The following is a 60,948-nucleotide window of genomic DNA, read 5'->3' as shown; positions in this document are numbered from 1 at the left end:
GGTAATACTCATGGATGGGATGCACAAGTAGTGCTGAGTATCCGTTTTCATTAATTTTTCGCTTGCATCCTACGTGTTTTTAATGGCTGGATGGTGTAGGTGCAGATATGATGGTGTAAAGGTTGTCAACAAACTTGTTGGGTTTTCCTTCAGTTCTCAAAGCTATCATTGCGTAAAACAAAGAGAATAAATATGGGTATGGACAATTTGTTTGGTGATACTTGTATCTCACTATACTGTATGGCTTACAAACAACAGTTTCTCCAATTATAATATTCCATTTCAGCTCACGTAACGATATACACGACTTTTGAAATAATAATTGAAAATTGTTTATCAATTACAGTGGACTTTGATAATGAATGATCCATAGAAAATTCAAGGATTTTAGACCTACTAATGTTTCTGAGTGTATTTTGCAAGAACTTATATTACCCTTTACACCTCATTAAATTTAAACATACTCTGTATCTGTAAAAAGGAGTAGAAACGTTCAAGAAGAGTAAAAACTTTCTTTGATTTTATTAGTAGCATTTATGATAAAGCTCAAAATGCACCAGATGAGTATATTGTTTAAATATTTTGGAAAGAAAACATTGCACGAAAAAAGAATACACAATTTAGAAAACAATTTCTTCCAAGTTAATTTGTAACAAGGTTTAGCGGCACCTTTCTTATAAAAGTATAAATAACTAGTGAATTTACACACGTTAAAATGACTGGTGAATTTTGTGGATGTTTATACAGGCACATTTTAGTGTTTAGAAACACATGCATTGCTGTATATTTACTATCTAAAGATGTTCTCCTTTAAAACAATGTACGGTATATTGTAATTTGATCACCAAGGTTGACATTTTTATGTAATTGCTCGGCTACGTCTCCTTTATATTGCATATACACAATTGTACGTAGCGTGTGTTGTATTCGGAAGGGAGTACATAGGTAACCTGTATTGCATATACCAAGATGAGCTGTCGTAAGACACGTTAGTCAGTTTTCATAAGTTTCCGGATTTTTATGGTTAGCTGTTACAGAATTTTTTTATACCCCATTTATCTCAGCGCACCTTTAACGTGTGGAAAACCACTAATTACTCTAGTACGACAATGGTCCTACGGACACTGCCTTAAATGAAGTCTCCATGCGTTAACAAGCACATATAAATACATATCACAGTTTTCTGTGCTGCACAAACTTCATCCCTGCTTCACAAACTTCATCTCTTCTTCTCAAACTTCATCCCTGCTTCTCAAACTTCATCCCTCCTTCACGAATTTTATCCCTGCTTCACAAATTTCGTCCCCCGCTTCACAGACTTTGTCCCCTGCTTCTCTGCGTCTCAAACTTCGTTTCCTGCTTCAGAAACTTCGTTTCCTGCTTCACAAACTTCATTTCTTCATCACAAACTTCACTTCTGCTTCACAAGTTTATATATTTCTTCGTAAACTTCATCACCACTGCACAAACTTCAGAGTGATGATAGCGTCGAGGGTCTCTGTGAAGTCCTGATAACCTGCATCACTTCCCTCACCCCCATGAACGGCGCCTTCACTGCAGGGGGTCCCGGAAACATGAGGGCGTTGTCCCCCAGGTTGATGCTTGCCTGAGTCTTCCTCAGAAAATCTACTCCGAGGACCAGTTCAGTTGGGCTGTCGCGAACTGTTCGAAAGAGAAGATAACATAAACACTCTTGAAGAGAATTGTAATATATTTAGCAGATATAAAACAAAACGGTTGCACTTTTCTACAATATGTTTCAAGTATTTTTATTGGTGATGAGTGAAATGTTATTTTCGTAAGATTAACCTATCTCATTCAGGACAAATAACTGATATCATGAAAAACCAATTTCCTTCAACACAATGGAATTATATGTTACGAGCAGAGAGGGAACTTAGTGATTTAACTACAATCTCCAACAATCCCTAATTTGTTTCCAACGCTGACAGTAGTCAGTCAATAGCTAATTTAAGATGTTTCAATAGTGGCTGGCTTTCTTATGTTTCTGTGTATCTGGATTTTTTTTATTTCACGTAGCTTTTTGTACCACTTTTTGTTAATCGTGCTCTGACAACGGGACAGTATGTATTCACTTCACGAAGCATTTCAGTTGAACATTGGAATGCAGTGCATTAGTAAATAAGAATTTCTAGGTTTGGATGCGCCCAAAATAATTTTCGGCGTCTCTGAGTAAGTCACCCTCCTCTCTTGTTCATCAAATGCCACTGTTTATAACTATTGTCAAATTAACAGCATTTTTCAACTGATTGTAAAGAAATGTTGAACCGTTGTAGTATTCTGAAAAGAATAAACATTAGCAACTGAAAATGTTCAGAAAAGCGATTAATTGACTAGAATAACTGGTCACTCATTGATATATTTCTTTGGAATTTTATCTAAATTTTGATGTTGAAAGTAAATAACATCATGTTTTACTCTCAACAACATATGTGAAGTCCCTGAAAATATGTAATCCTTGTTTAATAGTAATGTAGTTTTTGATTTCGTTACTATGTATTAATACCTAATTTATTTATGTGCTTAGATGTATTCAGAAAAGACATCCAAGATGTCAAATAGATAAAGTAAATATAAATAACTTTTATCCAGCAGTAAACAACATTAACGAAACAAGTCCTAATGCATAAATGGACAAGAGATAGCAACAATTAGACATATCTTCCCTTTTTTAAAGTATCATTCCAGGAAAATGGAAAATATTTTTCTTTATTAAGAAATAATGATGAAAACCCATCGAAAATAAATTGCAATGTATTCATGACTGGAAAATTCAACCTCTCAGGGTACCTCATTAGAGCAGGGAATCCAATTGTTAGTCATATGATTGTTAGTGATGCTGTGGATGAATATAGCGATTATACTTGATTATACTCTTTTCCCCCTGGGAAAGATATCTCTTAAACAATGCTAATGTAGAAGAGATTGTCATTCATTAAAATATATTAATTCTCCGGAAGACAGAAGTAGAAGACTTCAGTTAATCTAATTTGAGTTTCAAAAATTGAATGGGATTACGTATATGGCCCTTTTTTCCCGTGTAAAAAATAATCTGAATATATTAATTAACATGTACACGAAGGATGAATTATTGTAAATAGCTTACCAACGAAGAGCTGAACCACTTGCTTCAGGCCTTGGAAATTCAGGTCAATATACTTGAGTTTCCCTTCGACAGAAAGGCGCGATTTGTGCCCTGAAAATGACAAATTATAAATATTATACAACTCAGAATGGTTTTTAATGGAAGGGAGCAATAAAAATTAATTGATAGTGAATAAAATCTTGAGTGTTTTCATTCTTCGAAAAATGTGTTACAACATTAACTTTCAACAATTAGTTAATATTGTAACATAAACAAGCATGCAACTACGATGAACTTCATGGATGTTAATCAGAAAACATACCAGTAGATTTCGAAACTATAAGACTATATTTTTTTCGAATATATCTTAGTCCAGACAATGTTCTATCTAATTGTTAAGTTCCAGTATTATCGTTCACAAAATATCACATGGTTTCTGAAATATTGATGGGTCACAATAATGTCGATTATTTACTACCATTAGCGGGCATATAGATCGACCGAGGTCACATGACTTGATAATTATTTTAGTCCCTGATAATCCAGAACATCTTTTTCTCACGAAGTTAGTAGAGTGAGATGCACAGGTATTACCAGGAAAATTGCCCATCAGTAAATATATATTTACTTTGTTTTACGTAATGCAAGGTCCATGAAATGCAATAAAACGTCAGGAAGCAGAGGAAAATTCTCTATACCACATCAATAACATTTTATTTCTTAAAAACAAATAGGATGCGAGAAAAAATTGAAAATAGTGATGGATAATTTGTGTGGTAATACTTATGCATCTCACTGTACTTTTACTTTACAGGCCTCAATATTGATGCTTCATATTTATAAATATAATCGTTTCTAAGAGATCCAAGGTTATAAACATATCGAATGTTTAATTACTAATATTCAATTCATGCAAATAAATATCTGCATAAAGTTCATTAAATGTTTATTGTAAAATTACAACTTACTTAGCAGTCCTATGTGCATTTCAGTCTCTCTTTGATGGTGTACTGGTAACGCTGTGGCGGTAAAGAGGTCCCGGGTTCGATTTCTAGTGGAAGCACACAATGGTTCGGATTCCACTTTAAACTGTAGATTCAGTCCTGATTACCCTATCTGCGTATAAATTTGACTTCTAAACAGATCACGGCGTAAATGTACAGTTGGGCCCGAATGAAAACTAATTGTGAAAATAGACTCCAAAACTGCCGACTTATTGAAGTTCGTGAATACCTCCAACTTACATTACACCAACATTTCCGAATACAATAGTGTCCCACAAGTCAGCCCTGTATGTACGTCACCTTGATATACTGATTGCATTTCCAACTGGCGGCTGCCCTACATAGCTCTATCTGCCCCTGAATCGTCTTCCGGGGTGTGTGCTTCGATGAATGTCAACAACCTCAGTTGCGAAGCAAAAGCTGTAGGAGTAACATCGCTCTCCCGTTACAACGTTTCCAAGCGTACTTCTGTTTTGCCACTTGCATACCGACTTATGGGTGGTCGTTCCGGAAGCTTCGTTATGCAGGAACACGTGTGCAGTTATCAGGAGCGTATATTCTAGGCTAGCTACGCTATCTGCGAAGCCTGAAGTCTAGAGAATAAAATACAGGAGAAAAATCGATCAGAAATTGTAAATAATATTATTCATATCAGTGAAATGATGATGGTGATTCTGGAGTTGGCAACCTGATTTCTTGTTGAGTTGATAACCTGATTTCCTATGAGTTGGCAACCTGGTTTCTTATGAGTTGGCAACCTGATTTCTTAGTAAACTTATTTCTATTCATAGCCTGCTACCATGTGAGATAGCCCAGACCTTGGACTCAGTACGCCACTGGCAGTTATTCCATTAATCCCCGTTGATTTATTGTTGTAGAAAACCTCTCGCTTTACAGTACGCTTTGGCAACACGCTGTGTATCAACGCTCATTTGTGTCGTCCCGCCAACAGCGTTCGGTGCCCTGTGACTGGAAAATACCCGATGTTAGTAGGAGAAAATTCAACTGATCGCTGATTCGCTGTTTCCCAATCGACACCTGCAAGTACGACTAGGTATAACAGCCATGAAAACAGATTTTTTTCTTCCCTTGTGCTCTTATCTGTGCCTGAAAGGGGATTTGTTGACACAGTGACATCAGAAATCACCTCTTTGTTCTCTTATCTGTGTCTGAAAGTCGATTTGTTGGCACAGTGACGTCAGCAATCACCTCTTTGTGCTCTTATCTGTGTCTGAAAGTGTTTGTTGGCAGAGTGACGTCAGCAATCACCTCTTTGTGCTCTTATCTGTCTGAAAGTGGATTTGTTGGCACAGTGGCGTCAGCAATCACCTCTTTGTGCTTTTATCTGTGTCTGAAAGTGGATTTGTTGGCACAGTGACGTCAGCAATCAATCACCTCTTTGTGCTCTTATCTGTGTCTGAAAGTGTTTGTTGGCAGAGTGACGTCAGCAATCACCTCTTTGTGCTTTTATCTGTGTCTGAAAGGGGATTTGTTGGCACAGTAACGTCAGCAATCAATCACCTCTTTGTGCTCTTATCTGTGTCTGAAAGTCGATTTGTTGGCACAGTGACGTCAGCAATCACCTCTTTGTGCTTTTATCTGTGTCTGAAAGGGGATTTGTTGGCACAGTGACGTCTGCAATCAATCACCTCTTTGTGCTCTTATCTGTGTCTGAAAGTGTGTGTTGGCAGACTGACGTCAGCAATCACCTCTTTGTGCTCTTATCTGTGTCTGAAAGTCGATTTGTTGGCACAGTGGCGTCAGCAATCACCTCTTTGTGCTCTTATCTGTGTCTGAAAGTGGATTTGTTGGCACAGTGACGTCAGTAATCACCTCTTTGTGCTCTTATCTGTCTGAAAGTGGATTTGTTGGCACAGTAACGTCAGCAATCACCTCTTTGTGCTCTTATCTGTGTCTGAAAGTGGATTTGTTGGCACAGTGACGTCAGTAATCACCTCTTTGTGCTCTTATCTGTGTCTGAAAGTGGATTTGTTGGCACAGTGACGTCAGTAATCACCTCTTTGTGCTCTTATCTGTCTGAAAGTGAATTTGTTGGTACAGTGACGTCAGCAATCACCTCTTTGTGCTCTTACCTGTGTCTGAAAGGGGATTTGTTGGCACAGTGACGTCAGCAATCACCTCTTTGTGCTCTTATCTGTCTGAAAGTGGATTTGTTCGCACAGTGACGTCAGCAATCACCTCTTTGTGCTCTTACCTGTGTCTGAAAGGGGATTTGTTGGCACAGTGACGTCAGCAATCACCTCCCTCTTGAGTCCAAGCTTCGACACAACAGCGGACGTGATGGTTGATATGACGGCGCTTGTATCCACCAGCGCGTGGACGAAGAGGCCATTGCACTAAAAAGAATTAATAGATTATACTATTGAAAGGAAATACAGTAAATTAAAATGCCAAACAATGAATCGCAAAATTCGAAGATAATATTTTCACCGGTTCTAGAGATAAACGTGAACTAAAATTGGACCAAAAGTTTTACACATGATTCGGGAAGACATCACTCATTCTAAAGAACGATAAGATCTACTACTAAGAAACGATCTATATAAATCATTTCCAAATTACGAAGAATCAATATTCCACGAGCGTGGTGGCGGAGTGGTTAGCGTACCTTAAACACTGTGCGAATTAAGCGTTTTGCTTTGAGGGGGATGACGTATTTGTGATTACATTTGAGGAATGCGAATTTGTATACATGTTACCAGACAGTAATAGTGCAGTCAAAATAAGGAAAATAAAGGAACTAATTCACAAGAAGCTGAAATTTGAAATAAAAAAGGAAGGTTAGGTTCAAAATTTCAGCTTGTTGTGACTTACAAGGGAGGTTATCTAAGTGTCCCCCTCCGATTTCCATGAAACTTGGCATGTGTATAGAGGGGCCCTATGCCCCCTGTTTCTTCCTATGCCATATTAACGTGGCTTCGCGGTCAGATCCCCACTTCAATTTCTCCTCATCTTGGCATTTGAGGGGGGTTGCCCCCCCTAAAACAGTTTTTAGCTGAAACACAAAATCACGTACTTCTTCCTTTGGGCCTCTCTTTAAACCTGCCAAGTTTCATGGCAATCGGAGTGGTCACAGGGGTCAGATCCCCGCTTCAATTTGTCTTCATCTTGACATTTGGGGGGGGGTTGCCCCCTAAAACAGTTGTTTTTAGCTGAAACACCAAAACACGTATTTCTTCCTTTGGGCCCCTCTATACACCTGCCAAGTTTCATGGAAATCGGAGGGGGACATGGGTTAAATGCACACTTCAATTTGTCCTCATCTTGACATTTGAGGTTTTTTTTTGCCCCCTAAAACAGTGTTTAGCTGAAACACAAAAACACGTATTTCTTCCTTTGGGCCCCTCTATACAGCTGCAAAGTTTCATGGAAATCGGAGGGGGCACAAGTAGTTGTATTTATGATACTATAAACCCGAGAAAGTATGAACCCCTCCTCAAGCAGATTTGCTATACTTAAAACAAGCTTAACATGAGCATATGAGCTTTTTGTTCAAGTGTGGAATCTTGTCTAATCTAAGATTTTTGTGAAAATGCCCTCGGGAATTTCCTCAGAAAGTATGACCCTCTCAGATTGATTTGTTTATACTTACAAAAGGCACTTCTGTGAGATTGTTATCCATAAATTTGTTAAAAATATGCCCCTCTTGTGGCCACACTTAAAACTGGCCATCCACACACATACACACACACACACATATATACACACACACACACACACACACATACACATATTTATTTCTGGTTTAAGTTCTTGGATACCAGGCTCAATTTACATATCTAATATTAAGACAATGTAATTCTTCTAGAATTGCTCCGTGACTCTCTCATTTCTTACATCATAAACATATGATTTTTCACCTATGAGAATGACACTACAAATGGTGTCATCGGGTAATGCCTCGTGGAATTCACAGATAATTTTAATGTTTGTCCTGTCATTAACTACAACCTGTTTCCTTTTTGAAGTGTTGATTACAAACATGGGTCTCCGTGTTTTGAATTCATCTGGTGAGTAATACATATCAGTACTGCCAGTAGTGACCCTTTTGAAAGCCGAAAAAGCCTCATATAATTTGAGGAAATCATCCTTGGACATGTCTAAATTGTAATTTTCTCTAGGAAAGACCTCATTTCTGCCATTTTTAAGATATATGTTCTTGATGTTGCAGTTATCAAATCTACTTGAATTTTTTTCCTGATTATTGTGTCTTCCAGTCTGAAACAATACCACCACAAAATCCGGCATGTCATATTGTATGCTGGAGAATGAATTTGTGGCATCAAATTCATAATAAGTACCAGATGCGGGCTTCTGTACGCATTGATATGTGTAAAATTGCAGAGGAATCTGTGGATTTTTTATTATATCTGCTTTGTATTTAAGAGCGTAACTGGCCTCATATTCAACAACCGGGATTCTTAGCTCCATAGTCTGAATAATGCACTTGCCCTCATCAGGTAGGGTATTAGGCATAGCTTCTCCTGTAGGGTTTAATGTGCTGTACCTCATCAAAGCATTGTTATCATTTGCAGCTCTTCTAAATGTAATTCTTAAACCACCCTTCCACATAATATCTTTGTAATCCGAGAAGAATCCTGGCAACAGGCGCATTGGGAACAGCACAGTGTGGTTCTTAGATAATATCTTATCACCAGCCTCAAATCCCCCTATTTTGTAGTATGAAGCCTCGGTTTTGGACAATTTTAATGTAGCCAAAGCCGTGGAGGTAATGCCGGGATAATCCACTCTGTTTATAACAACACCATGCTTTCTGATCTCAATTTCAGAGAACAGATGCGGCACAAAATTGTCTACAAGTCTTATATTAGAATTTGCCGGATAATCTGTTCCATCGAGCTTAACAACATCAAATTTGATGTATAGATCTGCTCTGTGGGGGTGTATAAAGCCATCCCCAACATCAAGATCAACCTCGATCTCTGTGTTGGGTTGATTTAAATTTGCAAATGTCCTCCTGTTTGGAGGGAATGATTGTAGCTCATAACTCTCAATATTTTCCATTGTATGTATTTTTATTTAAATGTTAATTTCTATGATAGCAGTTGTTGTGGCTCCAGCAAAATCAACTAATTCTTCTTTTTCATTAGTGACCATCAATTCAATATTATCTATTCTGTTGTGGCACACAGGAAAATATAATGTTGGGGATGGATTGTAGATGATTGGCTCCATAAATTCGGAATTAGGTTTGAATGTTGCAATGATGCCGGTTTGTTTGTGAGTGCCTATGCCATTTGATTTGGTGATCATACCCTCGGCCACATTACAGTGAATATTCAGAGTCTCTATGGCTAAGAATTTGGGTATATTCATAGCAGTGTGTTTGATGGCCGGTTCGAGTTTTGTGTTGTTCTCAAAGCCTAGCAGCTCTCCTATAGTACCCAGATGCACTGTTTCTGTAGCAGATACAATCTCTACTCTGTGAGTGACAGAATTTTGACTTAATACTACACCTCTGGGTAATTGTGCATTTAGAGTGGACAGATTATATTGCCCTGGAGTGAAGACAATTTTTTGATCCCCTACTGCAATTTTGTTGTTGTGGTGTGTAATATTGGGGATCAGGTACATGCCGTAAAATGCTCTGAGAGCTATTGTTTTGGGATACACTATGTCATCATGTAATTTGAGTTTCAATATTGAATTTTGGCTGGTGAGATGGAATACCCCCATGATGTTTCAGATACCACAAGGCCTTTTGAAAATTTTCAATTGACGGTTTATTTATTTGAGACATATATCTGAGAACAGATAAACACAAATGTCCGCAATTAACATCTTTGAAGTTTTGAAGACGGGCATTATTGTAATAAAGATTAGTTGATTTTAGATATTTTACTAAATTTTCAGGTGGAACACCTCCAAATGAATCAAACACAAATGCCTCATTGTTTAAATATTTAAGATAACAGATCCAGTGAGTGCCCTGATTTTTGTACTCATCCAAATTAACAATGCCACACTCTTTGTTGAGTGGTTGTTCCGGTAAAGAATCAGACATGTACACACCCCTAAAATGTTTGATGCCCAGTGGCTTGATTAAAGCTTCAATATCTTGGTTTGTAAGCGGCACTTGTTTTTTTTAAACTTACTCATGGCTCTCTTAACACCTTTGCCTTTTTTCTCCATGGCCAGGTTATGGCGCCTCTGCTCATCTAATTCTGCCTTATTCTTCTTGGCATCTATTACTGTTTTTGCTATGGCAGCTGAACCCCCAGCCAAGCTCCCAACAGCCCCGAGAGCAGCTAAGATGGCCGGGATAGTAAATATGAAACCCCCCACATGTGATTTTTTCCTTGATTGCTGTAATTTTTTTAATTGGGGGGTACTAAGCAACAATTTCATACCATGCCCCTTTGCAATACAAGAGCTTTTTTTCTTGCGCTGCTTTTTGGTCAAAAGGCTGTCAATAGTTTTAAGAGATTTGAGACCTGCATAAGGTATTTGATACATAACACCCTTGGCCTTCATTGTAGGTTTATTATATATATATTCACAAACCCCACCCCAGTTTTTGTTTGGTGCTCATAGCTATGGTGGTTCCCAATGCTGCTATTTTTTCACTCAAAGAAGCATCTTTGCTTACAAATCTACCAAATGCAGCCTCTTCTAATTTCTTGTCTGCAACATGTCTCTTGTCAAGATCAGAATGTGTGTTGTATGCTATGTCATGGTCTCTGCAAGCTGCATCTAGGGGATTAACACCGGGATCCCCTCTGTTTAATCTATGGTCCAGTTTTGTGCCTGGACCACAATACTGATAGCCTGGAATGTGTAGTTCAAATGGCAGCTTGTTTATGATGTCATTAACCAGTCCCCGACCCTCAGAGACATTCCAAAATTTAGGTGGTAGAGTATTAATAATTTTTATGAGATATCCAATCCCCTTAGGGTCATTCACTATAAAATTAGATAATTTAGTGCTTATCATGTCCATAATTCCAACCTTTTCATTGTAAAAATTGTGGTTCCCAGCATTTTCCTCCCCAGCTATCACCAATAACCTATCTACAAGTTTCCTGACATCATCAACCCACACAAATTCTTTAGGCAGGGTGTTGTAATGTTTGATTCCACTGCCAGTCTTGATCTGTGACCATATGGGCTTGATTAAATTATTGTATTTTGCTCCACTGCTCGACTTGACTCTTTTTTGTGTGGGATCATTGTTCTGGTATAGAGCATCTGATTTTATTAATATTTCTTTGTAATGCTCATAATCTTGATCTGTATAGCTGCCAGGCCTTTTCCTAGTCATCAGTTCCCACAACCCAGGTGTTCCGGGGTACTTAACAAAACCACCTTTTTCTCCGAGACGAGATTCTGAATAAACAATCAGATCATCTCCCATAAAAGTTACTCTGAAATTACCAATTCTGTGTATGATACTGCCATCAAGCTCTGTGTCGGCATATAAGCCAAACACCTCATCTTTATTGTCTTTAGGTGTGGTTAAATATTTTTGAGCAAGAAGACCCAATTCAATAGGATCCTGACTAGCTTCAATTCTTCGAGGAGCAACAGGACTAGGTGTATGAATACTGGAAAGTGGGGTGAATGGATAATCTAATATGTTCCTTGCAGCTACAGGTACAAGCTCCGTGATCAAATCTTGATTCTGCTCTGTAACAGTTTTGATATTCTTACCTAAATTATTAATAGCATCAATTACAGGCTGTTCTGTTTGTTTGTGTTTTTCATAAATTCCACGGTTCTCTGATTTCCATCCCTTAAATCTTTTTACAAGATAATCTCTTAACTTAAGATCATCAATGACTGGTCGTTTCATAGTTGTTTATTTATGTCTCAACGTCTAGAAAATCGTTGATTTTATTTCTGTATTTGCCACTATTGGGTGTTCTTGTCATATCAATTGTGACAAACCCATAACTGTCCTGGTTCCAGCACTTGCTGCAAAACTTGGAAAAATCATTGTAGCTCAAGTCCCCACCTACATATTCATCATGTATGTGCCTGAGGTTTGTATGATCTTGATGAAACACACATATAAAATTGCTGTTGTCTCGGATCAGTTGCTTCGGTATTTTGGAAAAAGTCTGTGCCAGGTAGAAGCAATCAATGTTTTTGTGTCGGCCCTGTGTAAAGAAATTTCTAACCTTGTTTTGATTATCCAATATAACATCATCAAACACAACAACAGAATTATCGAGACATTCATCAAGTGGCTTAACATCTGGTTCAAAAGTGGCAATATCCAATCCATCATATAGCTTCATCAGCTGCTGATATTTTAATTGTTCCAAGCTCTTAGAGAAAACATACAAGTGCCTGTCTTTCCAGTCTAACCAGTTGGGGGCCAATAAAAAATTATCAACCACTAGTGTAGTTTTACCACAAGCAGATGGCCCAACAATAAGACACCTAATATTATCAGGCAGCAGCACTCCATTTATCTTATTCTGTTGTTCAGGTTCTGGCAGCCTTTTTATAACATCCCAGGTGCTCATATTATCACTTTGTCTGCATCGATCCAGCTGTTTTCCGGATGACCCAGCCATTTGACAAATAACTTGTTGCCTTTTCTGCGGATGATTTTTTCTATGAGATATGTGTCGGGCTGTTTAGTTTTGCTGAGCTCTTGTTCATAGAATCGGCCTTTGAGAATTTCTCCTCGGTGATCTTTTATTATATATGTGTTAAGGGTCCCGGGTTTAACTTGAACCACTGTAAATAATTCGGTGCTCCAGTTTCTAGTAAAGCCTCTTTTGAATAAGTGCTTATATTTGCTGATTCTTACTTGATCACCCACTCTGTATTTGGCCCTTCTTGTTGTTGGCTGGTATCTAGGATAATAAACAGTCCTGATCAAGTTTTGCTCATCAGATGAAGTTACTTCGGAGGGTTTCATGTTGATTGTGGAATGGACCGAGTTGTTATATTTATGTAGAAGTTCTGGAAGAATATTAATCCATTTATAATTACCTTGGAGGGTAAATTGTTTATACATAAGATTTTTTAAGGTTCTGTTGAATCTCTCTACAATTGAGGCTTTGAGATCACTGTAACTCGAGTAATGTTTTATTGACCGGCTTTTAATAAATTGTTGGAACACTGAATTATAAAATTCTTTGCCATTATCTGTTTGCAAATAGCGCGGGGATCTTCCTGAATGATTGATGATTGTCCTGAGGGCTTCTGTAACACATTTTCCAGTCTTGGATTTGAGTGGCACAGCCCATGCAAATTTTGAAAATGTGTCTATCACAGTGAGTAGATACTTGTAGCCCTTGTTGATTTTGTCTAAGTTTTTCAACTGTCCACTTGACAACTCAATCAAGTCGCTTTGCCATAAATCATCTATGCCCTTTGTGACTACTGGGAGTCTCTTAAAATTATGTCTGGCTTGTCTGTGTAATTCATCAACAATAATTTGTCTAGACATGATATGAAAACAAGAATATTGCAACTATGGGGTGTTCAGCAGCTGAGACTGCAGGATTTTCTAAATATAATTTGTCCCCTATTTGTATTTTAAATTCCAGAGATCCATCATCTTCAGTATAGGCTGTTTCTAATGTATTGGGGTCTGTAAAATCCTCCAATTCTACACTGCTGATTTTTGGTTTGTTGTCAGCATTTGTTATTGATAAGGTGGGGTAGTGGTGTGCCTGTGGTTGATGCCAATATTTGATCTTGATTGGTCTCAATGTGCCTCCAACAAAAAACTGGTAATAAAATTGTGCAGGGGACAGCATATATATTTTGCCACCTGGTGTAAATGGTGAATCATATTCTTTGTTGGGGATGCTGTACAATTCAAGAATTACTGTATGTTTTGGATTCTCGATTATGCCTGTTATTTCCTTTTCTGCTGTAAGCAATCTGCTTGTTACAGATTCAAGGTGCTCATTGATGGTCCTAACAACATCATCATGGCCTGGCTTGATTTTTATGTCCACAGCAAGTCTCTTGTATTGTTGCACAATTTCTTGTAGCTGGGTGGCAAAAACAGACAGAGCATTTGCTTGATTGGATTCCATGGTTCCTAGCTGTTGCTTGATATTAGCTACAATTTGTTGCAAATTTTCAACAACTGCCAATTTTGAATTTTGAGCAGTAAGATCATGGACCTGTCTTCTGATATCCTCAAACAAGGCATGCAGTTCATTAATATGTTGATTGGTTGGTAGAGTGGCAACTGTCTGAGTAAGTTGTTTGATCTCTGTTTGGATATTCTTGATATCTTCTGATTTCAATATCCTATTCACAGCTCTCTTAATATTTTTAAGTTCCTGTGATGTAGGAAGATTTGATACTGTATTTTGCAAAAATTCAAGTGCCAATTTCATATTGTTTAATTCAGAAGCATCAGCCACATTTTGCATAGCATTTTGGAGCAGGGCTATATCTGCCTGAGTGGGTGTGGATTGTTGTAAAATTTCAAGCTTTGTTTGGATATCATCGATCAAGTGATGAAAATGAGATAGTTCAGATTCAGTGTTGAGGTTTTCAAGCTTTGTGATCTGTTGCTGGACACTGACAAGTGTGTCTACAATCCCAGGCAATCGGGATTCTAGTACATTTGCCAAATCACTTTGCACTGCTGCTATTGTACCCTCAAGATGGGTTATGGTACTTTGAATTTTTCCAAAATCTTCATATGTTTCAAGTTGCAGCTTGATGTTTGCTACACTCCGAGTTATTGCATTCAAAGCATCAGAAGATGGCAAGTTGTTCATAAAATTTTCAAGCGTCTCAATTTTTTCTTTAACCTCGGCTATGGCATTGTGCAGAGGGTCCAGGTTAGGTATCTGGAGTGATTGAATCTGTTCTTTTAGAGTGGAAATCACTAGATCAAAATCTTCCTGTGATTTTATGCTTTTGACAATTGTTTGGAGCTGTGCCTGGACATTATTTATCTGCTCTTCTAATTGGTGTTTCAATTGCTCAGAGTTGTTAGCCTGGGTCTTAAATTTAGCTTGAAGAGCTGCTACAGCTTCTTCCAAACTTTGAAAATTATCCAATGTAGCCAGATCAGTATATTTCTGAAGCAGCACTTTGAGTTCAGAATCAATTTTAAGAAGAGGGTCCATGCATTGTGATTGTAAATTTGTAATTTCTAATTGAAGACTGGCATTCAGTGTGGTTTGTAAAGCTTGTAAATCACTTCTTAATTTCTTGACTCTGACATCAAGCATCAGAATCTCATCACTGTGATCTTCATGCCTTGTATGGCCAAATATATCATTAGGCATTTTGTTTTAATGGTTATTTATTATAGAGTATCTGATTCTTAATTCTATAAAAAAGGGTATAAGCTTGTCATAGGATCCAGGGACCTCAATATATAAGCAGTCACCAGCAGAAACAGTATATACAGTGCCAGAAACCATGTTTGAGTGCTTAATTCTGTAAATATTTCTCCCTACTGAAATCTTGACATCACCCTCAGGGGTTGTAATAAATTGTAATTGCCCACCTACAGGTAATTGGTAATGATTTAAATTATTGTTAAATATGTACAATATTTTGCCTGTTTCTTCATCATTATCTGTAAGTATGCTGTTCAGATGAATAATTAACAAGCCACTCAGTTTAGACATTACAGATTGTAAATCAGGAGAGGGTTGTGGTGTGGGCAGGTCCATAATAGCCTGTTTTTTGAACCCAAATAAGTTCATAGGCATGTTTATTTATTTCAAATCATGCTCTGTAATTGGGCATTGTTTCCCATTTTTCAAATCACAATGCCCCCAAGGTAAAGTATGTATGTTACATGACAAAATGCATCTCTTGTCATCATGTGGGTCCAGGGTCACTTTTGTTACAATATTTGAAGTCAATAAGTGATTCTCACTCTGAATTCTATTTTCTGATGTTCTGATTGAACTCTGTGATTTGATGCAATTTTTATAATCTTCAAATTGGAGATCTTTTTCAACAGTTACTCTGCCAATGCCCTTGGCCTTTTTGGCAACAGCACCACTACATGTTTCAAAACTGTACATCTTGGCACTTAACCCAGCAAATTCCACAATAACATCACCAAGTGTCTCATCTTTTAACTTGCCAGGCACCTTTTTGTTGTGGGGTTGAATCTTTGTATGTTCACTGGTATCAAAGTATTGAAACAATTCAGGCTGTGACATATCTTGATAAACATCTTCTGTTTGAATATCAAGAATAAAACTATCCGTGTCCATGTACAATAATTTTACACGATCACCATAAAAAGGTTTCAGCACATCATAATATAATATTAACATATGTAATTTGGACAATTCCAATATCACAGCCCCTACATAAATAGGTTTATCAAACTTGATCTTTGTTTTCATCATGTTGAAAAGTGCCATGTCCTCATCATAAATTCTTCTGTAATTGAAGTTGGGCTTTGCAACCAATTTTTTGCTCCGGCTGGGGTCAGTAATTATTTTAACATCGGTATGTTTCCTGACATTTTCAATTGTTTTGCCATATACAGAATTCACCATCAATTTAAACAAGCCCTTATCAAATTCGCTCTTTGCAGATGTTCGAAGCTCCGTGTTTGTATCAATGTATGGCTTCAACCATCTTGAGTGCCTGAACCTCAAAACTTTTCCAATTTTGGTCACTTGGACACCATGTTTCATCAGGAATTGGAGGTTTTTATAATATATGACATAACCCTGTTTTGGCTCCAGTGTCATCATGAGCTTCTTCTGTTTAGAACCAGGTGAACACTGAACCTCGGGAATTGGGGGCAGATCAGAAAATTTATTGTGCAAATGATCTGGAATTGTCAGATCAAGAAGCTCTAAGAAGAGGCCATATTCACTGTCATCAAAGTCCTGAAGATCTTCAATCTTGAAATTTTCAACCCATTCAAGCCCTGCATATGCCAGTTTTTGCATCATGGCATAACCATAGAGGTTGTTTGCATCTACATACAGTATATAATTTGATGGCCGTGCTGGATCATAATCAGGCATATATTTGTTATTTGCTCTGGCATATCTCTGGGAACATTGCACCATCCCTCCTCTTATACATTTCTCCATAAACAGATACATATCTTGATCTTGGATCAGATCCAATTGCTTTTTGGTGTTGAAAAACATTGCAGACCATGCTAGGCCCGGGGCACTGTAAAAATACACTGGGTCCAGTCCATAATTTTGCATGGAAGATTTTCTGAATGTTTGCAATATATCAGCTAAGAGGGTGACATCAAGTTTCAAATAAGCCATGTGATAATCACCAAATGTCTTGCATTTTAAATTGTTCCACATCAACTGAGCATGGTAATAATCTTCATCAGTAATTCCAGATCCTCTGATTCTGCTGTAAAATGCTTCTTGTGGTGGCAGGGAACACTCGTCAAATTTAGAAAAATCTGTGACATAGTCATATGGATATACACCTTTCCGCCTAATTAATTTCAGGTCCTGATTTGGAAACGAGGCACGTGTGATTTTCAAGTCATCATCAGATAATTGAGAGGCCAGTGTAGCCAGGCTAGCAGATAAAAATCTGTAAGAATCAAGAAATCTTATGTGAATAGGAACACCATCAACTTTAATTATCTTGCTAATAGATATATATTTTTCATCATTTTCAGCTAAAATGTTTAAATTCTGCTTCTCAAACCCCTCGTATCTGATCAGATGATGGAAATCATAATTGGATGCTCCATGGCAAAATACGGGGATAAATCTTGGTCTCTTGATCTGAATATTACAGCTATTACACAGGGCCTGTTTATATCGACCATCTGTATGAGAATGGTGATGAACCTTGATATTTGTATCTGAAAATTCACAATCACATACAGGGCATTTTTCTGCATTGTTGAAATCTTCAATCTGTTCCTCTGTTAAAGGCAACATAGGCTTTGATATTAATAAGATGTTAGATGCTATGTCACGGCACTCATTTTCTATTCTATGTGCAAATATTTTGATGGCATCTTTTCCCATGTATGAGTATGGCTCACTAGCTACACCATCCTGTACAACTGTATAACAAAAACTGGAAGGTTCATGTTGCTGGTACGGTGTAATTGAAGATTCTTCTGGATCTGGGCTACAGAATGCAAGAGGTTTGAGGTTCGATTCGAAATCACAGACAATATATGCTGGGTGTTCCAACAAGGCTTCATACTTTTTGAATTTGCAATTTTCACTTGGATTGGGCATCACCATATGAACAGGTTTATGGTTGCCACAGTATTTCAGATGCTCAATTAACTTGTTTTTGGCAATTTCTGCATTACATTCAGGAACCCCCTTCACCATTTTTTGACCATCAAATACAGTTAAACATCTTCTGCACAATTTAAATATTCTATGAGTTTTGTCTAGTTGTTTTCTGACTAAAGCTTCAAGACTGTGTATCAGAGTGTAATGATATGTACCATCCTCTTCAATTAAGAGCAGATCAATCGGAATTGCAGCTTCATCATCAAGTGTACTGATTCTGAGAGGTTCTATCAAAGAATTGCCACGTCCAGTAGAACAAATAAAAACATTAATAGATAATTGTTTGCCATTGATGTGCCTGGCCCTTTTTTCAAATTTATCAATATTCTGAACTGACATTGGATATTCTAAACCCTTCATTGCATCGTCAAAAATATGTTCATGCTGTTTGTAATAACTTATTCTCTCAGGATGCCTTGAAACTAGAAACAAAGCAGCTAATATACACCACAGAAAACATTTCTGGTCGGTATTTTCTATATTAACCACGGCTCTTCTGTTTTTAATATTGGCAGGTAAAGGCAGATAAGTGGATCCTTGTAATGGAGTGAATTCAGAAATATTAACATATAACTTGTGTGAAGAACCGCATAGGCTCCATCCTGACTCTTTTGCCGCAAATTCAGAGTGTTTGATATTTAATTGATCTATCAGCCTGCTTATTATTTTGTCTGAATTTGAATTTGAATATACAGGTACAGTTTCTGTTATGTGGGGCTGTGTAAATTTTGTGCCATTTGGTTTCTTATATTGTACAAACAATTTGAGGGATAGCTTATAAGAGCCATTTTGTGCATTAAGAATTGCCTGCAGATCAGAATTTATACTGTTCAAGAAATTCTCAATGCCGCATCTTAGCTCTGATACAAACTGGTAATCCTTAAGTTGGGCATTAAAACTGCTACGGGTAGGTTCATGGCGTGGCTGTTTTGCTGCTCTGGCATTAACAGGTGCTTCGTGCCTTCTTTTCAGACCAGATGTAGATGGTTGTGCAGAGCAAGTATCTTTATGTTTATATGTGAAATATTCCATGTTGTATTTTCTATTGCATTTGGGGCAAATTTTTGTGGGAGTTTTGTATTTGTCTGGATTACAAATTTTTTGATGCTTGGCCCAATTGGGGCTGGATATATTCTTATTGCACTGATTACAATATTTTTGATTTGGCATTTTTGCTGTTGTTTATTATATACAATTTCCTGGGTTTCAATTCAAAACTTTATACTGAATAAAAATATCAGTTGGGGTTCAGCACTGTACTTTGTGTGTGTGTATGTATATATGTATGTATACACTTAATATTTTTGGATTTGGTATTTATATACAATTTCTTGGGGTTCAAATCAAAGCTGTATGCTGGATCAGTTGGGTTCAGCACTGTGCTTTGTATGTGTATGTATATATGATCTTATTTGGGTTATTCCGCCAATCCAGCAATGGTGAAGAATCTGCACTGTGCCCTGGCTTTTATAGTTTTACAGAGCCAATAGAAACACTGTGGGGGTGCATTCAGAAACATGAGCTATTCTCTAACATTTTTGCCGAAGTACTTTCTTCTGAATGAACCTCCCGTTTTTCTGCCGAGCGTACATGCAATCGAGACCGCAGCGCCTCCACGCTTAGGGGAGCGGAATTGTCTGGAACTAATTTGTAAAGGATCGCTGCTCCAAATATTGATCGACACGCCGGTGCTGGGCTCGAAATGAACTGATCGCTGTGCAGAAAGTATCGATCCCACCGCTTTGGGGCCGTCATGCGCACATATTGTTCAAGTATTGATTTTATACCCTCTCGGCGCATGATTTTATATATGAACAGATTACAAGAAAGAAACTGAATATAACAAATACAAAATATCCTAGTTTCTATTCAATCCTTTTATCTGAATTGAAGAAACCAACAATTCACATATCCCCATACCGCCATATGCTTGTCCTATTATTTTACTAATAGGCAATGTTCTTGAAGAGTCCTAATAGGCAATGTTTTCAAAGAGGCCTAATAGAACAAGATACGGCGGTATGAGAAAATATGTGAATTAAAGATATTTTAGTAATATACGACGTCTAAGAAAGGAATATTCAGCTCCAAAGTACTTTGTTTATTGCTTGCTACCATTTCCCTATTACTGGCAAAAGAAGTTAAAAATGTTGACATAATGAAAAAAATTGACTTGTTCCCAAGTATTCACCGAGTTCAGGCATTTGCACATAGATGGGTCTGTTGTCACGGAGCAATTCTAGAAGAATTACATTGTTTTAATATTAGATATGTAAATTGAACCTGGTGCCCAATTGAACTTAAACCAGAAATAAATATGTATGTGTGTATGTGTGTGTGTATGTATGTGTGGGTGTGTATGTGTGTGTGTGTATGTATGTGTGTGGCCAGTTTTAAGTGCGGTGTTCAAAATAAAAATATAGTGGCTGGTAGCTGTATCCAAGCCCTATTATAATTTTTGTTTCTGCATTCTGTCACTAATTTTGATCCTAAGCCAGTAATATTTTATGGGGTGACTCTGCATGGCCCCCAGAGCAACATACTGAAATTTTGAAAAAATCGATTGTTTTATTTTTGCTATTTTCACTAATTTTGATCCTAGGCCAGTAATATTTTATGGGGTGACTCAGCATAGCCCCCTGAACAACATACTCAAATTTTGAAAAAACCGATAATTTTTTGGATTTTGATTATCTCTGGAACCATGAATCCTAGAGACATGGGGTTTGTTGCTTTGGACTCAGCATGGCAAGATGCAACTTTTTGGTCTCTATAAATTTTTCAAAATATCTTGTTGTTCTCTAGATCTTGAATAACTTACCTATTTTTCAAGATAGAGGCATGGGAGTTGTTTATTTCAATTCTGGATGAGATTTAGAAGTTTTGTTAAAAAATCGATAAATTTTTTGGATTTGAGATTTTTCAAAAACTATCAGTACTGGAGACTTGAAATTTTGTAGGCATATTCTAGACATGATTCTCTACATTTTATGTCTCTATAATTTTCCTGATATATGCAATACTTAAGCTGTAAATGTCCAATTTTTATAAATAGAATTTTCTGAAAAATGCAATATTAACAAAATTGTTAATATTTTGAAATCTATACATGCTAGGGCACTATAACAGTTACTATACTTAAGATATCATACAATATCAAGAGGGGCATATTTTTAACAAATTTATGGACAACAATCTCACAGAAGTACCTTTTATAAGCGTAGCCTCATCAATCTGAGAGGGTCATACTTTCTGAGGAAATTCCCGAGGGCATTTTCACAAAAATCTTAGATTAGACAAGATTCCACACTTGAACAAAAAGCTCATATGCTCATGTTAAGCTTGTTTTAAGTATAGCAAATCTGCTTGAGGAGGGGTTCATACTTTCTCGGGTTTATAGTATCATAAATACAACTACTGGCACAGGGGTCAGATCCTTACTTCAATTTGTCCTCATCTTGACATTTGAGGGGGGGTTTGCCCCCTAAAACAGTTTTTTTAGCCGAAACAAAAAAAAAACACGCATTTCTTCCTTTGGGCCCCTCTATACACCTGCCAAGTTTCATGGAAATCGGAGGGCGACACTTAGATAACCTCCCTTGTTAGTCCCTTCATTTCGAGAAAATTCGTCTAATTTGACTGCACTGCACTGTAAGCTAAACTATTGCTTTGTGGTTCTAAGGACTTTATAATATTGCTTCTAACTCAGGTCATTAAATTTTGTAATAACATTTACACGTAATTTGGAAACACTTAGCAGGCTACATTATTTTAAGAAAACGCAAACTCGTAAATTTTTTGATTTGATTTGAATTTAAAATTTTGGGAGCGTCAGCACTTAGGCTATTTTGCTCTCGTCACTTTATATGGGGGCCAGCCCCTTAACCATTACAAATAACAACTCTAACGTTGCATAACTAAAAATCTTAAAATCTTCCGACTTCTGTTAAAAGCTGAGGCTGTAAACGGGCACTCATCACACACAAGGACAAAAAACAGGACAACACACACAAAATTATACTGGCCATAGTGCCAGTCGCCAGAGCCTCGTTAGTCTACAGACCAAGGTGCACTACGTGGAAGTGAGGTTGACTTTTGGGCGCCTACGTGGAAGGTACCCCTTACACCCCGCAAACTCGTAAATGAATTCGCAGTTATTAAAAATATAGGGTGATTCAGAAGTCCGGTTCCATAGGTAACTTCGTTATTAGTGCACATAGCGAAAAATGGAAAGAGGGGAAAGTTGTTGGAAATAGGTAAGTTTCAATCTAAAATGCTTGAAATTTCAACTTATCGTGCACCGTTTAGACCGTACACTGGTACGAGCCTCATTCGTAGCTGAAAAAGTTACATGCTTGGCCCTAAATACTGCATGGCATCGAAACACTATACAGTAGAGGTAAATTAAGAATTGAACCCCGTTAATTCACACACTGATCTTAAGTGTGTGACACTGTGTTTGTTCCATTTATTTCGTCAATTTCATCAACTTCTAATCGTAGCGATTGCCAAGTAGAAATGCGACTTGATAGGAAAAGAAATTGAAAATAGAACTTGTCTCAGAGAGAAGTTAATGGAGTTATTATACCTCCCGCCAGTCCCATACATGTATTATAATATTTGATGTCAGATGGGAAAGTTCATATATGGCAGGCGTAGAACGGGAAGAAGGGGGTGGGGGGGGGGCAATCCTTACACTACTCGTTGGTACGATACATAAGGTGACCGGATCAGCCGGGGCAGTCCCTCTTCTTGAGTCTCTGTCCCGAATTTTTTTAACGTAAAGCGGGACGCCAAAATGCATCGATTTCGTGACAGTGAATTTATGGCATCGTTCATCTAAATTTAGGAGAAAAATCAGGAAGCTTGTTATTTTAATTGTTAATAACGTAAGAGAAGTTCAGTTAATTGTTATTCGAACAGAATAACGAAGTGAAAGTAACGTTAAATCGAAAAATGGGGTGTAAAATACACACTATTATTTAAACGAAAGAATTTGTCGCTTCATAATTTTCAAAATTTCGAAAATTAGAGTTCTATGTGAAAGGCGCGTGAGTTTTCCCCAGAAACCTGGTATTTCCCACCAACTTGTAAAGGTTTTTCTTGAACGAGGTGTGAAAAACTTAATAACAAAATTAAATAACTATGCATTTCAGTACACTAACTGCTTGAAATGTACAATAATAATAGTAATAAAACGGTTGTGCTTGATATTCACTTATCTGGTGGATCGAGTACAAAATTCTCCCAAAGGATATAATAATAATAATAATATAAAAATAATTTTTATTAATTTATAATAGTTTTATTATAATAATCATAAGCATGATAATAATTATTATTGTCATTATTTGTACTATTCAAATTTTCTCAATGGCTTGACCCCTTCCCCCTACAAAAATGCCTGGCGAAGCCCATGTGCTACGGATGTACACCCAACGGCGAAAGAAACAGTAGACGAATTGTCCACCACCATATTCATTCGGTCTGTATTACACAATGTGATGATAATGAATTGAAATAGTGACGTGAATAAGCAGAGAACAATGCCTGCTTCCAACCAACATAGTTTCATTCCTTAAAACAACACAAGATGTAGAATAAAAAGGTAATGAAAATAGTGGTGGACAATTTGCCTACCATTACCTTTGCCGTTGACTGTACACAAGTATCCTTGTTGACCGCCGGTTCTCATTACCTTACTGGTCAAAATTTTGTTGACAACTTTATCTTGGAGATGTAACAAATTATATTAAGTAACTTTCGTTCTTGAAAAGCTGCGTGGAGCATATGTACATTCTAGCTTGCAGTTTTCCCGTTGTACCTACATTTTTTCAGTTCAAATTCTGCGAAAATAACTAAATACGCTGTGCGAATTGTTTTTTTTTCTTTCCTTGACTGGGCGGGGGGGGGGGGGTGCCTGCTCAGTGGCGTAATTGTGATTTTATTTCGGGAAGTGGGCTTTTCTTGCAATTTTTTTTTAGTAAAACATCGTTAATCCGGACTAATGGGGGAATAAGTTGACCGGTTTAACGAAAGTCCGGAATAACTGAAATAACCTAAAAGAACAGTAGAAAGTGCATTAAAACTCCTTTTGTAGAAACAAAATACGTTTATTATGGTGTATTTGAAATGCATAGGCCTAAATACACTATACAGTACAGTACAAAGACTGTGGGAAACAGAATTTCATCAGTGGTTGACTGCCTTTTCTTTGGGAAGTTATCTTGTTGACTTCTAGCCACATTTAGAACCTTGCATTATGCTTTTCTTTTGCCTTTTTCCTGTCCGGATTAAGCGAAGTCCGGCTTATCGAGGTCCGGATTAACGAGGTTTTACTGTATATGTATTGTATATTGTGACCTAGGTCATTAAATCTTATGATAACATTTAAACGTAATTTAGAAACACTTAGTACGCCCCCCTTCTCATTTACATTCTAAGAAAACCCTAACATAAACTCGCACACAAAAAGAGCTATTGAAATAGTAACAGCGAAAATTTAACCGAGCTTCTATTGCCAAGTTCAAACTTAATGTTCCTCTAAACTACCTACAAGTTTCTTGTGAACATCGTAACATGTTCTGCAACTGAACACCGAGTCGAAACAACATAACAGCTGTTTTCCGATGACAGAGTGCTGATATTGTACATGTGTTTTAGCTCTTAATACAAAACTTTAAACTTGTAGAATAACATTTCTATCGTCGAAGTAAAGTTGCAGCATTCAACTGTCACAGTTTATTTTATTGATTTGACTATCGAAAATTCGTAAACGCTCACTTTGGTCCAAGTTCACTCACGTAATTTACAGAGCTGAAAGGGTAGGACTACTACTTTATAAAACATCCAATAGATGGCTCACCTCGCAAGTGATGGCTAGTGGCGCCAGTCCACGGCCGATCTTCACACCTTCTTCGAAGAGTTGCATGGGGATCTTCCGCTCAACCAATCCAGACGCTGTTAACTCTGCTATGAAGCCCTTAGGTTCATACGCCTATAAAGATAAACACCCTTGAAAGCATGTTCATAATTCATTCTTAGTTTTGGACTTTTAACACTGTGTTAATTTTAAAATAGCAATGTTTCGGAGGCTGAATCTGTCTCCGTCTTCAGGGTAGTGTGTAATCTACTAAATCATATGGTGTCTATATAGAGTGTTCCAAAAGTAAGAATGAATGAATCACCACTGATCAGCTACAAAGAAAATGTCCATAATTGTTTGAAAATCAGCACATATCACGAGCAGAGCAAATGGCCTCTATTTCAATAACATAATATACTTGACAAAAAAGGTTATTTTATTTTAAACGAAACAAAACTCTTATAACGTATAAAAATAAAACTTATTTTCTTAGAACAGTTGTTGGTTATGTAGCCTATGCATTGATCAACAGAGTAGATGAGATTACACTTGTATTCATTTAATAATATTTTTTTAAAAAAAAAAAGTATTTGGAGACGTTTAGATATGAATTGTTCAACATGCTGATCATACATGGATGTCTTGAAGGGGGGAGGGGGCCACAACCCATCCCCCTGGAAAATGAAAGTCAACCAAAAAGTACATGTTTCGCACATATAATTTCATTTAAGTCACAGTAATATATGTTAATACTTGCGAGACGTTGCAAGAACATGATAACTTCAAACTGAAGCAATGTTGTTTGAAGGGACAAAATTATTATGGGGGAAAATGTGCCTCGTTTGCCCCCTCCTGAAAAAAATACCTTGCTTGACCTTCCCTGGAAAAAATCCTGCGGACAGCAATATATTTCGGTAAGGGGTCTGAACGAAGTGTCTCATTAGTGGTTTACAGGTTGGCCAACCTCCGTGAGGGAGTGGTTAGCACAGCGTCCTACGACGCCAGGAGTCCCGGGTTCGAAATCCGGCCTTGGCATGAGTGTTCTTGGTGCGTGTCCCTTCATCGCACTCATCCCCAACTTCGCGATTAGCCAAAAGCGGCTATAATAACAAAAATACGATTATACTAAAATACTATAGCATTTCTTTAAAATACAAATGCCTCGTAGAACAAGCAAAAACGGCTAGAATGTGTCCACTGTTTAAACTTCTCTACTCCGACCGCTGTTGTAGTCCAGCCTGATCGTGACCAGTGACGTGCGTTGACCCTGGCACTCGGGGGTAGCAACTGATCTTTAGAGCATCCCCCTCCTAGGGAAATGCATAGATTTCAATACAGGCAAATGAATTTAGCCATTATAATGGAATTATTGGAATGGATAATTTTGCACGAAACCTGAATTTTATTTATTTTCTATCCTCTTCTGCAAATACTTGAATCCTCTATTAAGTTTAACTTGAAAAATTCGAGAAAAACTCCACGTTTCTGATTGGCGTTCTGATGAGGAACTACAAAGTGAGTGAGAGATTTGTTTCAGTACAGTTGTAGAAAAACACAAATTGACATACAATTTCCTTTATTACTTTTTTTTTTAATAGAAGAAAATGGCAACAAAATCAGGATTTGAAAATATCCGATATCTGTTTCGGGTGAAACGGATACCCGGATAATACGGTTATTCATGTTAGCGGAATATTCAGATAACACTGGGGAACAAAAAAAAGATTTTATTTTGTGGCATAAAGTTTAATAACAGTTTCAGCACACAAAACAGCTGTGATTGCCAATTGTATGATTGGTTCAGTTGAATTGACTCCAGTTTAAAAAATAAACACACCATGGAAAATGTAGGAGGTACAACCTTAGTGACAATGAAGTTCGACCAGTCACAAATATAGGAGTGCGTTGTGAAAGAAGGAGAACACATGCATATGCTGAACATATTTTATTCAGCAGGCTACATGGAACAAAGGAAAACATAAATTTCCGCTGCAACGCAGCAATGTATGGTGTCCACACAAAATAAAACATTTTCGTCCATCTACACGTGACATTGAAATTCGACCACTGTTAGAGGGGATCCTGTTTACCATGGTGTGACGCCGCCCCGTCGGCGAATAACTGTGGCAATGCGTCGGGGCATGCTGCGGACGAGTCGTTCAAGGTATTCCACATCGATGCGGTGCCATTCCTCCTGCAGGCAGGCGATAAGAGCAGCCACTGTCGTGGGTCTCCTCTGTTGCACACGTCGCTTAAGAACACGCCACACATTCTCAATGGGCGAGAGGTCGGGACTCGATGGTGGCCATGGCAGAGTTCGCACGTGATGGCGAGTCAACCATTCTCTTGTGAGCCGCGCTGTATGAGGCCTGGCATTGTCGTGTTGAAAGATGAGACGACGCCTGTGGAACAGGTGCCTTCGCACTGTGGGAAGATGCCGCTCCAGTATGCGTGTATAGGCGTGTGCATTCACAATGCCCTCACAGACGTGTAGTGGGCCAACCCCAGATGCTGTCATGCATCCCCATACCATTACTGACGCAGGTTTCTGTACCCGACGTGCATAACATTTTGCTTCATTCTGTTCCTCCTTCCGACAAATGACTGTTTTCCGTATTTTCCCGTACACAACATTGAAAATGGATTCGTCCGTCAACAAAACCCTGTTTCACTGCCGAAATGTCCATTCCCGGTACATTCGTGCCCACCGTAGTCGATTGCCTTTGTTCAACATGGAAAGGAAGGGTTTACGTTTCGCCTTGTACACTCGGTAACCGCATCGCTGTAGGTAACGGCGAATGGTTCTGGTTGACACTTCAATGTGAAAGCGTTCTCGAGTCCACAGTCGTAATTCGGCCACAGAAACATGATTGTTGGTCTGGATATAGCGCCTAAATATCCGTAGGTCACGCACGCTCAGCAGGCGTTTTCGACCGGGGGCCTTACCTGGCTCTGTAGTACCCGTATTTTGGTGGTGTTTGATAATGCAGTGGACGGTTGACTTGGGTAAGTTCAGTTGGCGCCCTATTTCCCGTTCACTGAGTCCATCCCGTTGCAACTCCACCACTCTTCTCCTCACGGTGTTGTCAATAGGTTTGCCCCTGGCCATGGTGATGATTCACTGCGGTTCCTCGGTGCACAGCACGCGCTTATATACGGCGGACTCCATTTATCGTGTCCGTGACGTCATGCTTCCGTCGAATGCGCCACCATCTGGAATTTTCCTTATGGGTCTGGTGCCTGGTCGAAGTTCAATGTCACGCGTATAGTTCCCCGTTTTCGTTCTTTACGTGACCTTGGGTGCAACATGCTGGGATCACTATTCTTGCCTGCTCACACGCCTCCTCTTACACACATGCGTCACTTCTGAGGGTCACCCATTCCACCGCCTATGCCTCTGTGCATTTAATCACGTATTCCTTTCTGGTCGAACTTCATTGTCACCAAGGTTGTAAAATTACTCCACGCTTTCTCGGTAATATCAAAATTTGATAATGAGCTGAAAATCCCATTAAGAAACTTATTAATATATTTTTAAATTGTTGCTAGGCAACTTATGAAGCATTGCTAGGCAATATATCTCCTACGTTTGTGGGATAGTCGTGCTAGAGAAAAGCATTGGACGATAAAAGTTTGGCCCCCAAGGGAAAATATTACAGTGGGAAAAGCTAATATCATTCATGAACCGCTGATAGATAGGGACAAAATCACCCTTCCGCCACTGCATATTAAACTTGGGTTGATAAAACAGTTTGTCAAGGCCTTAGATACAAGTGGTGATTGTTTCAAATATATATGCCACACTTTTCCAGGACTAAGTACAGCAAAATTGAAGGCAGGAATCTTTGACAGACCACAAATTCGTACACTTATAAATGATGCCAATTTTACAACTTACATGTCTTATATCGAATCTGAGGCCTAGCTGAGCTTTGTGTCAGTCGTCAAAAAACTTTTGGAGAAATCACAGAGCAGAAAACTACCGCGATATAGTTGGAAATATGTTGAATTTTTTTTAGAAATTGGGAGGTAATATGAGTGTGAAGATACATTTTCTACATAGCTACATTGACAGATTCCCTGAGAACCTTGGTGATTTTAGTGAAGAACAGGGAGAAAGGTTCCATCAGGATATAAGGATAATGGAAGAAAGGTACCAGGGACGGTGGGATCGCCACATGATGGCCGACTACTGTTGGAGCTTACAGAGGGATTGTCCTAAAAAGCAATACAGCAGGAAATCGTATAGAAAACGTTTCACATAGTTTTTTTTACTTCATTGTGTACATATTTTCTTAATTATTATGATCATAGGCTTATATAAATTTATTTTTATAATAATTATTGTAATCACAAAAAGAAATATTAAATTGTTGTTGGAAGTTAATTTATATGTATGTCTTATGTTTCCGCCATTTTGATTTAGTTGCATTTATTTCATAAATTAGAGCCAATTCGGGAAATATATTATTATATCATTATTCAGCAGCATGAAATCGCCCTAAATTAGCTCTCAAACACTGTGCCGCAATTTCACTGTTCCCCAGTGTAATCTGTGTATTCAGATCGCTATTTACTCTTCAAGTTCAGGAAGTTATTCTCATAAGAATGGCGTCTGAAATTAAGGATGTAATTACCAAATAAAGGATGTTATTTTCTAAAGTGTATCTCATTTTTTTTCTGATACGGCGGAAAATTTTGTGCCTTCATAATGAACTTAATAAGGCAGAGATCTGTTTCAGGTAAAACAAAAAGTAGACATTTTAAAAAATATGAGGATAGCCCAGAAAACGGATAAACTATCCGGATAAGACACATATTCGGGTCTTCAGATATTCCACATCCGGATATATAAGATAACCGGACAATCCGGGCATTTCGGACAAGCCGACTATCTGAACATTTCGGATAGTCCGACTATCTGGACGTTTCGGATAGTCCGACTATCTGGACGTTTCGGATAGTCCGACTATCTGGACGTATCGGATAGTCCGACTACGTGGACGTTTCGGATAGTCCGACTACGTGGACGTTTCGGATAGTCCGACTACGTGGACGTTTCAGATAGTCCGACTATCTGGACGTTTCGGATAATCCACATAGAAGAATATCCGATCTCAAGGTATTTGAAATACCAATATCCGAAATTATCCGACATCCGGTTAAAATTTTATCCGGATTTGCCCATCTATAAATAAAACATGCATACCATGACCGGGACTCGAACCCAGGATCTTGGACGACGTGGTCGCCAGTCGAGCAATCAACACGGTCTGCCATCGAGAAGTCTTTGATGCCAGTTGACAAGATCGTAAAGAAAATAGTTTAAAGGTTTCCAAACCTTCCTTGGTTCTGTCTTTTATAAATGATCGGAACTCATGGTCTGCCCTTGCAAATGAGAAGGCGTGTATGTGTTGCAGAATCCAGCGTTATACACTTACCAAACTGTCAACGAATCGATAAGAAGACATTTGTTTTCTGCCTTTTGCGTGTTATTTGAAAGCTAAACAAATGACCATGGACGCGTTCCCTGAAATTGTTATTTGTCTTGGGGATCGATTTTGTAATGTTGGTTCTGGAAATTTTTGCATTTCCAGTCATTTCTATTGCAGGTAACCCTTTAGTGCAGAATTGACGTTAAGCCATCTTTCTTTAGAGTTGAAGTCACACCCAAGAATTGACTCAAACTAAGGACTTCGCACTAGGCTATACCTCAAAGTAATAATCTATATTTTTAAGAATATATTTCCGTATGGTAAAGCGAGCACTGAAGCCCAAGATATCCTAATATTAAATATATAAGATATTGGGATACTTTCAGCATTTTCGGTTACGCAATCCAAGAGAGGTAACAACATTTTACATTTTTACTGATTTATTTCGAAAAAAATATTTACATTTCACTAACAAATAGATTTATTTTTCGGTGATATTGAGCTAAATTTCAACATTCGACGATACGTTTCTCATTTGTCGAATAAGTTGTCTCACACCTATTATACTACACAAGGTGCGAAATCCTGGGGGGACAGGGGGAATTTCCCCCACCAACAATCTTGACCTCAAAAATCTCTCCGAACAATTTTTGTTTTCCTGGGGGGAGAGTTTTTGTTGTAACAACAAAATATAAGCAATTAGTCTTGACTTCAAATATACTTTACTAAGGATAATATTGCAAAGCATACAAAATGTAGCGTGATTGTGAGTGTTGAATGCTTTCTCTCTCTCTCTCTCTCTCTCTCTCTCTCTCTTTCTTTCTCTCTCTTTCTATCTCTATCTCTCTCTTTCTTTCTCTCTCTCTCTCTTTCTCTCTCTCTCTTTCTCTCTCTCCCTCTCTCTCTCTCTTTCTCTCTTTCTTTCTCTCGTTCTTTCTCTTTCTCTCTCTCCCTCTCTCTCTCTCTCTCTCTCTTTCTTTCTCTCGTTCTTTCTCTCTCGTTCTTTCTCTCTTTCTCTCCCTCTCTCTCTCTCTCTCTCTTTCTCTTTCTTTCTCTCGTTCTTTCTCTCGTTCTCTCTCTCTCTCTCTCTCTCTCTCGACTATTAACAGATCTACACCAATAACAAGAAAAGTAAAATGATAATAGAAGACAAATACAGCTACGAAATCTAATTGATTTATATTAATAGAAAGTAAAAGCTAAACCAAAACTGACACATCATAAAACTATTTCATAATTTGTCGACATCTTTAACCAGTTATTAAAGGAATTAGTTTGCTACTTTATAAATATATTGTATACATAAAAGTAACAATTTAATTCATTCATATGTATTTAATAATTTAATGTATTTTTAAAAATTTAGTAATTTACTTTTATATTTAATAGCATTATAAATATGTACATCACATTTCGCACTCTGATACTATAGTGCTTTTCATGGACGAGTCGTCCGCAGAGCGGCGAACAGCTCGCCGGACAGGAGGGAGGGAGCGCGTCGCCGGCATTTAGATCCAGAATTGTACGCTGACCTTGGAACTGGACGCGTCAGTGCTTCAGTATCCAGATAGCTAACGTCCAGTTTGCACGTTTTTGTGAAGTGTTACGGTGTTAACAAGTATTTTCGATAATTTTGTTTTACTTTATATTTCTGGTGCTTTTCTGCAGTCTATATAATGCTACGCTATCCGTAAAATTTAAAACAACGAATTTTTATGTACGTCATTACGAATTCTTGTAGGGAAGGAAGTTATAAGGCGTTTCGCAGTAGAATTCCACACAGAAACAGTGTTCGAAAACTTGTGAACAAATTTAGGAAAACAGGGTGTGTTATTGATAAAAAGCAAATGGTGAAACGACGTGTGTTTACTGAGGAGAAAGTAGACGACTTTAGGGCACGATTGGAACATAATCATAAAAAAACACCCCCGGCGCCTTGCACAAGAAACAGACATTTCCAATGACGTCTGCGTGTCGAACTACCAAGCTTTTAAACCTGATGCCATACATTAGAAGAATTGAAAGAAAATAGGAGAGAAATTGAAGCAATTTCGGAAGAAAAACTAATACAGTAGAGCGTCAATTATCCGAACGTCGGTCAACCGAACGACCGCTTAACCGAACTGTGTACTCGCTCACTTTCAGATATCTGTAATGAAAAAAGTACGTGACTTAGCTGCTCGTAAGCGTGTAGGCTTGCTTAGACAGACCAAAATAAAGGATTTTTTTAAACGTTAATTTTGTGTACTGTGTGTATTGTTCATGCAAAATGCGTATGTAATATGTACATATTTTTGTTTAATAAACTGTACCACATACTATATATTCCTACTAAAGTTGCCTTTGTACGTTACTTTGTAATACATACTTAAAGAGATGCCTGTTTTTATGAATAAATTTACTGTACAGTACTTCTTTTTGGCAAATAAACATGTACAGTTCGATTATCCGAACAAACCAGTTTTCCGAACACCCATGTCCCCCAATTACTTCGGATAATCGACGCTCTACTGTACGTGTTAGTGAAAATTTGCTACAAAAATATCGTAAATGTGTGGATGCAGGAGGAGAACATTTCCAACGCCTCTTGTAACAACGTACGTGTTTGTTCTAATTGTAACTGTTCATCTAATTGTACGAGCATATTTCATTACATTTCCATTTACGCCGATATTGCATCAAGTTTGCAGGCAGGCGAGCTATCGCTGCTCGGCGGCTAGCCGCCTCTCCACTGTACAGTGGGATCCATGAGTATTACCGTGCAAATTATCCATTACTATTTTTCTGTCAACAGCTTGTTTTGAGTTCTCTCTTAATTCTTGAAGCTCTTATTGGGTCAAATAAAGTGCACGAACATGGTGACGGATAATTTTTACGCTAATACTTATGGATGCCACTCTAAAACCTTTTTTTGGGGGGAGGGGGGCAACTTCCCTAAAGGAAAAGACGTCAGGTAAATTAACACGTTTAAAACTGATTAATGTAAAAACTCGGTCCTTTCCCATATCCAAATATTTTCGTGATTATCGTCAACATTAACGAACATGCAACCTAATTAAATATGTATATGCAGGTGTACAGTCACGAACACTTCTGGGTTGTAGCGATTCCATTGAAAGTTAAAAGGATTGTTACAACAGACTGTACTTGCATAAAGTTACGTTGTCAACTAACTAATCACGATACTGCAGAAGGTCGTGTAGAGGGAAATCATTGAAAATTCTCTCTTTCTCTTCCAAATTACTGGTTAATGCACATGCGAACCCACGTTTTACGATGGTCATTCAGCCTAAAAGATTCTCGTGATAACGAGGTTATATCGATTGTGTCCACTGAATGAAGGTGTATATGAAGCGTTCCTTTATCGAGAATCGATATTTGCTCAGTTTTTTCTCGTTGTGGTCCACTTGTTAAGCATAACGGAAAGAAATTAAACTTCAAAATGTCAAAATTGAGTTACAATCCGCTGCAACAAAATATATGTTCCCAATGTGGCAAAAAGTTTTTTTGTTTACTAAAAATATTGGAAAGTAAGTATTGTTCATGCGGGATGTATTTTACACAGAAACTTTGAAATATTTCTTTCATAAGACTGATTGGTTCGTGTTATTAGCGCTACGCTCTGTTGTACGGATAATTGTATGCGCCTCGTTTTACGCAATGCGAGATAAAAAATTGAATCAAATGCAATATAATTTCATCTCTTAGAAACGTGAGATATAAAATAAAAGTTAATGAAAAGTATCACGGGACTGAACATACATCCAAAAAATTGGCAAGGTGAGAATCACTGTTACATTTAATTTGCCGATCCGATAAGAACTAAAGTGAAATTTGTAGAGGTGAATTCGTCGGGCTGAAAGTAACACGATTACATGACGTCACGGGGAGAATTGTTATTTTCTGAAGAGTAATATTATAATTTTGATACTTTTATGCTATTTCCTAACTGACGTTGAATTACTACCTATAGTTGTAAAGCCTTAATGCGTGAGTAAAAGGCACTTCAGGACGTTCGTTTTGAGCAAATTTACTCGACGTTAAACGAAAGCTTCCGAACTGTGGCCACAGGAACATAGTTGCCAGACTCTCGATCTTTCCGAAATAATCTCGGTGTAGAAAATCTCGCGATCGTCGTGACCTCTACCCAAACATGCCAAACAAGAAAGTTCAGCAAAACCTCTCCAAGTTCAATCGATCGCTCTTAACACCAACCCACCCAGTTGAGCATCGGGCATTTCGTGCCATGAATATTTCAGGAGTCTGTTTTCTTATCGATGCTTATGGTGTATTTGTCCTTGAGAATTCCCAGAAGGAAGAGGGGTGAGGAGGGTAGATGAGGAGATAAAATATAATATAATCAACAATGAGGTTCGAACACGGAACATTGCATGTTGATTGCTTGAAACCTTCTGAAATCTACAATAGTTAAATATTGAATCTCGTGACATTTCAAGTACAGAGTTTCTTGTCCACAAGTGAGGATATGATATAGGCAAGGCATTTCTGATGCTCTGAACTAAGAGTAAAATGCTGCAAGTAGTTCGAATGCATTGATGCAATTAATTATTGTTATTCATTTGTTCATATAGCACAAGATTACACAAGTATAACATGGTTCTGGGGTCACTAAAATTTACTCTGTTCTATGCAATTGCACTTAGACAAGCAATTGTACCATGGGCGTATATGTAGTTCACGTAAGGGGGGGGGGTTCAACTTTGGTATGAAAATCCGGACACTGCTGACCGGAAGCTTGTCCATTATCATATTCTTTACACTTCTTAAAAGAAAAACGGAAATCCACTTCCAAGAATATCAATAATCTTGCAATTCCTTCTCTGTGCCATAATGAACTAAGCTGCTATCTCACAATGTCGAAACTTTATTTGAAAACTGCCGACTGAACAATGCGGGCACCCAAGCACTGGCTGTTTACAGTAAACAGCTTACTATACAATTAAAAAGATTTGCAACTAAAATTCAGTGCTACTAGCAGACGACGGCGCTATCGTGAAGTCAAATCTCTTTGCAGCATCTTCTTGTAACTCGATAACTCTTGTATTATCGAGAGGGAGCGGTTCAATGTACAGTTAGATTGTTTAGTAAAATAAGCATTCTTATTCTTTCCCACCCGATTCCAGGACATTTGTTCATCCCGAAGAAACTATTCTGGACACCAGGACAAATTATATCATTCCGGTATTGTCACGGAAAATCCGGGACGTATAGCATGCCTAGGTATGTTCAGGCAATCAAAATCCAATCTATCAACCAGGCCATCCAACACTTTGACACACTGTTCCAATAAATGAGGGATAGCCATTTCACATTTTTGGAATAAGTTGTTGGAATTTTGCAATGTGTTGACTGTGTTCAGAGAAACGGGAGTTCAATTCTACCACAAAATGGTCCAAAAATGGACAACGAAGGTTTACCTTGTAATATTCTTTTGTGCTCTCAGCTGGTGCATTATTCCCTCAGATTTGACGGCTGGGTGTTCTAGGTCTCATTTCTTCATCATAGTCTCTAAGCGAGACACTGGCGTCTGGACTAACGGCCATTATCATTTTGGTGGGGCTCGAGTTGTGTCGTCCGCATATATTTTTTTTGTTCCTTCATCCATTTCATCTCATCACCATTCAACCTAATATTCGCGATTAGCCAAAGTGACAGAAGAGCGAAGTAAAATAAAATAATAGAAAATAGAGTTTGCGTGGTTATATTTACGCATGCCACTGTGTAACACCTAATCGCGGTTACGTTTGTGAGTGTGTGCGTATGTGTAATGCAACATCCATGAAATATGAATAATAACTTGCATTCTGCGTGGATCTTTGGATTTCACAACCTGTGAAGCACGCTAATATGGTTAAAACCTCATTGGGTAACGTCCGTTGTTCGTCCTTCCTGGTTGCGTCACACCTATGGTAGACTCCGCAACGTTCAAGTAATCCATAAAGGCGTTGCATAATCGCTGTAAAACCCCTTTGCCACTTCTTGTGTGTCACTATGTAGTCGATTTTTTCTCTTTTCGAACTTTTTACTAGGATGGGCAGATCCGATTCTGTGAATATTCGGATATCGCATTCGGAATTCTGGGTTCATATATCAGATCCGGCAGCCTCAGTGATCTGGTCGGTAGGGCCTCTGACAACCACGCGGGAGACCCGGGTTCGATTCCCGGGATGAATGATCTATATCCGGAATTTTACCGGCCTTGTTGCAAAATAAAGCGGCTCTGGGGCTCAAGCAGCCTCAACTAAATGGGCATCTGGGGGTGAGGGGGGTAAAGGTATCTGGAGCATGGTGCTGATCATATATGGTGGAGATCGATAGAATGTTTGGGGCTCTTCCTCCACATCAGCCTATATTTGCATGATGCAAAGTGCATGAGGAACTTTACCTTTTACCTTACATCGATTCCTCGATAATGGATTCAAATATGGGATCCCGAATTCTAGAATTTTCTTTGCCACTATCTTTCATCGCAATTTCGATAAAGTTTCATCTTCATTTGTTTTGTTAAAACTTTTTTCATGTAATGTATGTGTGATGTGTAATGAATATAAAAATGTTTGTTAAGTGTGCATAATATTTGAATCTACATTCAATTGTTTGTAAAGTTGTTTATTACGAGATTATGTTTTCAGCCATCTTGGAAATGGTCTTGTAAGTTGAGTATTAAATCGTTGTTATTTTGTATCCTCGTGTTAATCTTTATATTATGAAGTACCTACGTGTGTGAATCAATTAACCTTTGCGTACATACACGACAATGTTACTCTTTACTTTTGTCATCGTTTACAAAATGGTCACAAATTTGTTACGGTATAGATACTGTATTGACTGTGGTACGAAACAAACCGTTTGAAGAGGCACTTTTACTCGAGTACCCCAGCAACAAGGGAGGTGCGTCATCAACTATTATTTTCTGTCAGATTACAAAATAATTTACAACTTTTGTTTACTGTGTTCTGTATGTATGTATCAAATGTGGTGAAATTTACGACATTCACTAAATAATAACATACTGGCTACTACACTTTCATTATTTTGCAACATAGTATTCACACAAATGTGTTTAGCATGAAATTGTAAAACATAAACCAGTCAATGAAATTTAATATCATTTTGCAATTTAACACTTAAAAATCTATAAGGAAAGGCTACTTTTTGGAACAAAACTTCAATTATATGTGAGTTACATGTGACGTCATGATGCGCACAACCACCATGTTTGCGGCCATTTTTATTTGTCGCTTGCAAGGAAATATCCACTACGTACGGTTCGTTACATCTGCACCAACTGCACGTTTGTTTTCAATTCACGAATGTCTGTGTATGTATCTCCCTTCAGCCCGCTTGAATTCCGTATGCTTATAAGAACTGGCCTCAATCATGGCTGCTCGAAGCCACAATGCAACAGTTTGTGACGTAGGTAAAACACGCCTATTTCGCGGCGTAGTTTTGCAACCTTTTAGGCCAGGTCAACTCATGCATGGTTACGCCAATGCTTTCACTTAAGCATACTTTCTCATTTGACACAAGGCCAATATTTTTTTTCAAGGAGTAACTTCACGAAGTACTGATCATTGACTTTTTGAACTTGGCTCGCTGGTTGACCGATAGGAGATTCGTGACCCAGGCCTTAAGACTCGCACGCAAGATTCCACTCTAGACATTTTAAAATTCATTGCCAACTCCCATAACCCTCTGCATGTTGGTCAGCCAGTTCGCGTGTAAAAGATAACACAGGTGGATCATAGGAGAAGGTTTGGATATACGCACTTTAGGCGGAAGCATTTTGCTAGGGCTGCGTTCGATATGCTACAGTGTACAGTGAATAATGTTATACAATTTCCTAGCCATAGTCATAGGCATCTCTCGCGGATATAGTGGTAAAGTTCAAGTCCAGATTCGAACGCCACTTTACTTCAAAGAAAGTTCCGAGAGAACACTTACCCTCTGTCAACCATATATGTCAAGTCCACGTGGAGTAAATGAGATGTTGCCAATAGAGATTTCATGACGTAAGGTTGCTATTATCTTTGATAGGTTGTGTTATATATATATATATATATATATATATATATATATATATATATATATATATATATATACTTGTACAATGTGGGGACCATTGGAGTGTAACCTCGCCCAGTGGCTCGAAACTAGATACACCTCTGGTCGACTTCCTCTCGAGCTATGTTAACGATACCGAACTAGCGTTCGAATCAGGACTTATACCATAACGTAACCTTACAGTAAAGGGACCCCGAGATGGAATTGTGTAGGTGAATATTTCATAGCTGCGTTCTACGGTGCGATGTACTGAAAAATATTTCGTAATTACCGTTTTAAAAGTTTAAAGACAACAAAAATATTAATCAGAGGCCATTTAAAGGGAGTTTGCATTATCATTTTGGATTTTCCAGAATTCTCTACTACTTTCATTTCAAAATTTTGATCTGAAAATTTCGGTAGGGGCTGTAGCCTCTCAGCTCTCCCACTCAGTACGCCAGTGAACCAGATTACCCTTCTAATGCATAAAGTGAACTTAAAAATTGAACGAAAGGCCAATGAGAAGTGAGTTCGGCGAAGCTTAGATGGGGTAATCGGGACTGGACCTACAGTTAAATGTTGGTTGATTTGGTTTATTTTATGTCGCTTTTCTGACACTTTTGGCCAATTCCAACGGTGTGGATGAACGAGAAGTGAAATTAATAAACACTGCACACGCCAAGATCCACAACTAACTGTGCGTGGTTTGGAAGAGAGGCATTGTGTAGTTGGTCTCTCCTTCGAAAGCGACACCGTTGTTGCAACGTGTGCGTTAATGCATTCACATGAGTTGAAATATATAAAATGTTTCATAGATATTACAAAGTTCATTCGCTATGTTCATTCTCCTTGTGCCAACATCCATGGCAGAATGGTTAGCACATGGCGCTATGACACCAGGGGTCTCGGATTCGAATCCCGATGTGAGGACAGGTGTTCTTTGTGAGTATCCCTTCATCGCTTTCATCATATCATCACTTCACTTATACTCATCTTTGCGATTAGCCCAAAGTGGCAGAAAAGCGAAGTAAAATGAACCAAATCAATCGATCATTCACCTTGTTTTATGCAACGTAAAGTTCAATAATTAAAAACACTATTGAAGCATGCTGAATATCTGCAGTAGCATAAGTACTGTACAATTCCATTCCTTAAAAACGTGTAGACTCGAAATGGAAAATTTAGTGAAAATAATAATTGACAATTTAGGTAAAGGAAAAGACACACTTTGTACACTGCAACTCACCGTGAAGGCATTGAAGGGAATGTGGAGATTGAGCGCCACACATTCACAATCTCAGTCATTTGTGGAGGTGATGCTATCAGCACTACGCTCCGATAATACTAGGTTGTACTCCCAGGGTTACAACCTGAACATATATGAGACTGGGCGAACCCCAGAGCTGTTCCTTGCACGGACATTGCTGCGAAATCGAACCCTGGTCTCCAGCGTAACAGTTAGACGCCCTGCCGACTGGACTTTGACGGACAATACTTATGCATCCAACTGTACAATCACCGGCAATAAAAATGGGACACCTAGATCCTGAAATACTCGGTTCCCTACAAGGCGTTGTGTGTTGCCTAACCTTACCGTGATGGTGGAAGTTGCCATTGAAAGTTTCGCATTAAAATCTACTTATCGCCGTAGAGTTAGGTAACACACATAACACCTTGGAGGGAAGCAAATATTTCAGGGTCAAGGTGTCTCATTTTTATTGCCACTGTCTATATACTACTGATGTGGTATGTTTCAATATCATTGCAAGTAACTTCGGAAAGTAACGGACTACTATTAATCGTGTAAGTAACTGTGTATCAGTTACTCAGAAAACTTGAAACTTCAACATTTATTATATATATAAATAAATATATCAATATTTACGGTAGCGTGCCCAAGAGGGATCAGTGGTGTTATATAACAATCTCATTTGGCCCAGGTTCAGCGTTAGAAAAGGAACACGAAAGCTTGATACAGGAGAAAGATGGCAAAATAAAGTACTCCTAGAAAAATAAGTCATATCCCCAGTTTAGAACTTACAGGGCACGCTACTAGTGATTCTCTAACCTTAACCAGCGGTGCAGGAGACAAAGTCCGTCTCTTGGCATCGTCCAACGTGAAACCAAAGTCGTGATTCATCTGTGGGGCCCCGCTTCTGGTCCTTTGGGCCTGCCTCTTCAGAGCTACAGAGAAGATATCATCTCGGTCCATAGCCATACCACTTATTCTCCATGGAAATCAAGAGTATCGCGTACAACACTTTCCTATCAATGTAACTCGTAATTTTTTATACTCACAAACGTTACACACTTAATTAGCACATTTTTTCGCACCACAAACACACTTTGTTTATTGTAAATTCCTTCGTTGGTAAAAAAAATTTGTACGCATTCGCCTTATTAATATTCCTCTTCTCGTGTAGAAACTAGTTTGAGTGGTGAATTTTTCTAACTTATTTTTCACTAAACGACTCTGAGAAACTGGTATAAATCCAACACTACTTTGTCTATTAACAACCTAAACTTTTATAGCACTTTAAAATTTATAGCATAAAGCTTTTGTCACAAGTTCTTTTAGAAATTAGTTGTTCCTTTAGTAGGGTTTCACACTTTTTGAGGTCATAACTTCGTCCACCGTTCGTCGCGACCTCTCCCGACGGCTGTCGGCAGCACAGTTACCTTCGCATGACTGGAATTCTACGTGGGACGTGTTCAGTCAGTCCTACTTGTTTATCGATCGAATTGTACACATGACGCAGCTGTTAGAGGTGATCAATTATTGAGCACTTAAATAAGGACTTTCTTAGCACTTGGCGTGCCTCTCTTTACAGTTTCGGCTTATTACGTAAGCTCATTTCGTTCATATTCCAAGAAAATAATAGATGGCGCTCAAGTTCATAAAATATGAATTTTGAAAGTATATCCTGAAAAGTTAAAAGTATAATCTCTATTTTCGCTTAAGAACTGTGTAATTGTGTTGTTTATAAACGTACGAAGAGTTCTTCTTCTTCTTCTCGTTCTCCTGGCCCTATCAACCTTATGTTGATTTTAGCCAAAGTTACTGAATTACATATGGCGTATGAGTACACGTGGACGGAAGGAAAGCATCAGACAAAATCAGATAACACTTCCTCCAATCTTCCTCCTATTCACAGTTTGGTGTAAATAGGTCTTTCGCGTTATGAATTTCCTAAAGCTAATTGGGACAACACAAACACATACATCCGCCCCACACCGAGGCACGAGGCCGACTCCTGTAGGAAGAGTAAAAAAAAATGCAGAAAATTAGATAAATTGTGCTTTATAAACGAGAGAAATGCATACTTTTCGTGTTGTCTTGAGAAGGAACACCAATTGTTCTAATTTTTTTCAAAATATTTTTCTTGATAAGGTTTTATAACTCTAAAAGTGTAGGATAAGATTGAAGGTGATAAAAAAGTTCAAAGTTAGAGATCGGTTAGTTCATCGAACTGTCCAGCCTAACTATTGCCTATTTTGGGGGAAGCAGGAAAAGGTTTATAGTATAGTATAAAAGTGTGGGATAAATTTACCGTGTTCCTTTTTCATATTTTAGTGTTGTATGTAAAGTGTGACTGGAAATCACGGTTACTTCCCACTATCCCAAAAGTTATAATCTACTTTGGTCTTTAAAATGACAAAATGCAACTAATTTTGTAACATTAGAAACTTTACAACTGGTGCGAAACGAACTCATTCTCTCCCTAACTTCCTTCAACATAGTACATTTTAATAAGAGGTCATCGGTTAAGTTCGTTAAGTAACCAATTTGAAAAATGAAAATTTAAAATATATTCTACTTAATGGAGCATAAATTCACTTCTCTTTACTCCAAGATTAGGAATTAGTGAAAAGGAATATTATGCATTGCTGTTCATTCTCTTTCATCATGTTTAAATGAATTTGTGCTTTATAGGATCAAAGAATACGTCCAGGTGACTGATGCAATGTAGCCAAAAATTCAGCTTTTATCTTTCAAAGAAGACATGTATTTTTGAAGCGTGCACATTTTTTTTTATAGGAGGATATAATCCTAAGATAAAGTTACGGCTTCTACGTATATCGTGTCGTTTACAGGTGCCAAAGGGGGATGACCCCCCTGGCGCAAAAGGCGTGAAATTACCTGAAGATGTTAGTTTGCAGAAAAATAATTCGAAAAAATTTCTTGCTCGCTTTGCTCGAAATACAAATTTTTTATATATAACATAAAAAGAAGGTAAAGTGTTCCCCTGTGCATAGCACCACGCCATGAAGGCGTATAGGGGGTGTGGGGGTAACGCCCCACACTTTCTTGATCCGGTCGTGAGTGGGGGTGATGTGATCAGCATCACGCCCCTGACCGCCTTTACCCCCCAGGGTTTCCCCCAGGTACCCATGTTATTCGACGCTGGGTGGGCGCCGGGGCCGCTTTCACCGTTAGAAAAGTTCCCGGATTTGAACCGGCCGGGGATCGAACCCGGGACCTTGAGCACGGTAGTCAGACGCGTTACCGACTGAGCCACCGCGGCCATATTACATAAAGGTCAATACTTATTTCTTGATCATGATATTATATATGTTACCGAGTAATGATTAAAAAATATGTGCAGGTGCATTCTGATTAAATAAATATGGAGGTATAAAAATATTCTCAGTATTAATTAATGTTATAATACTTCGCAGTGATGTTCTGTTGCATTTATAGTAGATGTGCATAATTGGACAGTGTTCTATTACAAATATTTATTATTAATGATTCTCTGCATGTTGTAGTAATTGTACGCTCGCAATGTAAATTACCCAATAGAACAGAACAATATGTAATGCCGAATGCACATTCCAAACTTGTTGTCGCGGACAAATTTTGTCTTTGTGATCTTCTCTTTTCTATAGTTAAGAAACAAATGATTTTTCGGTGTAGAAAAGAGCGTATACTTGAATCCAAATGGATGTTATTTCTTGCCATGAATGTCTTATCTGTGGTCTTACCGTGTCTGGGAGTTGTTTGCGGGCAAGTGTAAGCTCCACCTAGTTCGCTGCACATTTTGACACTAGGTGTAGTCCATGTGCAAGGAAATGACGTTCATCCAAGTAGACGGATAGCAATGTTCAAGTTCAGAAGATTCAACAAATGAATGTCTGCTGCTTTAAGCATTCATTTGATTAGTTAGCACGCTCCACGTGATCATACACCACACACTACACCGCTGCAGAACGTCGTACAAACTGTGCAGACACCAATTACACTACTTGACACCAAATCAACGAAGTGGAGGAGTCGGTGTTGCACTCTGCGACCAACTAGACACTTCAGTGCAAAGAGAGTCAAAATGTGGAACGAACTAGAAGGGACTATTAGAGAAAACAGTGTAAGTTACGATAAAGACAAAAATTGTTGCGAGGACCGAAAAAGAGGACACAGAATTTGATAGAGGAAGTGCCAAAATCTATTCTCGTGTCAGCCGCAGAAATTTCTATATATTGCTTTGGTATCCAGTGTTATATACCGGGTGTCCCAGAAGTCTTTCCCTGATTACAAACTTTATTCATATCCGCTATATGCAAGGTAGAGATGTGAAAGTGGTGCCAAAATGTTGGAAAACTAACCAAGTTTTTTTGTTACAGGTTTGAGTAACGTGGCTGTAGTGTAGCAGTGTCAGTGCCCAGGAAACCGGAAATGTTCACAAATCAGGAAAAAGCTCAGCATGTCCTCGCATATTACGAGACCCGATCACCAATAACAGTGCAGGAACTTTCAAATGTACAGAATTCTTTCGTCTAGAAAGAATAAGTTGGTATCATCAATAAGTTGGTATTTAAAAAATTGAATTTATCTTCATTCCCAAATCCTGTCAAGTCCAAGAAACATTGTATGTAAAGATGCCACCCGATGTCAAGAGCATTAATTCCGGATTCCTTGGCACTGACACTGCTACACTACAGCCACATTACTGAAACCTGCAACAAATAAACTTGGTTAGTTTTCCAACATTTTGGCACCACTTTCACATTTCTACATTGCATATAGCGGATAAGAATAAAGTTTGTAATCAGGGAAAGACTTCTGGAACACCCGGTATTATCAATTTTCACGTAACTGAATTTTCTTGTACTGTAAATCCGGGCCAGAGAGATGATGGTGGTGGGGGTAAAAGTCTTATAATAACACTGGTCAAACAGCGATGTAAACAATGATTGAAGTGTATACTCTGTGTCTGGAATATGTGGAACAAGGCCGCGCATAACTGAAGAGAAGGGGAGGAAGCGATTCGGTGCATCGAAGCAGTGAGCGCTGTTACAAACGGCTAGTAGCTGCACTCACTTCTCCTCTCACGACTTCATTGGTTGAGCCACTACATGCGCAGAGACTTGGTTTGGTTCTCTTGACCCAGAGATTCCCTAGACAGACTGTAACTCATCAAAAAGTTCACTTATGAATATAGGGCCTACATGAGGCGCCGCCATCGTATTTGTTGGAACTAAAAAATGTATCCGAATGCAAGAGATTAACGTCAAAAGAACACAAGGGATACATAAATGGTTATTTTGATGCTACCACAAGCGCGATAGATATGGAAGTTTGGCTTTTCTTCTCTCTCACCCAGTGACGTAGGAATGTTTTGGATTCATTCTCACCCAGTGACGCAGGAACGTATTGGATTCATTCTCACCCCGTGACGCAGAAACGTATTGGATTCTTTCTCACCCAGTGGCGCAGAAACGTATTGGATTCATTCTCACCCAGTGGCGCAGGAACGTTTTGGATTGTTTCTCACCCAGTGGCGCAGAAACGTATTGGATTCATTCTCACCCAGTGACGCAGGAACGTTTTGGATTCTTTCTCACCCAGTGGCGCAGAAACGTATTGGATTCATTCTCACGCAGTGGCGCAGGAACGTTTTGGATTCTTTCTCACCCAGTGACGCAGGAACGTTTTAGATTGTTTCTCACCCAGTGATGCAGGAACGTTTTGGATTCATTCTCACCCAGTGACGCAGGAACGTATTGGGTTCATTGTCACCCAGTGGCGCAGGAACGTATTGGATTCACTCTTACCCAGTGACGCAGGAACGTATTGGATTCATTCTCACCCAGTGACGCAGAAACGTTTTGGATTATTTCTCACCCAGTGGCGCAGGAACGTTTTTGATTCATTCTCACCCAGTGACGCAGGAACTTTTTGAATTCATTCTCACCCAGTGACGCAGGAACGTTTTTGATTCTTTCTCACCCAGTAACGCAGGAACGTTATTGATTCTCTCTTACCCAGTGAGGCAGGAACGTTTTTGATTTGAGGGGTTACAAAACGCGCAATAATATCGTAGGAGGACAAGGTTGGCGGAAAGCGAGGGGGAGAATGGATCAGCACACGATTGAACCTCAATCGCCATTCTCCCGCTTGATTCTTTTAATAAATTTGGAAGTCAGTAGCCTATTCTTCCACACTAATATGACGTCATGCACATTCGTCAAACTATAGCTAACCCTGGAATAAATTGAACCATGTTCTCGGTTCAATTTACTTTTCCATTTTTTCAGCTTTCAAATGAACTCTGAACATGTTTTCTAGCTTCAACGTTTAGGAAACGTTAATATTTCTTGAAACCCCTTACCCAAAAAAGACAATGCCAGAATGTTTTGGGGAATTTGCCTGCTTTCGGAGATAATGTGCGTGGAATAAAATGCTATTAAGATCTACCTCAACCAACTGCCAAACAAATTTTCAAAAGGTGTAATACTTTGAGGGTACTGTACCCTCTCCTAAAAATTTGAGGGGTACAATGTGTCCATGGGTCACTTGACTCCTCCTTTGAGTAAAAAACATTACCTATTTTTTTCTTGAACCTCTCTCTCTCTCTTAATTGCAACTCTCCTGTGTAAATATTGTCTTATGTTTAAGTATCTCTTTGTTCCTGTATACTTCCTCTCTTCTTCACATTTCTTTTACTCTCTTTTCACCCATTTTCTGTCTGTTTCTTTATTGTTTCACTCTATTGATATTCTGATATTCCCCTTCCTTCTGTCTATCTCTCTCTTTCTTTGTGTGTATATGTGTGTTGTTGTGTGTGTGTCACTTCTGTATTCTTCTTTCTGTACCTCTCTCTACCCTCATGTTTTCTTTTTTCCTTTATTTTCTCTCTCCGTCTGGCCTCGTTAATTCAATTCCTTTCCCCCATTCTCTACCGTTTCTTTCTCTTTTCTATCTCTTAAAACACTTGTCCGCCCGTGAATATATCACCGTACCCTCCCCCTCCACAGTTCCCGCGCCAATGTCCTCACCGCCTTATAATCACAATAATGCACACGTGATTAATTCTTCTTCTGGCCTTGGCATGAATGGGGGCATTCCTCGCATGATCGATTTAGATTCTGTCTGGATAGACGGTGTGCGCAAGTCATCACGACCGGGGTAAACATGAATATGTGTACTGGTATCACTGTTCTTCCTTTATCGTCAAACCTAAGCTGAAGAACACTTTATACTAAAAGAGGATCAAGTTCGTGGATTACTGTTATATTGAACAATAAGCAACAAGGACTGAAAACGTTCAAAGGAGGCGTTTGGTACTTTGTGTTTAGACGCTATTAGCCAGTATAAGACGGAAGTAGTGAATTATAGTTGGAATCCATACATTCGAAGTCCGTACGTTTTCTAAACTCTCTCACCTTTTTAAATGCATGTTTTCAAATTCTCCACAAATTGTCATACAAGGTAGGTGAGCCAAAGGTGGCCCTAGTTAAGCTTCTAGGGTATTTTACAAATATCCAATGAGAGATAAATTTATGAAATTTTAAGAAATAACTCTTATAACTAATTAGCAACATGTAATAAATATTTTGTAAAATTGCTTGTAACTTTATTTCTAAAAGAGAATTACAAAACCGTTACATCTGTTCCGTATAAAATGTTACTTGTGCTCAAGAAAACATTTATTCATGTTTATTCATTTTTCTTGAAATTTGTAAGATAAAATTTTAGTCTCAAAACTTTTGATTGGTGCAATGCATTATGTACTACAGTAACGACGTATAACCGACCTCTGTGGCGGAGTGGTTACTTATTGACCAACCCTCGTATGTATAATGATTTCCCCAAGCTTCCATCTCTTGACATTTTCCTATTTGAGTTGTCCTAACATTGGGATAATTGATTGATTGATTTGGTGTTTTAAGTTCACTACATGCAGAATAAGGCTAATCGAGACTGGACCTACAGTTTAAAGTGGGATCCGAACCACTATGTGCCTACACCCTTGATTACAAGACGACGACTGCGTCATCGGGTAAGCCCGATGTAATTATTACAATTCATTTGTTTTCCGAATTAATACACCAATAAGCAGAACATGTTGAAGATTCTAACCAAAAATTCTGGGAGCCCACTAAAAGTTTATTGTTGCCTTCCGATGCGCCACTGGTGCTACGTTCATTATATTTAATTATAAACATGTATATGTTAAATATCAGACTATTATTTTACCTTTCTAAATGGCAATTCTTAAACGTATCTATAACATAATTATCTTTTGTTTATCTATCATGGAATTTTGACGCTGTAATGAATTTACGTTGGTTTATTATATAAAATAATATTTTCACATGATGACTTCATTGAATACTTAAACGAATGGTACATATTAACTATTTTCTATTGAAATATTTTAACACAATTTTTTAACCTTTACTCGGCCAATGAGTCACATGTGACCCATAGAAAATATAGACGTAGTCGGCCGATGGGTCACTGCTGACCCATCGTGCTGATTAAAAAGTTCATGTGCTTCTAGCACCTTCATACTTGTATGTGAGGTTGTAAACGCTGACAGATGTTCAGATAAAACTTTGAAATGTCATGTGGAAGAAAACCCATCCACCTAGGACCCCCTCCCCCCTTGTGGAAGAAAACTAATCCACCCAGGACCCCCTCCCCAATCCAGAGTTACGTATGGAAGCTGGCGCGAATTCTTGGAAGAGTACGCAAACTTTAGCCTTATTTTTAAAGAATGGTCCTTTCTCAACCGAATGAAAGTCATTTCATGTTCCTGAGTGCATTACATTATATAATATGTGAAAAAACTCCCCATTCTTATGATTTTTTCATTGAAAGTTGGGGGCCGCGGCCCACCCAACACCTTTTATTGGCTTTGGCGTTTTGATTTCTGCACGGTTGCATGCCCTGTTGTTCTAGCTGCAAAACAAAAGTTACCCGAAGTAGATTTCTCAAATAGTCTCCGAGATATAACATTTTTTTCTGAAATAAGTGTAAAATTTAAAAATCGCGCGCAAAGGCGGCGGCCAGAGAGAGTTTACTTTCGAAAACCCGGTCGGTGGTCTAAAGGTTAATACAGGTAGTACTTGGTTTAGAAGTCGATTTCTGTAATTCAGGATATTTTTAAGTATTTCAAATCAATCCATGAAGTCAGGAAAAATCAATTTAGTTGCCTAATTGGAAGCAACAGCGTAATAGACCGTACACAAACAACTAATTTTATCTTGCGCGCTGCCCTTGAAACGCGGGTCCTCGGGCGAGTGAATGAGTTGTTCCTCGCTTGGGCCGGATCTGACTTGGATGTATTTTATTAATACAGTAAAACCTCGTTGATCTGGACCCCGATTAGACTTCGCTTAATCCGGACAGGCAACTAGAAGTCAACGAGAACTTCCCAAAGAAAAGACACGTCAACCACTGATGAAATTTTGTTTCCCGCAGACTTTGTACTGTATTGTGTATTAGGCCTATGCCCTTTAAATACACCACAATAAACGTGTTTTGTTAATAAACGTAGTTTTTTCAGTTAATCCGGACTTTCGTTAAACCGGTCAACCCCGAGGTTTTACTGTAATTATAGACGAGGTAATGCCCTGAAGCTTATTTGGTCTAAAAGTCCATGAAAATGTGAAAATGTGCAATCTTTGTGTGTATTATATACAGGGTGTTCATATATTCTTGGTCGTTTTGTTACACTGTATTTTCACCAATAATAAACAGAAATACATGATATTAGCATAATTTGAAAGAGGAATATTTGAAGTTTCACACACGACAGATGTTCAGGCTACACTTTCATTCTCGCCGAACCTTCCGAAGCGTGTATTGTGTGAAGTTGTGTGAAGATTCCGATGGCGATATTGTGCGATTTCTTCCTATGGAGTCTCATCAAAGTCAATGTTTACGTTCGTCCACTTCCACAGACACTGCCGGAACTTGGAAGGCGCATCAATATCGCCATCGGAAACTTCACACAAGACATGCTCGAGAAGATTTGACAAGAACAGGAGTACTGCCTGAACATCTGTCGTATGTGAAACTTCAAATATTCCTTTTAAAGTGGTGCATTTCTGTTCATTATTGGTGAAAATATAGTCTTACAAAATTGACCTATAATTTTTGAACACCCCGTATATTATTTATAATTTATACACACACACACACACACACACACACACACACACACACACACACACACACACACACACACACACACACGGCATTTGTTTTCTAGATATTGAAAAACGATGTATATCACGTGATCCAGGACTTCGATTTTACCACGAATACCTCCGGGACAGAGTATTTTCCGAACAAGACGAATTAATGATTAATTAGACTGAATTTGTTTGGTCTACATATTACACAACACGATGAAACGAAGTTTGTTTATAATTGTTCTTCCGAGAAACCTTGCTTCCTGCATCATGTCTTTCATGGTGCAGGGAGCGAGTCTTCTCCGTTAGTAAACATCGCTTTCCAGCAAAGCTTTCCCGCCGGTCACGTCCACCTCGCTGCGTCACCAGACGATCTGGAAATACACTCCGCTGCGTCTGTTCGGTGTACGGGCAGAGTATTTACAAACCCTATAGTACTGCAGAACCTCCAGCGATATTTGGCTTCTGATTGGCTGCCATTCCGGAAGTTAATGCAGCGTTCCTTCAAGTTAACGCTAGATGGCAGGGTTCAAATTACCAGTGTAGATTTCAAATATCCATCCCAACAAGATAAGAAACCCATTTATACTAAGGTTGATATTTCAGCACAATTATTTAAATCAATGTTTTAGAAGACAGAAATCAGAACTCATCTTGAAGTGAATGATTTTTCTATTTAAAGTCACATCAGTGGAAACATTGTAACTACCAATGGCAATTGAGAAACTTATGTATGTCATTTTAAACATTATATTTATTACATAAACGTATATTTCTTAACATAATTTCGACAATCTGATTACAAACTTTATTACTATAAAATCACGAGTCTTATTTTTCCATACGAAGAAACAAGGAACAATGGACACGGAACATAAACACTTCCGGTGCACACAACCAATAAGAAAGCTTTATATACCTCTGGTTCTGCAGCACCATCGGGTTTGTAAATACGCACGGGCACCATGCCTTCAAGTGCAGCGAGAAATTCCCCCGCTGCAAGTGTGGAACGGTCTGTTACAAGTCAACCAAGAACAAGATCAAAGGGATTCTGAGAATTTGAGACTAAATAAAACAGCTTCTGGATTGAGAAAATCATGGCATGGCTCGAGAAACTCCAGACTGGAAGCAAATAAAATATAGGTACAATTATAGCCACTGTGCGATTTGAACTTTGTTTTATTTGGGTGGGGGGTATCTTTGAGATTTTTCTGGGGGTATACACAAATTTGTATACATGTTACCGGCAGTGGCGGCAATTTAGGGGGGCGAGGGCAGCCCACCACTTTTTTCCACTTTTGCCCCCGCACTATACTGATCGCAACTCCAATTGGCAGTGTTGCCAACAACTTGAACGTAAAAGTCGCTAAAACTCCTTAGAAAATCCGCTAGAAAGTAGCTAAATGAAATGTAAATGCTCTAGAAAAAGTCGTTAAATCAAACGTACTTCTAAAAAATAGCAAAAAGGTGAAAAATTCGAGTATTTGCCTATAAAAACAACATTTCCTCGTCACTTTCCTCTTCCTCTGAACACTGCCGATGTCAGATACTAAATCATCGAGAAAATGCACTTCAAGAACGTTGTTTATTATTTCTGTGCACTTGGTTCTATGCAGACGAATGCCTGCTGCACTGCAGCTGTCACCATACATAATTCGGACAAGTAATTCACGGTTAGCAAAGAACAGTGTTCAGCAATGAATAAAGCTACACCAGCTTCAGCACTAGAGGTATTTAAATTTTACGGTTTGAACTGTATTTTCTGCTTTTTTGCAGAACAGAAGTAACCAGATATGACTTTATGTTTTTGTGTTTCCGATTTTTTTTCCCCCAGTAGCTTTGGCATACAGTTCTACCACAGATTGGTTCTACTTTGCAGTACTTACAATACGCTTTCGCCGTGTCACTATCGACAGGGGCCAACCATTTGTACAGTTTTTCCTACTCCTTCCGATAATGTTGCTTGTATTGCTGTTTTCCCATACTGGACACTGCCCTGCCCTGCGCACAAACACACACGAACTTTATAATTTACATTAGCACTTTCTTTGTCACCACACACTACACAAAAAACCAGTGACGTGCAGTGACGTCGACACTTGGGGTAGCAGTCAGTGGCGTGCTCAAGGAAGGGGTTGTTGTGGGTCACACCCCTCCTCCCTTTAGGGCCAGTATTCCTACAAAAAAGAAGAATGTCAACAACAGAAAAAGATTGCAAAATTATGAATGAGTACTAGAATAAAGTACACGTAACCCCCACCCACATTTGAAAATAAAAAAACTATTTGATTTGACTCTAAGCCAGAGATCCTGGGTTCGAATCTCGGATTGGCCATTTGTGTTCTTTGTGTGTGTCCCTTCATCAATTTTGTCGTACCAAATGTGGCGGAAAAGCGAAGTAAAATAAACCAAATTGAGAAATCAATCAATGATTTGATTTCATTTTTGTTACTTAGCGTCGCTTTTTTGTCACATTTGGTTAATTGCGAAGATACGATGAAATTGATGAAGGGACGAGCACAGGGAACGCAATGCCTGGTTCGGGGTTCGAACCCGGAAATCCTGGTGTCGTAGCGCGCTGTGATAACCGCTCCCCCACGCTTGGTTGATTTGGTGACAGGTAACAAAACACAACACACTTTTTTGTAGTTTATTCAATTATATTCATTTGACTTTTTGAGTTCTGAGATACATTTTTATTCCAAATTATTTCATTATTCACTGCAACACATAGGACAAGAATGCGCACTCATCACGGGTTCGAATCCTGGCCTGGATTGTTCATATGAGGTCCCTTAACCAATTTCATCATATTATCACTCAATCCTCATTTTCGCGATAACCAAATGTGGCAGAAAAGCGAAGTAAAATAAACCAAACCAACAACAATATGAACACGCGTTCTCTTGCCCAAATAAATACATCCGTATTTATGACTTAGAGACCAAGAGTAGTATATTTAAATAAAACACTACTAAAACGAGAGCGAGAGAGAGCCTGAGCATTTGTAATTTAATCATTATATATTCCATATTTGAAAAAAAAGAAAAGAAAGAGAGCATAACATCATTGTCTGCACATAACACGTTCCCATTTCATAAATAATAAAACTACATCCCATATTATACACACGCACATATTGTACAACGTGTAAAAGGTTGTGTAAATACAGAGAACATAAGTACTGCAGAAAATTTTACCCTGTGTTCTTTAGAGGATTTACAAAAAAATTATGAGAAACCAATCCCCTATCTGTCCTATAGGAGATAGACTGGGGGACCTGAAAGCCTGGGCTTTCAACCATTGCAGCGGGGAGCGAGGGGACAAGAGAGGTAGAGGTAGAAATCTTCCTTTTCTTTCTACCTAGAAACTGGTCTGGCGGAAGAAGAGCGAGCTAGGGTATCCAGCCAGTTTGCCCGCGGAGAACACCGATGGACAAGAAGCGCGTGATAAAGAAAGTGTTGCGTATGAGCTGTGGTGGCTTTAACAAGACAATAAATATTGTGATTTGAATATAATTCGAGATGTGAGATTGATTGATCTATCTCTGCTAGACTAGCTACTCCTCAGTGCACGTCACTGCAAAAAACTGCAATCTGAACCCACGCATAATAACGTCACGTGAATTATCGGATCAGTTCCCGCCTGCCTGGCAGCAGCAACGGCGCCAGTAGGAGTGTTGGATAACAATGAGCTGTGAGCAGTGATGTTTACAAACATCACAAACCGTTCTGGAAAAGGAGGTACGCTTTGCTTCGGTTTCTGTTTGTGTATCAGAAGCGAATCCCGAGGGTTTTTTCTTATTTAATAACTATGAAACGGGCATTTTTAAGCATTTAGACGTACCTACGCAGATATTTTTTGAATTCTCCAGATTAGTCGCTAAAGAGCACGCGAAGTAGCCAGAAAAGTCGCTCGTCACTTTTTCACGTCTTTTGTCGCCAGCTAGCATTACAAATCCGCCAGATTTAGTGACTTCTCGCTAGAGTTGACAACACTGGAACTGGCGGTTTACCTTGATGGTTGTTTCTAGCCCATTCTGTCCCCCATCGTCTTCGGGAGTGTGCGTGGCTCGATGGGTGTGAACAAACTCAGTTGCGAAGTGAAAACTGAATGGATGACATCGCTCTCCCGAAGCAACGTTGCTAAGCGTACTTCTGTTTTAGCCAGCTGCCTTTATACGACTGTGAGTCCGCCTGCATTCCGACCTGTGAGTGGTCCTTCCGGAAACTTCAACGCGCAGAACCACGTGTGCAGTTGAACCCGCTGATGTTGACCGAGAAAACTCTTTCTTCCTTTACAGTACGTTTGGCAACATGTGGTGAACCCGGCGCTCATTTGTTTCGTCCCGCGAACAACGTTCGGTACCTTGTGACTCGAAAATACCCGATCTCAGCCGAAGAAAATTCAACTGATTGCTGATTCGCTGTTTCCCAGCCGCCAATTGGAGTTGCGTTAAGTATAGCTATGCTAAACCTTGTCTTAGAAGGGAAAGTAAACTGTCCTTGACCCCTGCCCTCCATTTTGGCACCTTGCCCTCTCAGTTTTGAAACCCAATCGCCACCACTGGTTACCTGTCAGTTATTGCCTGGCGGTTCTGCTAGTAGGTACCTTTTAGACCATAAGTTCTAACCTAGGACATTACATTTTATGATAACATTTAGACGTAATTTAGAAATACTTAGTACATATATCTACAGGGTGAGACAAAAGTCCCATTACCCCTTACGTAGAGTATGATAAGAGACGAGACATGTTAGGTGAGGAGGTTACAGACAACAATTTAGTCCAGAATGTCTGTATGAACACCATCATTTTCATAACAGAGAATTATGTGCCTCCAGGTACGGTGTGAAATTCTAAGCAGCATTGTGCGAGTGATCGTGGCAAATGCATGTCGAACGGTTTATTTCATTTCATTAGTTGTGTGGTAACGCGTGCCGGCAACTTGCTCCCCCCCCCCCTTCACAATGCCACACGATAAAGGATCGGGACTTCTGGGGGTAATGGGACTTTTTGCTCACATTCTAGGAAAACCAAAGCTCATACACAAAAACATCTGTCCAACTAACAACCGGAAACATGGTTAAATTTCTATTGTCAACCTACCTACATGTTTCTAGTTAACTTGAATACATGTAAAATATCAGAACTATGACATGAAAACTTTAGTGGAAAACAGCCCGCTGTTGGTTCGGGGAGGTGTTGTTGCAATTTCTCTTTATAAATTCACAAGGCTACATGCTCTTCAACAAGGAAATCTTTCATAACTGGACCATTAATGAACAAAAAGGTTTTTCAATCGTATTTGTTACAGAGTTAGAAAATCGAATACTATATTCCATTTTCCTTGAGGGTGAGGGGACATCCCTGGTAGGGATAAAAATAATTATATTTTGCCAGGAATAAGACTCTTTGTGGGGAGAAATCCCCGGCACGGCAACCCCCGTTAATTCGCACACTGATTATAGCCCTTGTGAGGGTGAGGTCTGCACTCACGAGAGCTGCCCTCCGCGTGGTCTTCTCTGGTCGTGAGGGTGAAGAAGGTCGATTTAAAATGAATACCTCTGGACAAGACTCCATCCCGGAATTTTCAGTGGTGAGATCGTTGTAAAATCATCACCATTATGCACAGTGGTGGCGATTGGGTTCAAAAACTGAAGTAGCAAGGTCAGTTTACTTTCCCTTGGTAGATACGGTTGAGCATAGTGCGCGGAAAAAGTTGCAAAAAACTGCGACTGTCCCCCCGTCACTGGTGTTGAATATAGCCACTTTCTTCACAGGGGTGGAATGTCGTAAACATCAAATTGTAATACCAATATTTTAAAATTTGAGAATGAGATTATTGAATCAATAACACAACGTTATAGCATTACTACATTTGTAGCAAACTAATGAATCGAAGCTATTTTACAACATACACTTAGCTGCGGATAACATCATGAATGAAACTATCTGTGGGTTCCTCGAACCCCTCAGTTGACACTTTTGGTGTGAAATTCGCGTGTTTCATTTGATTTGATTTTTATTGCTTAGCGTCGCTTTTCTGCCACTTTGGGCTAATCGCGACGATGATATGATAAAATTGATGAAGATACAGTCAGAAAGAACACCCATGCCTGGGCCGGGATTCGAACCCGATTCCTCCTGCATCGTATCCCACTACTTTAACCACTCCGCCACGGAGGTCGACAAAATTCCCTTGTCGCATCGGCCTGAAAGTAGCTAGTAGTAATAATAATAATCCGTGGCTCGACAGCGCTAGAAGGGCCTTGGTCTATCTCCCGACTGGCAGTCTCCCTCCCACAATCCTACCTAGAGGTGTGGAGATCTTCAACCGGTAATGGGGTGACGTGGGGCCAGCACGTCGAACCCTCAGTCGTTATTGGAGATTTCCGAGACCGGATTACACTACTCATTCGTAGCTCCCCAATTTCCTCCCGATGGTGGGTTGGTATCGGCCCTATACACAGGCCGAGACCCCAGAGACAACACAGGCGGACTCGAACACATGACGTCCACGTCCTGCAGTAGGAGCCTAAAGCACAGCGCCTTAGACCGAGGAGAGCGTCTGAAAGTAGTTGTAGTATGCAATATTCGGATGGGTTTGAGGTTTTGTTTTAAGCCCACTTTACGCCTAAATAAGCTAGTCTGTACTGGACCTACAGTTTCATTTTCATTTAATTTTATCTATTTGTCCATCACAGGACCGAAGTCGGATTTATGCTGAACATAATATACGCGAAAATGATGTTAATAATACACGCAAACATTAATAATAATGTTAATACATAGAGTAATGTTAAAATGTATCATCGTGTAACAACATATTAAAATTCATTTCCAGTCAAATCCAATAAAATACAGTTCCAGAATTTTGCAGCTTATAACATTATATGAGTCGAAACGTATGTGCAAATCATGCACTCATTAAACGATTCTTGAACGCTTACTATTGGAGAGTTTCCTAAGCTACTGTGCAATGTGTCTACATCGGGTTCCGGGTTCGAAACCCGGCCTGGACATGGATGTTTGTGAGTGTCCATTCATCAATTTCATTATATCATCACTCATCCCCATCTTTGCAAATTAGTCAAAAGTGGCACAAAGAGCGAAGTAAAATAAAGCAAATCAATCAAGGCTACAGCTGGTATCGAACCCGGGACCCCTGGATTACTACGTCACTACGTCACAAGGAAAGCCCTTGTTGAGACCGGGTCGAGCCCCGCAAGTCCATACAAGTTGCCGTCATGGCAAGCATCTCGAAGAAATAACAGTGTGTCAACAAATCTCTATCATATTTCACACCGTCTTATCTCACTTCCCGGAAATTATGCTGGTTTTTGACGTAAAGTTGTGCCTGCTCACGTCTTTCGCTATTTGCAAATCTTGATACATCTCAAACACAGGCTTTGCTGTGTCACTCGGGTGTTATACAACGTACTTCTGTTTACTCCGCAATGCAAATGTTTAACAAGTCTCTTTTGAATAGTATCAAACGTATTGAATAAGTAATATGGGTTTCCTATCTGCTGTTTGTTTTGCACGCAGCATTACGTCAAAGTGCATTACGTACAGGTGGATCCGTGGGACACTTTTTTGTGTGCTCAAGAGTTTGCGCAAAACTACCTTTTTGGAGCTTTATTTTTTTTTAAAAAAAAACAACTTTCCTAGGATAATTAAGCTTCATTTAGGGAGGCAAGGAATTGCAAAAGAGCCATTCCATATGAAAGTGGACAAACAAAGTTAATTTTATTTTTATTCGAAGTATTACTTATGAAATTAAATTAAATAGAAAATATGCATAATTTGTATTTATTAATACAAACATTAGTTTCATGGCTTTTAAATAACCTATTGTTTCAAACCTATTACATTTTATATTAGAAGTGGGATTTTATGTGTGGTGTTTCCAATTGATTTAGTTTCATTATGATATATAGACTACCAAGAGAAAACTAAATTAATTCTAATTGCTTCATTTATTGTTTCTATATCTAAAGCTCTGAAATATCCTACTTCATTTCTGAAACAAACCATAATTTGAAGAATTTATTTATGATAATTGTCATAGCCTTTGCATTGCTCCATAATCCTACAATGTAAATAATGTGCATTGTGTCACACCCGTCACAAAATTTATCACACCAGTCACAGACAAAAAATGTTTTTAGAAAAAGTATGTATAGTAATATTTTTAGAAACTAAAAGCATCCAAATGTCGAGTAAAGTTTGCTTTGTGCAAATAACATGAAATTGTTTCAGTAAACCCATTTCACCGAGTTTTCTGAAAGACAGGAAGGTCCAAAACAATAAAGGCATTTTTTCTAATGATAACAATAATAATAATATAAAGCAATAAAAGGCAATATTTCTAATGATAACGATAATAATAATAATATAAAACAATAAAATGCAATTTTTCTAATAACAATAATAATAATATAAAGCAATAAAAGGCAATTTTTATAATGATAACAACAATAATAATATAAAATAATAAAAGGCAAACATTTTCTATGACTGAAAGCAAGATGTGAAATTGTACCCTGCCCCCCTGAGAAAAAATCCTACAGACGACCTTGCCTGTATTATTTATACATCCCACTTTACCAATTCAGTGGCGGCGATTAGGCGACAAAATTGGGGGATGGGACAGGAATAGACATTTTACTTTCTGTTGGTAGACAAGGCTTCAGATTATTGAGAGGCCATAGCGCGGTGGCAAAAGTGAGGGCAACTGTCCCCTTGCACCCTAATCGCCGGCACTGCTACCATTAGTAATGGTCAAACAGAATTTTTAACGAGTTTGTAATTCTTCTGCTTGTTGATTGGTTGAGTTGGTGATTTAAGTCCACTTTATGCACAGTATTGGCTAATTGGGACTGGACCTGTAGTTTAAAGTGGAATCCGAACCACTATGTGCCTCTATCGAACCCGGGACCCCTTGATTACAAGGCAACGACACTTCTACTGCGCCATCGGGAGGGGTGCTTCTGCTTGTTGAATATTCCATTATAACTTGAAATCAGACTGCGTGACCTAAAACTAGAGTATTATAAACAGCATATCTTTTTATCTACCAAGCATCTTTTTTGCTCAGTTCCTATTTCTGTCACATGGATGTCTACGAAACCTCTTTCTTTACACGGAAGAGGACATCCTGTTTCATGTTGATTACTCTCCCCACTCAAGATTTCGTGAAGAACACACAGGAGATTACGTTTTTCGTCATCCACGAAGCGGGGAATCCTGCTATTTTGACATAAAAATAGCAAATGTAAAGGTTTGACGTGGGAAGAGCTTGGTTACATACACAGACTCTCTGATTGGCCACAACCTCTTGAAGTTCAAGCAGCACTTCCGACACATTGAAGTCTTATCTTCACAGCAGAAGGAGTAAGACCTGCTGCAACTATGTCTTTTCTGTTCACTGCCAGTGTGTTCTTCTTCGTTTGTGTCTGCCAGGGAAGCGTTGTTTTTCATCAGACGAAGTACAGGCCACCACCGCGAGGTAACATTGGACGGTTGAATTTCGTTCCACATTCAAGATGGGGAGATCGAGATTTTGAATTGGGCAGTAATTATCAGGTATTATACATCTTCTTTAGCTGCTCTGAAGTATTATTATTCGTTATATGGTGATTAGTAGGGCAAGGATTTTCATGACTTAGCATATTTTTTTTGTTGAGGGTGATGTGTTCCCTAAATATATAGAAATTCATATTATAAAGAAACTAATTAAATTAAGGTGCTCTTAAGGGCATATTTTGTCATATTTGGCCATTTCTAAGTGATGGAACATATTTTGATAGATTTTCGGTCATATTCAGCATATCAAGGAATATACAGCTATTTTCGAAGTGGATTCTTTCTTACTCCCATCTTCATTCAAGTTGTTGATTTTTTACAATAATACGTCCCAGTTCATTTCCTGAAGAATGGTGAAAACCAGCCTCCTTTTCTAATGGAATGAAATCAGAAAATGAACCTTGGCACAAAGTAACTCTGAGCAAATATTTGCTTATTCTTATGCTTATTGGGTTGAATTTCTTCGAAGTGTTGATCACTGTTTGTTTTCTGCGAAATTATGAGAACTACCTTCCTCACCTATTGGAATGCAATGCAATCATTTTTATTTGAAAATTTACAGAAAGTGTTCATTGTACATTGAAATTCAGGGTTCATAAAGTGAACTACAAATAATATGTGCAAATATCTCATCATATGCTACATATTTGTGTTTGAAACAGTTCAGATGTAAGGTCAATTTTTTTTCAAATTATAGTGCATATTTTTTAAAAATTTTAGTTCATAAGCGCATTTTTAATTTTTGCATATTTTGGTGATTTTTAGGTTATGAAATTTCTAGCCCTGGTGATTAGCATTAAGGAACATTTATATTTAGTGCTGTAGTCCCAAAATGTTCAGATGGTCTATAAGGATGCCCGCAGGATTGTTTCTCTGGGGGGAGGGGGCAAAGCAAGATTTAATATCTTGACATTCAGTCATAAAAACTTTTATTATTATTATTATTATTATTATTATTATTATTACTGCTATTATTATTATTATTATTATTATTATTACTTTACAAATCATAAAATTGAAATTGAATTGAAAATACTTTGGCGTTGTCAGAGTCTACTATCTACGTAGATTGAAACAGGAATCGCCTTGCTTACTTTCCATAAACATCTATCACTTTGTTGAATACGTAGTTCTGTCTTTTTGTACTTTCTCACAATCCACATATAGACATCAAACTGAGACCACTTAATCTACTGTCCTTCATGGTAAC

General features: G+C 38.5%; 2 protein-coding genes across 2 annotated transcripts in view; one reads left to right on the top strand and one right to left on the bottom strand.

Annotated features, from left to right (window-relative positions):
• Positions 1-515: 515 nt before the first annotated feature.
• On the bottom strand, positions 516-41,384 carry LOC145996967 (nuclear receptor-interacting protein 3-like). The gene is made up of 5 exons (XM_083133557.1): positions 40,792-41,384; positions 25,225-25,356; positions 6,326-6,467; positions 3,128-3,217; positions 516-1,662 (listed from the first exon to the last, which is right to left on the bottom strand). The coding sequence occupies exons 1-5, from the start codon at positions 40,939-40,941 to the stop codon at positions 1,472-1,474; spliced, it is 705 nt and encodes a 234-aa protein (XP_082989683.1). The 5' UTR covers positions 40,942-41,384; the 3' UTR covers positions 516-1,471.
• Positions 41,385-59,463: 18,079 nt separating this feature from the next.
• The window catches only part of LOC145996966 (uncharacterized), a 23,488-nt gene continuing 22,003 nt past the window's right edge, over positions 59,464-60,948 (top strand). The window contains exon 1 of the mRNA XM_083133556.1: positions 59,464-59,738. Within this exon, the coding sequence (XP_082989682.1) occupies positions 59,565-59,738 (174 nt within the window). The 5' untranslated portion in view covers positions 59,464-59,564. The remainder of the gene's footprint in view (positions 59,739-60,948) is intronic.

This window comes from Lepisma saccharinum, chromosome 13, assembly GCF_977018435.1.
Source record: "Lepisma saccharinum chromosome 13, izLepSacc3.1, whole genome shotgun sequence".
NCBI lineage: Eukaryota > Metazoa > Arthropoda > Insecta > Zygentoma > Lepismatidae > Lepisma > Lepisma saccharinum.
Note: the sequence above shows the minus strand (reverse complement) of the source record. Positions and strands in the feature narration are given on the sequence as shown.

Bases quoted from the DNA above. Each gene is read 5' to 3' on its own strand.
- LOC145996967 (XM_083133557.1), bottom strand. From the start codon at position 40,941: ATGGCTATGGACCGAGATGATATCTTCTCTGTAGCTCTGAAGAGGCAG. The intron at 25,357-40,791 runs GTTAGAGAATCA...TTATCTTTATAG, and splicing joins CTCCTGCACCGCTGGTTAAG to GCGTATGAACCTAAGGGCTT. The intron at 3,218-6,325 runs GTAAGAGCACAA...TGTCATTTTCAG, and splicing joins AAATCCCCTTTCAGACACAG to GGCACAAATCGCGCCTTTCT.